This window comes from Prionailurus viverrinus, chromosome D1, assembly GCF_022837055.1.
Source record: "Prionailurus viverrinus isolate Anna chromosome D1, UM_Priviv_1.0, whole genome shotgun sequence".
NCBI lineage: Eukaryota > Metazoa > Chordata > Mammalia > Carnivora > Felidae > Prionailurus > Prionailurus viverrinus.
The window spans coordinates 81,073,954-81,146,042 of NC_062570.1; the positions used below are offsets into that span (position 1 = coordinate 81,073,954).

Consider the following 72,089-nt stretch of genomic DNA (forward strand, 5'->3'; position numbering starts at 1 on the left):
GTTTAAATTTAATTGTTCCTGATTAAACAAACATTTAAATACAGATGCCCAGTGTGCCACATCCGTCTAATATGCCCTTTGTTTTCTAGTAAGTGAGCCTCTGGAAACCAAAGAGATCAATAAAAAGGTAGTTATTCCACAAAAAAATGTTTCATCACTTTTTCCCTGAAATCCAAGGGTCTAGGGGTGATTTACTGAAAGCAAACGCTTTGTTTTGTGCCTAGTTCTCATTGTCCTTTGTGAACTCAACATTCTGTAAGTGACAGAGCTGATCCTACACCTTTCCTGGTCTTTCAAGTTCACCTAATATAGTTGACTTTGCCTCTCCTCATTTCCAGCAACTCATAGAGTAATTTTATCACATTATCAGATTGCCACAAGTTCGTCTGCGTGGCAGCCGTGAATATTTCCGAAGTGATAAAATTCACACTATGGTACTAGTTTGGGTAAGCAAGACTGTGTTCTGGAGACACTGGCCACTAAATAGCAGAGAGTTATTTTCTACTGTAGATGTTAGATGCCAGGTGCAAATGTCCATTAAATGACAGAACTAGGAGTGCTTGGTTAGAGACAAAAAAATGGATTTGCAACTGGGATCAAACTTTTGACAAAATTATACACCATGGTTTGTTTTAAAAAGACTGTTAGTTAAAAACATTGAATTATAACTTCTAATTTTAGTAAACCAGAAAGAGAAAAGTGGACCATAATCTGGAAGAAATTAAATGGGTAAACTCCAGATCTTGGCTATAATCATTAAGCAACATGATTCTCAATTTTCAGGGTATAAATAATATTCTGAGGTACTTATCAAAACTATAAATTCTTTATTCCCACCCTGAGAGATTCTGATTCAATAGATAATGGGTTATGGTCCATGAATCTGAAATTTTAATAAAAATCTAAGTTTATGTTTACATAACTCTGCCAGACCAGATGGGATAAGAGGTAGATGAAAACATTCAGTCCTGTGGCCAGAAATCAGAAGCTTCAATCTGAACTGGATGAAGCCCAGGAAACAGGTATTTCCTGGAGACTGTCTTCCAAATTATTTCTATAGAGCAATCAGCCTTTTTTAGTGCAAGTGAACAGTTGTTTTTTATCAGTTATTAACTAAGAATCTGTCATCTGCCAACCCTTGAGTATTCATAATCAACGGCCAAAAACAAAACAAAACGAAACCTGGCACAGTCCTTGGTTTCAAGGATCTTATAAAGTTTCAATGGGACTTAACCGCATTTTACATAAATTCTCAGAAAACAAGACAGAGGGAGAGTGATCTAGACTTAGGTGGACTAAGACTTTTGGAAGTAAAGATTTTATAAGTGATTGAAGCTACTTTCTTCAATTTAATTCTATTATCCAATACTAATCAAAGCTCATTTTATGGCATCTTCATATGTATGAACATTTAATTCTTATTTAGAAAGTTTGAGATCAGATAAAGGGATTGCATTAACATGGTGCTTCAGATGCTTTCTTAATTGCTTTTTAGAAGCAATTTCATTCATTGACTCCAAAGAGTTATTGAATGCTATGTGTCATAGTAAAGCATTAAGCTAAACACTCAAAACTCTTGCTTCAGTGTAAGTTATAATCTAAAGGAGAAAAACAAAAAACTGACAAAAATAAATCAGTAAAATATGGAAAGGCAGCAGTCTGGTCTAAATCCAATGTGTTTTGCTTGAATAACGAAAGGAAGAAGTCTTCAAGAAATGCTGTAGGGAACCAAAACCATGTTTTCTTGTAAATATTTTGTATCAGCATTGTTCACTTAAAGCCTTTTTAAATTTGGACTTTAGAAATTGAGGTTTCTGGTGATTCAGAAAACAACAGTACTGAAATTCCATTTTGCTCTGTTGTAAGTGGGAGAATGATGGAGATACAAAGATTTGCTTATCTTAATTGTTCTCTATGTGTGTAGAGAATAAGATGGAGTCAGTCATGTCAAGCAGTGACTCATGTCAGAGTGATGTAAGCAGCTAAGGGCACTGCAGTCAAGACAACATGTCAGCAAAAACCAGCAGAGACCGACAGTACTAATTGATAAACCATAAAGCCACTTGAACCTGGAAGAACCAAGAGCTGATAATCACTACAACCAGAAGAAACCTGCAAAGCCCAAGACTGATTAAACCCCTTTAAGAAGGGAGGAATTTGCAGCCAACTGTCAGACTCTCCAGGCTCTGACCCTTTCACATATGACCACCTTAAAAAGACAACTGCTGCCCAAGGCTCTGTCCAACCGATCTCCAAACATAACAGAGATCTTCCACTGCTTGAATATAATCAGCAGTTAAATGCCAGGAGCTGACCCAGACCAGAAAATGGCTTCATCTCAACTGTGGGCTCACAGACTGACTTTGTGTTTGGTTTGTCAACTTCTTACCCTTTATTGTATCTTGTTTGCTGTGTGACTTTATACTGTACTTTGTTTTGTGTGATGTGTATGAAGCCAAGGTAAATGTGCAGCAAAATGTCACTGGGTTAGGAATCCTGAACCTGCTTTACAATTATGTTAAATTTGCTTTATGATTGAATAAAACCGACACTGTGGAAAGATGCAACTCATGTCTGTGCCTTCTTAGCATGCTCAGGACAAGGTGAAAATCATCCTGGGAGCTCCTTTAAAATTCTGATGCCTGGAACCTAACTATAAGGATTCTGAAGATCTGGTGTAGGTGTGGGAAATCATGTATCTCTAATTGTAGGTGACTCTATGTGCAGCAGGGTTGAGAGTCACGGGCATAAGTAAACAAATAATGAAAATACATTTGGAAGAAAATGTTCAACAATCTGAGGAAATGTATTTTCCAATCTCCAGTATACAAGATGGGTTTGAATATAATAAAATACTCTATAATTCATTTCTTTAAAAATTCAGATGGTACTTCCTAAGTGAGTCTGTAGATTACTATAAAAAAAAAGCTACCTTCTAGCATTCTCCAACTAACTATGCAGACTTTACAAACTGGATTACTATAATCTTCTATAGTCTTCCTAATCTTTCAGTGAGTATGAAATCTGTGGTTCCACTCTGATAAATGTATAGAATAAGCTGTCAAAGCAATGCGGTACTTGATTTTACTTTTCTAAGCAAGAATAAAATGTGTCTTTCACTTTGCCATTACATCTGGAACACTGGAGTTGATGTTACTAGGTTAAGGTAACATCTGAAGTGGATTACTGTGATAGACACACAGGGGCATGTTGATCACGAAAAATGATGTCAGGTAGACTTGTATAGTCTCCTCCAGAGCTTTCATTCTAAGCAAATAAACAAAACCAAAGAGGCATCAAGTTCTATACAAGGGGCTTTGGCTATTATTTACCCATTTTCACCCTCCCTTTCTCATACTCCATCCTCAATTTTCACACTGGAGTATTGTACACTGGAGTTCAACAGCGACTATTTTATACATTAAAGTGAGTTACATTTTATTCCATATTCAGTCTATTTCCAGGAGCGTGATCATTTTTGTCTTGCATCTGGAAGTCTCAGTAGCCAGAAAAATATTTTACTTGTTTCTCATGCATCGACATCATGATTTCAACTGCAAAGTTTATGCTAAAGGAGATACAGTCTATTCTCACTCTGAAGAGGAAAAGATCCACCTTAGAATTCTGTCATCTTTCATCTTTCTGTGAGATTCAGCCTCCCTTATTGAGAATCTCCCTCAAACTGTTCAAATCAATCAGTGTTCTACTCAATATCCCTGTAATTTTTTGGTCCTGATCAAACATTTTTCTTCTTTTTACACAATACTTCTGACTCTTATAAAAAGAGATTAAGTTTTCTGATATGGTAGTGAATAACATTGGTAACATCTCCAAATCAGCATAAATATCACAATACCCTATGCATTTGAATATCTAAAGATTCATTTCATATTTTCAAATCCTGTGAACCTAGCATAATGATTGTATTTGAAGAAACAATATTCAAAGATTCACATAGTAGATTTCTGGATTAAGCAACAAGGCAGCCTGAACTAATGCAGACATCCCCAACACCCCCTATCTCCCACACACTGCTAAAAATTTAGCAATTATGACTACATAGAACAAGATATAGTAATGAAGAGCTGAGCTCAAATTAAAAAAAAAAAAAGGAAATCTACATTTGTGAAAATAAAGAGGGAACATAAAACTCAAGAGGTAAAATGATAGTCCGAAACTTTAATAGGATGAGGTCAACTTGCAGTATGAATACAGACCCTAATAAGAAGATAGTACATTCAGATCCATTCTGGGAGATATGAGCTTGAGACCAAAGGAGACATAGAGGAAGGACATAGAGGAAGTTCCTCTCAGACCTGTGGACAGATTTGGGAACTCAACAGATGTTGATGCTTCAAGCTACCCATTGAATCAGTAAAACAACAATTCACGTTATTTCTGTCTGAAGAAATAATATACATCAAACAAAACCTTTTTCCTTTATAAAACACACCAGGAATATACTTGAAAAATAATTTATTTTTTGAGAAGTTGTAGGCTCACAGCGAAGTGAAAGGAAGGTACAGAGATATCCTATATACCCTTGCTCCAATATATACATAGTGTCCTCATTATTAATCCCCACCAGAGTGGTATATTTGTTACAGTTGATGAGCCTACATTGGCGCATCATAATTACCCAAATTCCATAGTTTGTATTACAATTCACCTCTTGATGTTGCAGATTCTATACATTTGGATACACGTATGATGGCAATATACCTATCATTATAGTATCACACAGAGTATTTCCATTGCCTTAAAAATCCTCTGTGCTCCAGCGTGCCTGGGTGTCTCAGTTGGTTAAGCATCTGGCTTTGGCTCAGGTCATGATCTCACTGCTCATGAGTTCAAGTCCCGCATCGGACTCTGCTGACTCTGTTTCAGAGCCTGTGTGTGTGTGTGTGTGTGTGTGTGTGTGTGTGTGTGTCTCCCTCTCTGCCCCTCCCCCACTCATGCTCTGTCTCTCTCTCTCTCTCTCAAAAGTAAATAAACATTGAAAAAAATTTTTTAAAATATCCTCTGTGCTCCTCCACACCCTTCCCCAACCCCTGGCAACCACTGATCTTTCTACTGTCCCCAGAGTTTTGCCTTTTCCAGAATGTTACATAGTTGGAGTCATATAGATAGATGTATTTTCAGATTGGCTTCTTTCACTTAGTAATATCCATTTAGATTCCGCCATGTCTTTTCATGGCTTGACAGCTTATTTCTTAGCATGCAATAATATACCATTGTCTAGACTACCAAAGTTTACTTGTTCATTCACCTACTTTCACCTTAAAAGACAGCTTGCTTGCTTCCAAGTTTGGCAATTATAAATAAAGCTGCCATAAATATCCATGTGTAGGTTTTTGTGTGTACATAAGTTTTCAGCTCCTTTGAGTAAATATGAAAAAGCACGATTACTGGATTGTATGGTAAAGGGTATGTTTAGTTTTGTAAGACACTTCCAAACTGCCTTCCGAAGTAGCCATACCATCTGTATTCCAATCAGCAGTGTAGGAGTTCTTGTTGCTCTTCGCCAGGACTTACTGACTCAGTGTTCCAGATTATAGTCATTCTAACACATGTGTAGTGATATCTCAGTGTGGTTTTAATTTGCATTTCTTTGATGACATATGAGGTGGCACATATTTTCACATGCTTATAGACAATCTGTATATCTTCTTTGCTTAGATGTCTGATAATATCTTTGGACCATGTCTTAATTTTTTTTTTCTTACTGTTGAGTTTTAAGAGTTCTTTGTAATTTTATTTTCCTGTAATGTCCCTGTCTGGATTTGGTATTAGGTAATTTTGGCCTTGTAGAATGCATTAGGAAGCATTCATTCCCTCTCCTCTTACCTTCTGAAAAAGATCGCAGAGAATTGTTATAATTTCTTCCTTGAATGCTTGGTAGAACTTACCAGTGAACCTATTGAGCCTGGTGTTTTCGGTTTTGGAAGGTTATTAATTACTGATTTAATTGCTTTAATAGATACAGGCCTATTCAGATTGTCTATTTCTTCTTCTATGAGTTTTGGCAAATTGCGTCTTTCAAGAATTTGGTCCATTTTAACTAGGTTATCAAATCTGTGGGCAGAGGATTATTTAGTATTCCTTTATTATCTTTCAGTGTTCATAGGATATTTATTAGTAACATGTATCCTCTTTTTTGCTGGCCTATCTGGCTAAAGGCTTATCAATTTTACAGATCTTTTCAACAAACCAACCTTTAGTTCCATTCATTTTCTATTCTTTTAAAGTTTTTATTTAAATTCCAGTTAGTTAGGGGCGCCTGGGTGGCGCAGTCGGTTAAGCGTCCGACTTCAGCCAGGTCACGATCTCGCGGTCCGGGAGTTTGAGCCCCGCGTCAGGCTCTGGGCTGATGGCTCAGAGCCTGGAGCCTGTTTCCGATTCTGTGTCTCCCTCTCTCTCTGCCCCTCCCCCGTTCATGCTCTGTCTCTCTCTGTCCCAAAAATAAATAAACTTTGAAAAAAAAAATTTAAAAAAAAAATAAATTCCAGTTAGTTAACATATAGTGTAATATTAGTTTCAGGTATACAATTTAGTGATTCATCACTTCCATACAATACCCAGTGCTCACCACAGCAACATGCAGAAGAATGAACCTGGACCACTTTCTTACACCATACACAAACATAAATTCAAAATGAATGAAAGCCTAAATGTGAGACATGAAACCATTAAAATCCTAGCAGAGAGCACAGGCAGCAACCCTGCCTATCGCATCTTCTCACTAGATAGGTCTCCTGAGGCAAGGGAAACAAAGGCAAAAATAAACTGCTGGGATTTCATTTTCTCTTTGAATGCCCTTTTTTCAACTTCATTTTGATTTCTTTTCTAGTTTTCATTATTTCTTTTCTTCTGCTTACAGTGAATTTCATTTTCACTTCTTTTTTTGGTGTCTCCTAACATGAAAATTTAGATGATTGACTTCAGATCTTTCTTCTTTTCTAATACATGCATCTGATGCTAGAAATTTCCTTCTAGGCACTGTTCTGCTACATCCTACATATTTTGTATCATTTTCATTTCATCAAAAATATTTTAAATTTCTCTTGAGATTTTTCATTTAACCCATGTGTTACTGAGAAGTGTTTTGGTCAATCTTTACTTGGTTTTGGATTTTCCAGTTGTTTTTCTTTTTTACTTTCTAGTTTAATTCCATTGCAGCCTGAGAACAGTCATTGTAAGATTTCTAATTTCTTTCAATTTTTTGTTTTCTGACCCAGAATGTGGTCTATTTTGGTGAATGCTCCATGTAAGCTTGAGAAGAATGTATACATTCTGCTGTTGTTGAATGAAGTAATCTATAAATGTCAATCATAGCCAATTAGTTGATGGTACTGTTGAATTCAACTATGTTCTTCTGGACTTTATACCTGCTAGATCTGTCAATTTCTGAATAGAAGAATGTTAAAGTCTCCAACTCTGATATTGGATTCATCTATTTCTCCTTGCATTTATATCAGTTCTTGCCTCACATACTGTGATGTCCCTTTGTTAGCAGCTTACATGGTAAAAATTGTAATGGCTCTTTGGAAAATTGACCTATGTCTTTGTTTATTCTCGATTTACTTCCCTTGCTTTAAAGTCTGCTCTGTCTGAAATTTATGTAGCTATTCCTACCTCTTTGATTAATGTTAGCGAAATATAGTTTTCTTTATCCACTTACTTTTAATCTATATGCGTCTTAAAGGTGGGTTTGTTGTAGAAAACAGGCAGTTGGGTCTTGTTTTTTAATCCCCACTTACATTCTCTCATTTAACCGGTACTTTTAAATCATTGATATTAAAAGTAGTTATTTAATATAGGTCTAGTATGTACCATATTTGATAGTTTTTATTTGCCCTTGTTTCTTGTTTCTATTTTTGTCTCCCACTGCTTTTCTATTTGTGTGTGTGTGTGTGTGTGTGTGTGAAGATTTTACATGATTTTATTTTCTATCATTTGTTTACATATAAGTAACGCATTTTTTCCCCTAGTGGGTACCCTAGGGTTTGCAATACACATTAACAGCTAACCTAAGTGTACTTTCAAATAACACTATACTGTTTCACAGGTAGTGTCAGTACTTTATAATAACAAAATAATTCCAACTCCCATTCCTTATATCATTTCTATCATTCATTTCATTTATAAATAATCATACACACACACACATAACTGAATACATTATTTTGGACAAAGTGTTACCTGTTAGATCAATTAAGGAAAAGAAAAATAAAGTATTTTATAAAGTATTTAATTTTACCTTCACTTATTCTTTCTTTGACATTTCCCCTTATGTAGATCCGAGTTTTTGAGCTATATAATATTTTCCTTCTCTCTGAAGAGCTTCTTTTAACCAAGGTAGGTGGGCTGACAACAAATTCATTCAAAGGTTCTTTTTCTGAGAATGTCTTTTTATTTCTCCTTTAGTTTTGAAGGATAATTTTATGGTTCAGGATTCTAGGTTGGTAGGCTTTTTTTCTCTCAACACTTTAAATATTTCATGCCACTCTCTTCTTGCTTCAGTGGCTTCTGACAAGTCAGATGCAATTCCTACCTCTGTTCCTCTATATGTACACTGTTTCCCCCCAACACCTGGCTTCTTTCAGGATTTTTTTACCTTTGATTTTCCATAGTTTGAAAATGATATGTCCAGGTATAGTTTTGGCATGTATCATGCTTGGTGTTCTCTGAGGTTCCTGGATCTGTGGTTTGGTGTCTGGCATTAATTCGGAGGAAATTCTTCATCACTTTTTTTTTTTCAAATATTTATTCTGATCTTTTCCCTTTCTTCTGCTGGTATTCCCATTAACACCCCTCATACTTATTGTAGTTGTCTCACAATCCTTCAAAGTTCTGTTTTCTTTTTTTCATATTTTGTTCTCTTTGCTCTCCAGTTTTCAAAGACTCAATTAATATATCCTCTAGCTTGAAGATTTTTTCCTCAGCCATCGTCAGTGTATTAATAACCCAACAAAGGCATTCTTCACTTCTATTATGGTGTTTTTCGTGTCTAACATTTCTTCCTTAGAAGAATCCTCAAGAGCATTAGAGCATATTAACCACAGTTGTTTTAAATTCCCATCTGACAATTCCAAAGTCCCTGCCTTATCTGTTTCTGGTGCTTGCTTTGTCTCTTCAAATTGTGCTTTTTGCCTTTTATTATGCTGTAAATAGTATTTGTGGTGATACAGTATTGTGGTGATAAGATGTGTGGAGAAGGGAAGTGTTTTACAGTCCTATAATTAGGTTTTAGTCTTTTAGTGAGCCTATGCCTCTGGGCTCTGAGCCTCCCAAGTGTTTCTCAGCACTCCCACCTTGGCTCCTAGGTATGACAGGATGTCCTGAGTGAGTTGAATATTCCTTTCTCCCAGGTCAGTTAGGCTCTGATAATACCCCAGCAGGTTAGGCTCTGGTCAACTAGTTTCTCCTGAGTACAGGCCTTCTCAGGAAGAACAGAGTGCTCTGGCCTATTTCAAATGGTTCGTTCCCCCCTCTCCTTGCTGGAAACATGACGGGATTTTCCTCTGATATTTACTGTTAGAAACTAGTCCAGCTCCTGAAGGTGAAACTCACAAAGTGCGGTGTGTGTCTATGATTAGGTCCCCCTAGAGTTTTTAACTCTCAGACTTGTCGACCCCAAGCTTCCAGCAATTATCAATTAACTTTAGAATTTTCCACCCAAGCACTGGTTCCCCCAGTTGTTTTGACTTGTCTTTGCTCTAGTATGCTGTTATTCTCTGTATTTATCTGTCTGTCTCTCCACTCTGGGAGCAATGGTTTACCTTGTGTCTTTACCTCTTATGGCTCTAGGAAGAGTTGTTGATTATTTAGTCTATTCAGGTCTTTGTTGCTCACAGTGGCAATTTCCCAGCTCCTTACATGGGACCCAGCAATGTAAAGTCAGAAATATACTTTTAAAATCATCCTCTATTTTTCTCTGTTTATAAAGCTTTCCAGTAAATAGAATTTTGAGGGTAAGGACCATGACTAAGTTCTTCAGAGGACCTAAGTAGTATGCTTTCCACTTGTGTGTGATGAGCACGAATACTTACCATTGAGACAAAATTGTCTATAGTGAATAGCTGTTTAGGAAATCTCACGTTTTGTGATCTTTATAAGAGATAAAAATAAATGTAATAGAAGCAGCTACTACAGTCACTAAAGATGTATTAGAAATAAGACAAGTATGCTATCTCTTTTCATTGACCTTGCCTTAAGTTGCCAAACACAGGATCAAAATCTAAATTTCATGTAGATGATGGAATGTAGAGAGGATGGTGCTGGAAATATAAAACATAGGAAATGTGGACAGACATACACATACACATTTTTTTTTTCAAATTTGTCACTTTGGATTTTCATGCCAAGGTCCTTGGTTCACTCATATTTATCATTCCATTATTCTCTATCACTGTAGTTTGATAGTTTCCTTCCTATACTCCATTTTACTTTTAATTTTCGTATATTTATTTATTAGTGCACACTTCACACACAGTACCTAGCATAGTTCTCAATGCACAGAAGACATTCAGATAATTTTCAATACATGAACTTAACTAATACAAAAGGAAAATTTTCCTAGGGTGGCATTAAAAGAAAGTTATAAGCAATTTAATTTAAAAAAAAAGAGAGATAAAATGGCTCTTTCTTCAGTCACATTCACTGTATGGCACTGTATGTTGTATCAGTACTGAAATCAGCCAGTTGGCATTGGAAAATATAAGCATGGTTCCTCTTTGCATATTACAGTGTGACAATAGAAGAGATAAAATGTGACAGGGTTTGGAGTATCTTGGCCTGGACCCAAAGCCTATCTGGCTTTGTAATATAGACTTGAAATGCTCCGATTGGGCAGGGTGTGTTGATGGTTATTATCTCTTAGACCAAGAACAATATTTTTTCTATATTTATATAGAAATGCTGGCTCCTCTTACTATAATAGACATCAAAACATTATGTCTATGTAAATTAAAAGTATATGTTGACTTAACTGCCTTAATAAAGCACATTTTTAATAAGTAGAACTTAGATACTAAAACAAATGGATCACTACACATATATTAATGGTTTTAAACTATTCTTTTTTAGCAGATGGTACACAAGCAGGTCAAAATTTTCAGCTTTTTAATGGTCTGAACATTGATGTAACTGTCCAATCCCACAGGGTTGGTAATATTGCCCAGATCACCTCAAGGCCAAGGAATCAGCAAGACAAAGCATCCTCTCATCTTTCATGGCCACAGTAGTGAGCTACTTTCATTCTTTACCACAGCAACAATATCAACTATTTTATACCATAGAGACTTAGATTAACCCAGAAGCCATTCTCCTGTTTCTACCTACTTTTAAACTTTTGGTTCTGGGGGCGCCTGGGTGGCTTAGTCGGTTAAGTGTCCGACTTCAGCCAGGTCATGATCTCACGGTCTGTGAGTTCGAGCCCCGTGTCAGGCTCTGGGCTGATGGCTCAGAGCCTGGAGCCTGTTTCCGATTCTGTGTCTCCTTCTCTCTCTGCCCCTCCCCCGTTCATGCTCTGTCTCTCTCTGTCCCCCCAAAAAATAAATAAACGTTGAAAAAAAATAATAAAAAAAAATAAACTTTTGGTTCTGATTTAATTGTCCTTTTGACTACAGACTTGAGCTTCAGCACTTCTGTATTTGATTTTGGCTCCACTTTTGGACCATAGTGTAGCTCTTCAGTCCTACACACTCACTACCAATCATCTATTTTCAACTCCACCCTACACTCCAAGCAGACTCCGGTTATCCTTATCATACCCTTTCTTGGCCCAGACAGCTTTCCCCCCAACCCAACACATGCATCACCTTGTAATTTATTAGAGACAGTTATGAACATTATCCAGGCTTAGCTTTGACTTAGTCCCATGAGCAGGCCCTGGACAATCCTTATACAATACAACATAATTGCATTTCCATTCTGTTTTGAATCAACTGACCATTATTTGGCCTCAAGTTCACTAGACCAGATTCCAGCTAAAAATGTTATGTAAGTCCTATAAGCATTAACTTTCCCTGGATCTTAAAACAAAACAAAACAAAACAAAACAAAACACCAATTCATTCATTCATTAACATGCTCTTCAGCTATCTATTCAATAAACATTTATTATGTTCCTACTATGTATTAGTCACAGGCCTAAATACTTTACTGTGTCATAAACAGATCCAATTATTTAACTTATACCCCTTTGAGTACACGTGCATCACTTCACTTCTTTATGTCTTCGACTCCTCATTTTTTATTTATTTATTTTTAATTTTTTAATGTTTATTTATTTTTGAGAGAGAGAGAGAGTGAGCAGGGGATGGACAGAGAGAGGGAGACACAGAATCTGAAGCAGGCTCTAGGCTCTGAGCTCTCAGCACAGAGCCTGATGCAGGGCTCAAACCCACAGACTGTGAGATCATGACCTGAGCTAAAGTTGGATGCCCAACTGACTGAGCCACCCGCGTGGACCTCGACTCCTCATTTTTTAAATCTATATACTAATGCATACCTTTTCCAATGAGTGGTAAGTTTAAGATATCATACAATTTTTTTTTTTTTAAGTACAAAGCTCCAGACAAATGCATGGACAATTATTCCTTCGGTGACTTCTGGGTCAATCTAAGTTTCCAAGGCATAAAGTAGTTGTCATTATTGCTCTAGTAAAGATTATCCATAAGATATTGCCTACTTAATAATTTATTACACTCTAAAGGCTGATTCTTAGATCTTTAGATTATTGTTTTTATTAAAACAATTAACTGAGGGGCGCCTGGGTGGCGCAGTCAGGTAAGTGTCCGACTTCAGCCAGGTCACGATCTCGCGGTCCGTGAGTTCGAGCCCCGCGTCGGGATCTGGGCTGATGGGTCAGAGCCTGGAGCCTGTTTCTGATTCTGTGTCTCCCTCTCTCTCTGCCCCTCCCCCGTTCATGCTCTGTCTCTCTCTGTCCCAAAAAAAAATAAATAAACGTTGAAAAAAAATTAAAAAAAAAACAATTAACTGGAATTTCCTGCATTATGTACATGTTAAGAAACAAGCTGGCAAATGATGATGTGGCTTTTGTATTTTTTCTGAGGTATTTAAGAATTTCAGCCAAATATATTATTTTTAGGTGACAAATATCTGAAAAGAGTCAAAGCTCCTACAAGAATGATGGAGAAAGTTGAGTAGTTATTGTATTAAACAACAGTTTCCATCCATTTGGAAGAGAGCCCAGCATTTATCCTGAATTTAATGCTGAGGTTTACAGACACCGTATTTATCATAGTGAGCTTTGTTGGAATTAGGCAGCAGTTAACTGAAATGCTTTTACATTTCACTGTACCAAAGTGAGTAACAAGCTCTGGATGTAAAGGAGGAAATCACTATCATAGAAAGGCAGTCTCTGATCTTGTTCACTAATAATTATAAAATATGCTAAGTACTTTCCATATGTCAGGCATTGTTCTAAGTACTTTTCATTTATTAATTCGTCTAATTCTTCAGTTAAATCTATGAAGTAGGTTTTATTACTATCTTCAGTTACAGGTGAATCATAAAGAGGCTGTGTGGTATTTGCATAATGGCATTCGTAACAGACTAATCATTTTATTTTTCTGTTTTCTATTCATTGTCTCTATTTTTCATTTCTTTTGTCTTTCTTCACTTCCTATAGGTTAAATATTTTGTTTTAGAATTCCAATTCTGAATTATCTATAGTGCTGAGTATAGTAGTTCTTTCTATTGTTATTTTAGTGGTTGTTCTAGTTAGTTTACATATATTTTTAAGTTTTAAGTATTTTTAGTACTTATAAAATATATTTTCTATAAATATACATAATACATATGCGGTGGGGTTGGGTCCACAATTTTTTCTCTAATATTTGTTGAGAGTATTAATTGCATTCTAAATAATAATATAGGTAGATTTATATAAATAAAAATTTTGAAAATAAGTAAAAATAACATCAGTTATTTTCTAGGAAAAAAAAACCTCCATATAGAGTTTTTATTTGTACTTAAAAGAAGGAAAAGTGAAATGACGGTGTACTTGATATTTCAGGAAAGAGTCCAAATGAATGTCCTAAGACCCTGAGATTACTCCTTGTCGGAGATGCGGTAACATGGGGCTGTGTGTCTGTGTCTGTGTTTGTACATGTACATGTGTGTTTGTGCACACCTGTGTTTTCAGTCAGGTTATATTTTCTTTTTGTTATTTCTTTTAGTAACTCAAACTGAAATTTATGGACATTTTTCACAAAAAAAATCAGTGATTATGGGTATTTCTTACCAAATATATATATGTGTGTGTGTGTGTGTGTGTGTGTGTGTGTGTGTATATATATATATATATATATATATATATATATATATATATAGTATACGTCATGCTTCTTTTTAAATGGTGCCATAAGAAAGACACACCAAAAACTCAAAATAGTCTTTATCCTAGGCAGAAGCACAAGTGAAAATTCCATATGTGTCCTTGGACACCCAACACCAAAGACATTCTACCCTCTAGCATCTCTTTATTATTTTTATATGAGAATATAAGTGAATACTCTATAAACTCTCCTTCCTCGGGGAGAAATGTCCTATTTTTATTCTTAATTTACACACTGGCAAAAATAGTAAAGAGTCTATTCTATAAGTTATTCTCTTTGACTTAATCAGAATGCTTCCTAATTCTTCAAAAGACTTTCTGAAGCCAAATGATGTTGCTCATCTTTCTGGGAAAAACATATTCTGAGAAATATGCTTTAAGACCTGACTTGATATCTGTCATAGCACCTGTATATGTATACCTATATACCACAGCCTGATCTTCATGCGCCTCTGCTGGCTTTGCTCTATCTACAGACTCATTTCTCACCAAACCCAAATCACAGTGGTATTCTCATTTTCTAATTAGTTAGAGCATGTCTCAAGCCTTGTGATCAAACTGATGCTATTTCCTCACATCCTACACTCCTTCACTGATTGAAATCTTACTAAGTTATTTGAACTTAGCTAAATCCCAACATTGTCATGACATCTTCTTGGACTTCCAAGTACATATTAAGTGGTTTCTTCTTCCAAAACTGGAAATAACGTTGTCAGATTTATTGTGACACCTATTACGCTGACAGACACATCTACCTTATCCAATGCATTGCTGCATATTTTTTAGGTACAATAATAACTTCTTTTATACTCTACTACTTTTAGTGACTAGCAAAATTCTTTGCATACTGTTGCACTTAATAAACATTTTCCAACAGGAAAAAAATGGTTTTATTTAAATAATTGCATCTTTTCAATCTTGTAGGTAATACAAGTTTCTGTAAGAAACTCCTGCATAGTTTCTGACTAGAGAATTGTATTCTAGGCTGATTTTTTATGTGTCATCCTAAGTAATATGATAATAGTTACTGGGGACTACAATAGGAAATACAGTTAATTTTGCTCCCTGATAGTCTGGTAAGATAATCACCCCCATGATATTATTTGGTTCTGCCTGCAAGTCAGGAACCCTGCTGAGCTATTTACAGTCTTCTGGGGACAGATGGTGAGGGAAGAGGATGGCAGAATGTTCATGATAATTTGTGAAAAAAGTGTTTAAGGGACAAATAAAAAAGAAGTCTTGGTCCTTCTGTGGGGCCAAGAGAATAAAAAGAATATAAAAATATTTCAGGTAAAGATAGGGAAGACCTATAATAGAGCCAACTAAGTATGAAACAAGGTGCCAGCAGAAGATGACTTTGGGTAATTCTTGAAAAGAGTATTAAAGTTAATAATTTGCTATGCCTATATCACTTGTTTTTATAGATAAGTCAGTTCTATTTAAAAGAACTAGGACTGGAAAATCAAAAACAAAACAAAACAAAAAACTTGAAATAACCTAACCTTTAATATAAGAAATCACTACTTACTAAATATGTACCATGTACCCACATCACACGCAATCTTATTTAAGAACCATTACAAATATCTTGAGGAGATAAAATTATCCTCATTTTATAGATAAGGAAACTGAAGCAATAATAAAAACAGTAAAAGAGCTAGTAAATATTTGTAAACACTCACAAAGCACTTCACTTTATATGCAAGGTTTCCTTGGAGTGGTTAAACCACAATTTTTAAGGTCTTAGAACTAGTATGTGGCAGAGTGGGGTACAAACACCAATTGATACAACTCAAAAACCCTTGCTTCCACCACTGTGTTACGATGTAAATACAATCTGAAATTGTTCTGTATAGTCCCCAGTATTATATTCACTGGACTAAAAAGACCTTGTCCTTTTAATTATTAGAGAATAAGCTTTGGGACATATACATGGAAAATGTCAAGGAATCAACCTGGTCATCAGTTTCCCAAATGTTATGGACAATCCATTGTCTAGGCTAGAGAGGATGACTCAATTCCTATTATGGGATCCTAAGTACTGCTACACAACATTCTTCTCTAATGGGGATCCTGGTCAGCAAGGGTCAATGCAATTGACCTGAAAGTAGTGTACTATTCAAATCCCCAAGAAATGGGGGTACAGGGTAAGAAATCACAGTTATTAAATTACAGTTTCTAATGAGTAACTCTGCTAGAGAAATAGCAGAACACAACTCTGTTAACTGTATAGCCAAGAGAAATTGGGCAGTACATTTAAGCATAAGCTGAATATCAATTCCAAGTTTAACGAATAATGATTTGGTATTACAAGTGAAAGGGCAAGCTTCCCATGAGCCTGCTCTGGGGAAGCCTCGAAGTAACATGCTATCTTCTTCCATAAGTGCACCTAGAATCTGCCTGATTGTCAGTAGAATAAACTAAAGACATAAGGAGAGCTTTCGCCTATTTTTTTCCAAACTGTACAAAATCTTAATGAAACAAAACAAAACATGTTTTGAGCACAAACTCTGTGCCAAGCACTATGACAAATGCATAGGAATACAGAAACAAAAGAGAAACAGAATTTAACCTTCCCAAACTACTCGTCTTTAATCTAGGCATCTGGACAGAATGGGAGAGGATATAAGAAGTGCAGAAAAGGTAACATATGTGGTGAAATATGTAAATTATGTAATGAAGTAATATATAAATCTGGTGTATCTAACTCAAAGTCCTCCCCCTCTGTGAAAATTTCTAATAGTTACCTAGACCTTATAAACTTGGTTTTCTTTGACTTCATAATTTATTATTGCTGGATAAACATGAATTATTAAATGGTCATCCCTTTCATTTGTATACATATGATTTTCACATGAAGATCACAAGCTGGAAAGGTGGTAGTGGGCTCATGAGTGGGAACACAGTGAATTGAGGGCGGTTGAATAGGGTGATGGGGATCAGGAATCAGTGATTACTTAGAATAGGATTAGAATGCCTTGGGTTCCTTTGGATTGCCTGCATTTGTGGCAGTTGGATGAACACAGGGGAGTCAGTTGGCTTCATTTTTAATAAAGGCTGAGAGTAGAGTTACATATTGAATATCAAAGTGCTCAGAGGTACATAACAAGCTGAATAAAAGTGACTTCACTTTGCTATTATGATTAATTCTTGTTAAATTTGTCATATCTCTTAATAACATTCGCATTTCAAAATTGCAATGGGACAAGTGAGAAAGAAAGCCCAAAGGTGGAACTACTGACACTGGTCCGTGCCATCCTAGAAGGTTGTTTGTTTGTTTTTTAATTCCTTGTTTATCTGTCTCTCTCCTGCTTTTTCCATCAAATAGTGTCAGTTTCTCACCATTCAAACCATTCAACTCTTTATCCTACTTTGCATGGGTCCATCCTTTCATGTTAAGACTGCACAGTTCCCAGACTTCTTACAATTCAGAAGGCTAGGATAAAGCAATCGTTTCTAATTTCATATGGGTCCTGAAGTACCTTTCATTTGGCAACAGCCCTTTTTATTTTTCAAACTGCTCTTGTTGAGATAGTCAACAGAGGAAGCTCTAAGGGAGCAATGTGACATGATTTTACATTCTATTTTCCCTAGGTAGGATGATAGAACCTACTTGGAAACTTTCTCCCCCAGTGAGAAAGGAAAAAAGAAACAACTTAGTCCCCCTAAGTTACTTGAGTTGCCTTGGAAACGATTCTGCTGTCTGACAGGAAAAGTTTTATCTTTAAAGAGTGATAGTATCTCCCAATATAGTGGTTATAATTTATCAAAAGGAAGAAGCAAGGCAGAAAAATGAATTCTGTTTTACATTCAGGGAAAGGAACAAGGCTTGGGTGGTAAATTTCAGTTTACAAAGAAAGTAAGGGGATGATTTTCTAAGGATGGGCTGGTGAAAATGTCTTCAGTGGTATCCCAGGAGAAGAGGCCCTTGGGGTATTTACTGAAGTCACACTGGGCTCTCCATGGGGTATAGGATATGTGGAAATTTTTGTTCCATCATGGGTACCATACTAATGGTTGCAACAATTTTGGTTTTTGAGAATCCTTGAAAAATATGACGAATGTTATAAGTTTTCTCCCTAAGGGAAAAAATATGTATACCTACCTAAAGAAACCTATTATAGAACTCTAAGAATGAATACATAAATATCAGCATTGATTTAGCACTCCCAACAATTCTAAGAGGTAGGTCAATGAGCTCCAGAAAGGTAAAATAACTTATCCAAAGACACACAGCTGGAGCAGAGCAGAGCCAGGACTCCAGCTAAGTCAATGTGTCTATAGAAAGCAAGCTTTCACTGCATTACAGTCTACAACCTTGTTGGTAACATATGCAGATAGCCAGGTTTTGTGTCAGTGTAAGGACTGCTTATTGCAGCTCAGCTGTCCACCATAGAAGGGACACTTCACTCAGAAATGAACTCGCTAATACTGGAAGCAGCTCAATAAATCTGATGCTCTGCATCAGGAGTTGGCAAGCTTTCTCTGTAAACAGCTCAATAGCAAATATTTGGAACGTTGCAGGTCATATGATCTCTGTCACAATCTTTCAATTCTACACTTGCAGTGTAAAAACAACCATAAATAATACATAAATGAATAATTGTGACTTTGTTCCAATGAAACTTTATGGACACTGAAGTGAGGATTTCATATAATTTCCAAGTGTCCAAAATATCATTCTTTTTCTGATTTTTTCCAACTATTTAAAATATAAAGTCAGTTTTTAACTAGCAGGGTGCACCAAAACAGGCAAAGGACCAGATTTCTGGATTTGAGAATTGATGCTTTTATGTTGTAGCAGAATCTATTTTAGAAGCCATAATTCTCACTTTTCTGCAACAAAGTGTTGAAAAAGGAAAATTATGGTATGAAGTCAGAAAGGAATTACAAAATTATGGCATAGTAAATACATAATTATATTATATACCAATAAAGTATCTTATATATTCTTGCAAAATGCATTCACTGAATGCCTACTTTAAGTTAGGGACTAAACTAGGAACTTAACATTTGTAGGTAAATTAAATATAATTCCTACTATCTTGGACTTTACAGTCTAGAGAGGAGTGGATATAGGTGGGTACATAGACATTGAACAACACACACTCACCCCACCCCACCCCACCCCCCACACCACAGACATTCAATTACATACCATGTTAACTCCAATAAAAACAATAGTGCACTGGAAAGAGATCATTCTCTCTGTCCTATGTTAGTCTAGCTTGTCTTTCTCAAAGGGCTATGTCTGTGGTGTGCTGGTAAGCCATTTCTGAGAAGGGAAGAAGACTTCATTTGTAGTTTTTTTTTTTAATTTTTAAAAATTTTTCAATGTTTTTATTTATATTTGAGAGAAAGAGACACACACACAGAGACAGAGTTGAGCAGGGGGAGGGGCAGAGAGAGAGGGAGACAGAATCTGAAGCAGGCTTCAGGCTCCGAGCAGTCAGCACAGAGTCTGATGTAGGGCTCTAACTCACAAACCATGAGATCACGACCTGAGCCAAAGTCGGAGGCTTAACCAACTGAGCCACCCAGGCACCCCTTCATTTGTAGTTTTTACCAATTCCTTGGTATAGATATTCACACCGTGGATGATTTCAAGCTCTCAACATGATGTCACTGAAAGCAGAGTTGATATAAGATGTTCCTAATCCACTCTTAACCAGCAGTATAAAAGGAGCTCCTGCTAACTCTGGCTGTGTCCCAACTAATCAATGATCTTGGACAAGGGCTCTACCTCTCTGAGTCACATTTTCCTTATCTGTTAAAATAAAAATGATCTGACCTATAAAAGAACATTAATCTATATCCGCCTTCACAAAATCATAGAAAAGCACTTTTTTTTCAATAAAAGGTCTGTATAGTAATGGATTTGTTATTGTCATTTATAACAATAGCAAAAACACTTTTAGTTGGGGGGATCAAATAGTCTTACATCTGTCTTGACTCTACTATATACTAATGATAAAGTCTTGAGAAAATAATCTACATTTTCTTCTAAGTTGCAGTTAAATGAGAACTATAAGAGCATAGAAGATTATGGTATATAAAAGTCTTACTATAGTACCTGACATATATATGGTTTGTAAATATTAGCTATTATTATTGTTATTTCCCACATACAAAATCATGAAACTGTACCTTGAGTCATCAGAAACATATTAATTAACTACTCACAGGGGTATTATGGAGATCAAACACAAACACTCTGATAACTGGAAAGCACGATAATAGGATGAAGGGCAATGGAGAAAATTAGAATAAATTGAGCACATATTACTGCCAATTTAAAGTAAATCACTACATTACTTACTAAGATTCCTTTTACCCACAGAACACTTCTGACACTGAATGTGTTTTTCCTCTTTCCAACAAATAATTCTTCAACTCTCCAGACATCAGTCTGGAGTCCTACAACTTAATTCACCAGGATTTAGCATCAGATTTCCATGAGTTAAGGGCCTAGTCTTGCAAGACTGCCTCCACTTCAGATGCCAATCCAAAGTCCTGGGTTTCCTGTACTTCTGACTGATTGTCTGCAAATTGCAGGTTCACACTACTCCTTCCTTGGGTTTATTTGCTAGGATGGGTCACAGAACTCAAGAAAAGAGTTTGCTTACTATTACTGGCTTATCATAAAATCTACAATTCAGGAATACCTAATGGAGGGGATGCAGAGAACAAGACATGGGGAAGAGGGCACAGAATTTCCATACCTTCACTACATGTGTTACCCCCACCAGCACCTTGACATGCTCACTAACTCTGAAGCTCATTTGGCCTTCTTCATTTAGGTTTAATGGAGGCTTCCTTATGTAGGCAAGATCTGTTGAGTCATTGGCCATTAGCAACTAACTCCATCTCTAGCCTCTCTTCCCTCCTCAGAGGTTGGAAATGGAGTGGGCTGATGGTTTCTACTCTCATCAGACCTTGGTCATCTCATTATCATTCAAAAGACACCCTTTCACTCTGGAGATTCCAAGGGTCTTAGAAGCTCTTGTGCCAGAAACTAGATACTAGTATTAAACATTATAACAAAAGATGCTTCTAGTACCTCTATCACTCAGGAAATTACAAGGGTAAACCCTTACAAGGGTTTTAGGAACTCTGTGCCAGGAACCAGAGACAAAAACAAAATATGTATTTCTTATTATATCATAGTATCACACAAAGCCATTTTAGCTTTGTAACAACTCACATGATACACCTATTCCTCTATGAATAGGAAAATTGAAAGGGTGAAAGTTGGTACAATTGCCAAAAATCCTAAGGGTTTGTAGGTGGCAAATCTAGGATTCAAAGTTTGATCTCTTTCCCCTCAAGGCTTAAATCCATTTGCTGTGGAATAAGCTGCTGTGTGTTTCTAGGTGAACAGATTTCCCAGAACAAGTCATTTCCTCACATGTCATTTAAAGAATGCAGAGCAGTTGTCATCCTGATACTTTTTATTCATAGTCCTGATGATTATCTCTTTTGTCCTCATTCCAGATGTCATTCGTTATTGATGGCCTTCTTTAAACAGCTGTTTCAGGGTTCAGACAACCAATGAATACAAATTTAAAGGTACCTGCTTTGTCCTATTTGTTATGAAGCTTTAACAAGATCCCCATGCATCTCGAATAATCGATGTTTGTTCAAACAAACCTAGACTCATTCTACTGGTTTGTGCTTTCAAATATGAATGCATCTTTTTTTTAATTTCTTTAATGTTTATTTATTTTTGAGAGAGAGAGAGAGAGAGACAGAGAGAGAAAGAGAGAGAGAGTGTGAGTGGGGAGGGGCAGAGAGAGACTGGGAGACAGAGATTCTGAAACAGGCTCCAGGCTCTGAGCTGTCAGCACATAGCCAGATGCAGGGCTCGAGCTCCAGAACAGCGAAATCATGACCTAGGCAGAAGTTGGACATGACCAACTGAGCCACCCAGACATCCACCCATAAATTCACCTTTTAAAAGTATTACTTAATACATAATCATCTAGCAATTTGTATGTTCTATGCTTGTACATGCACACACACACACACACACACACACACACACACACTATCAAATTTTGACACAGAATTACCAGAAATATCCATTATATATCAGAAAAAGTGGGAGGGGAGGGAGGTCAAGGATAGGAATCAGATACAAAACAGGTAGAAGGAAGAGTAATTTAAAATGCTGAGGAACTGAAATCTGCCAGCCATTATTGAAATATCAAAGGCTTTTGATGATGACTCCTCCTCTCCTCTTCCTCCTCCTCCTTCTTCTTTAAACAGTCTCAAACATATGAAAGTAGTTGAAAGAGTGGTTGGAAGAACAAAGAAAGTACTTTGTTTTTTTCGTGGATTATTTGCGAGTACGGTGCTCAGACTTTTTATCCCAAAGTAATAAGCAAAGACTTTAGCGTGGATTTTCCTACTAAAAAGGACATTCACCCCACAGATGAATTTGATTTCTTTTTGCTTTGATTATTTATAGGTATTTTTCTAGGGAAGATATATCCTTATTTTATTCACTCATTTACTTATTTGTCAAACAAATATTTATTTAGCATATGTGTGTGTAGAGGAACATCTAGAGTGCTGATAATGTATTATTACCTAATGTGGGTCTTGGCTACATGGTTACGTGCACCTGTGAACAATATTCAAGCTGTATACTTAACATGTGTACTTTCTGTGTGCATTCATTCTTGTAAAAGTTTTGAAAATGCGATACCATTAAACTTAAAATAAATCTCATGTGATGGATGCACATGACTGTGTTCGTTGCCAGTAAAGTCTGCTCTTAAACATTGTTACAATGGGGAAATTGAAGTTAAGCATGTTTTACCACAATAGATGATAGACAGATGATAGATAGATAGATACGTGCATACATAGATACATAGATACATACATAGATACATAGATAGACTGACCCCATGAATATTGTACAAGAGAGAAAAAAATGATTTTCAGTTCTTCCCATGGGGCTTTTGAAAGGATATGTAATAAAGGACAAATAATAAGTACTGTTTCTTCTGTAATTCTTGTGAACTAAATAAGCTCTTTGTTTATAGGCTTACTTGTTATTCCCAAGCTCTGTTTTATATTCTATACTAATAAGTAGTCAATGGTGATTTAGAAAACATCTGGAATAATTAAGATCTTAGACAACATATATCAGTAATATTTGTTATTCTTCTCATACCTTTCTTATTGTTTTCATTTTGTTTACTGAATTTTCAAGCAGGTATCTAAGGACATCCCCAAGTTTCTTCTGCAGTTAAGGGCCCAATTATTCTCATGAATGATGCCCACAGAATTCCCTGTTCACATGAATGTCCAGCCTCTGTGGACAATGTTTAAAGTTGAATCTCTCTCTCTCTTGTTGGGGCTCAAACTCTATTCCAGATTTTGTACTAAATTGAGACAACAGAGATGAGTAAGACATTGAACTGTTATCAAGGAGTTTCTAATTGTCCAGATGATAGATAACAGATAACTTCAGTATAGCATGGTAGTCAGTCTTTAGTTTCTTCATCCATTTGTTTTAGAGAAAGTAGAGCATAATGGTTAATGAGTCCTGAAACACACATCTTAGGTTTGACTTCCAGTTCTGCCTCTGTGTAGTAACCATGGGATTCTGAGCATGTTACTAAACTCCTGTCTCTTCATCCCTAAAAGAGGTATTTATTACCTAACTCACAGGGTTACTGTGGGGACTACATCATGAAATACATGCAACACTCTTTTATGTAATACATATATGTAATATAATACATACTTGATAAGTGTTAATTATCATTCATTAAATTTTTCAACTGTATTTCCCATGTGTTAGTTACTATAACAAATCTTATGAATACAGTGGAAAAACAGTCACAGTTGCATTGTTCAGTGAAGCAGGGATTATTAGCAGCTTTAATTGCAACCTAGGAGAACTGTAGGGAAAATTAAAAATATACAAGGAGGAAATTTAACTCTAAAGTAGGTGAGAGGTACTATCACTGAAACTGTTGAGAAGAAAGTGACATTGGAGCTAAAACTGAAGAATGAATAAAAGGTAATTAACAGAGAAATGCCTTGTTTTAATAGCATGAATTTATATGTCATATACATAAGTATGTCGGCAGTTGAAGCATTTATGAGTTTTTCCCTCTGATTTTTAAATTTATTTTTGCCTTGATTTATTTACCATTTGGAAAGAAGTTTCCAATAATCATTCTGTACTTCAGATTTTCCGTTTCTTGCTTCTTTTTTGTTATATTACCTGAGTCTTGGGGCGCCTGGGTGACTCAGTCAGTTAAAGCGTCAACTTCAGCTCAGGTCATGATCTCACAGTCAGTGAGTTCAAGCCCTGCTTCAGGCTCTGTGTTGACAGCTCAGAGCCTGAAGCCTGCTTTGGATTCTGTCTCCCTCACTCTCTGCTCCTTTCCCGCTCACACTCTCTTTCTCAAAAAATAAACATTAACAAAAATTAAAAAACAAATTTAGTTGAGTCTTTGAAACCACTCCTTTAAATACTACTGTTCCCCATTTCCCCTAGGAAAATCATTATCTAAGACAGAAACCAGAATAGTCCACATTAAAAAAATATATACAATATTTAATAGTTTTTGTCTCTCCAAAAATGTATCTTGCAGGAAGCTAGTGTCAGCATATAACCCCAGGTTGCTAAAACAGCAGCCACTTAGTACGTTATGTAATTATCTGTTCAACATCAACCATCAGGATCAACTCAAATCAAATAATCCAATGTTGTCTTAAAATTCACAACATAAATCTATCTCTGAAAATTTTAACAAGTATCTTTCAATACCCAGCATTCTTTGAACAAAAGTGTGAGTGTGTGTATACATGCTTATTTATTTATGTGCGTTATCTTTCATTTATTCATTTGTAAACATTTTATCTTTGCAGGGATTTCTTTTTGCTTACATTGTTTCCTCTTACCAAAAGTTTTTGGTATATGCTAATTTTTTGTGCCTAAAACATCTTTTCCTTCTCACTTCCCAGTAAATTCCTAGTTCTATTTTAATTTTTTTAATGTTTATTTATTTTTGAGAGAGAGACAGAGTGTGAATGGGGAAGGGGCAGAGAGAGAGGGAGACAGAGAATCTGAAGCAGGCTCTAGGCTCAAGCTGTCAGCACAGAGCCTAACATGGGGCTTGGCCCCATGAACTGTGAGATCATGACCTGAGCCAAAGTTAGATGCTTAACTGACTGAGCCACCCAGGTGCCCCTATTTTAGATATCAGTTAAACCTTTTACTTCTATAGGAAAGTATTCTCAAACTTTCGAGGCTCAGTTGAATATCTTAACTATAAGTTCCCTCTCATGCCACATAGCTACCTCTCAGTAGTAATTTTATGTGTTGATGAAATCACTTAAGTGATGTCTGACTCCTCCTCCAGAATGTAAGCTCTATGCAAGCAAGAAGTCTGCCTTCTCTACAGTATCATAGGTGCCGTTCACAGAGCTTAGTATATGGCAAATGTTTGATGTGTTTGTGTAATAAATTCATTCTTATCAAGTTTTCTTTTTCTTTTTTTTTAAAGGAGTCTCTGAAAGTCAATCTCTGATAAATAACGCTTTGAGAAATAATTACTCACAAAAATTAATAACCTACCTTGCCTCTAAGAACAACCCATAACAACCTATAACAAACCCACTGTATTTTTCAGGAAATAATTCTATTTCCTAAGCAAACTGAGACTCCCAGATAATTGAAATTAAGAGTCCAAAGTGCCTGACCTGAATATGCTACACCATGTACATTTTGAAATTAGTCATCCATCATTCCGTATCATTTGTCTTATGTACTCTTAATCAAGACTATATACCCTTTTGTGAAGTTTATTTCGTATCAGACATTTTTCCTCAGACTTGTTTTAATTGACAATCGAAGTTCTTGTAGTTTTTTTTTAATTTTTTTTAACATTTATTTATTTTTGAGACAGAGAGAGAGCATGAACAGGAAAGAGTCATAAAAAGAGGGAGACACAGAATCCGAAACAGGCTCCAGGCTCTGAGCTGTCAGCACAGAGCCCGATGTGGGGCTCGAACCCACGGACTGCGAGATCATGACCTGAGCCGAAGTCGGACGCCCAACCGACTGAGCCACCCAGGCACCCCTCTTGTAGTTTTTAATAAGAGGATCCTATGTGCTCTGACACCCTCCTGCCAGCATCACTTCAGTGATACTATGACGCATTGTCTGGGATCCTCCTGTAAGCATCATAGCTGTACCACAATGAGACAATAAAGCAATGTTTTATTCTGCCCTAAGCAATATTTAATTCCTCTGGTTTTAGTAAATATAAACAAGGTCATTTGCTCCAAAAACGTCTTCTTTAATGGTCTTAGGCTACCTTTTAGCATCAATAACTTCACAGATAGGGCATTTTTATCAGGCTATAAAGAATGGGCAGTGCCTACAGCAAATTTTCAAACTCCTGCAGGGATGGCAAGGTAATGTTCAGGACCCACTGCAAAATGAAAATGTAGGATCCCTTGTTTAAAAAACAGGGGGAGGGGCGCCTGGGTGGCTCAGTCAGTTGGGCGGCCGGCTTCGGCTCAGGTCATGATCTCGAGGTCCGTGAGTTCGAGCCCCACGTCGGGTTCTGTGCTGACAGCTCAGAGCCTGGAGCCTGTTTCGGATTCTGTGTCTCCCTCTCTCTGACCCTCCCCCGTTCATGCTCTGTCTCTCTCTGTCTCAAAAATAAATAAACGTTAAAAAAAATCATTAAAAAAATTAAAAATAAATAAATAAAAAACAGGGAAAATGCCATCGGTGAAGCATTTTTCTATCTTCATGCTGCCTTTCAATATGTCATGTGTTATTTAATGTTCCAAGTAAAGGAAAAATTAAAATTTTTACTTATTAGCATATATATATAATATATAGGTTTATATACACACACACACATATCACCATTAATTTATATTGTGTAAGGCCAGTTTTGAATACAAATGTTCATGACATTTAAAAAAATTTTTTTTAATGTTTATTCATTTTTTGAGAGAGACACAACAGAGAGTGAGAGGGGGAGGGGCAGAGACAGAGGGAGACACAGAATTTGAAGTAGGTTCCAGGCTCTGAGCTGTCAGCACAGAGACTGACACAGGGCTTGAACTCACGAACCATGAGATCATGACCTGAGCCTAAGTCAGATGCTTAACTGACTAAGCCACCCAGGTGCCCCCAAAATGTTCACGACACTTAAACTGCATGAAGAACTACTAAAGTTAACAGAATTCCTATTTTGTGGCTTGACCAGGGAGGGTGCCTAAAGATGGCTAGAGTAACAAACACACTTCATTTATTGGAAGATTGAAAAAAGATAGAGATCCCCCACTCCCAGAGCCGGTCAAGCAAGTTCTCCTGGGCAAGTGACACTCATGGGGCAAATACAGACACTCAAAGATACCAATGACCCCCACTCTACCACAAACCTGAGGGTTCTAGGTCCACCCTTCCACCAGCTGCCAGACTGATGTGCCATACCCTGACTGGGGGAGCTACGTGTCTCTCCTTTTGATGAGCCAACACTGTACCTCATGATAGATGGGTGCCTCCCAAGGTTTTTTAAATCTCTGGGCCAAAACACACTCAATATCTGGACTGAGAATAATAAGGGAGAAGGTCACCACTGTTGAGAGACAGCTTCTGGCTGACCACTCACCAGATACCTCACTATGCTACCAGCATGGGCAAAGTGTTGCCCTGCCCTTAAATGCTGTGGGGACCAAAGCTGACACTCCTCACACTCCATCCAGGCCTACCAGGAGAAGAAGGCAGCAGCAGTCACAGGCTGGAGCCAAGGGGCCCAAGACACTAGGGGTTAGAGGAGTAGGCAGCCTAGAACCCAGCCAGCAACGGATAAGACCATATGGAAGCACATACTCCAAGCATCCTACACATGCTCCAATTGCTCCACCAGACTTCACTTACAAAACATAAATTCAAAGATAACAATACTAAAAAGTTCCAAATAGCAACAGCAGAACTCTAAATCCCAAGTGAAAGGCCATATTGTGGGCTCCTGTGTGATTACAATAGTTAAAATGCCTATGAAGCCATTCCTGTATTTTTTTTTTTTCAAATGGACAAATGCTGAAGACCATATGATGTATGAGATAAAGGAAGATAGAAGTAGATCTTTAGAACAGAGGGCAAGTGCCATCATGCCAAGCTGATTCATTCTGCTTTTCATAGCAATATTGCTGGCATAATACCATTCATCTGGATAGTTTTCACACTGTTTGGAAGCAAAATGAAACTGAGTAAAAATAAAGAATAAAAAATTAAAAAAAAAGGTGTAATTCTGTCCTAACAGAAAGAACTTTCCTTGGCTTATAAAAGTCTTGGTTAATAATTTACTATTCAGAGGCAGGTGTGAGATATTGCAGAGATAATTTTCTGTATGGCTTTTTGACTGCAAACAGATAATAAAATCTCCAAAATTACTGGCATTCAATTTGGTCTCTGTCTTCCCTGGGTCCCAAAGGGACACAATTAGCATAACACAATCAAGGTGTAGGACTATGATTCTAGAGTATAAAACTTGAAAATTTGGTTACACAAGCCTAAGGGACTAACTGGCAGATCACAGATGCCTTACATTAATCCCTATAACCTACAGTTCAAATAGTATTTATTTTTAAATGGTCTTAACTTCTATTACTAATCTAAATAAATTTTCCAGCCAGCCAGTAATGCAACAGACATAGACTCCAATAAATAGTCCATATAGAAATGAAGCATTTTGGATCAGCCTGAGGGGCCTTCTATGACATAAGCAGATGAGGAAGTGTTAAAAGAAAAAAATAAGACTGTAATTACTGAGCAGAACTAATCATCACCAAAAAAAAATTATTAGTGTTACTTAAATATGCTATTCTATTCTATAGAAAAATAAATGACCCCACCCTGATAAAATTTTTGTATTATTTTCAGAAGACATTGATATGATTTTATTATCTAAAGACAGTGTCAAGTATATTGCCTTTGTAAGAGAGAAATTATTCAGTCTCTGAAGAAGGATATTGACTGTTTGGGCTCAGAGGAGAAAAACAAAGGATATAGCATGCTTGAGCTTGCATTTTCTGAAAGCTTATGTACTTATCAAAATGTACTTAAGGAAAATTTATTTATAGTAAGTCCCACATATGGTCTCATGAGTTCTGCCCTCTAAGGGTAGGGATCTAGTGGTAATGTAAATTTCCCACGTATCTTTCTCTACGTAATAAATTTTTATGGAAATACTTTCTGGTTGAGTATCTTTCATATGTAAATTTCATACTGTAATATAAAACTGTAATATAAATCTTTATATGATTAGAATACAGGTTTAGAATTGATTGTAACTCATAAAATTTGATGATTTCTTCACTTTAATATTCTGAATAAAATGGGTAAATGAAAAAAAATCCTACCTTAATATGTGTGTGTGTATGCGCATACGCTCGTGCATGCATTCACATGCATGATGTTCATGCATGATGTATCATGCATGAGGTATCAAATTTGGCTTCACTTTTTACTAGGCATAGCCCTTACATGAAGGATTCAGCTCATATGAACAAATGCAGAACATAATAAAAATAGATTTTTGTTTTGACATTGAAATACGACAACGTGCAATTATAATCTACTTTGTTGATATTAGAATTTAACAATTCATAATTATTCATTAATATAGTTTTATAGTATACAAAAACAAAGTGAGATTTTATGAAAGCATATAGCTCATATATTGAAATATAAGAATAAGTAAATTATTTTAAGCTCAGAGGATATTTATGGGAAATAAATATATTGGGTGCTTTTGGAGAAAGTCTACTACAATTTATTCAATAATCATCTCATCATCAATTGAAGCAAACTTTAAGATCATCTAAACAAATCCACACATATTTCACATGAGGAAAGTGAAGTCCGATGATTTAAATCACTCATTTCTTGGATCTCTGTTTCATTTGTGGAGGAGCAACCATCATAACTTTGGCCTTCTAAATTCCACCACAGGGATTTTTCTCTAAAGCAACATGTTTCTCCAAACAGTACCCACATTTGTTTTCCATAATTTTAAATGGAAACATCCTGTTGTTCAATCCCAATGTTGTTTGTTTGTTTAGGGAAGGCAACAAAAACTTTACTAAGTAAATGGTATCTACAGATTGTTCTTGTTCTAATTAAACCTTTTGAGCTAATTATAAATTTATATGTAGTTGTAGGAATAATGTACAGAGATCTCATGTACTCTCAAAACCATTTTACCCCAATGGTAACATCTCGGAAAACTAGAGTACAATATAATAGCCAGGATATTAGCATGGATGGATATAGTCAAGATTGAGAATCTTTCCATTACCACATAACCTTTCATGTTACCTTTACGAAGCTGCAACCACTTCCCTCCTCTACCTTTCTTCCTGACCCCTGGCAATCACTAAGATGTTCCCCATTTCCATACTTTTGTCATTTCAAAAGTGTTATATAAACAGAATCATACAGTGGCTTTTCTTACTCAGCATAACTGCCTGGAGTCTTATTTACGTTTTTGCACATACTGTTAGTCCATTATTATTTACTGGTAAGCAGTGTGTGTACCAGTTTCCTTCATCTTTCACCTATTGAAGGACATAGGGGTTGTTTCCAGTTTGGGACTATTACAAATAAATACCCTATGAACAATTGTGTGTATGTTTTTATGTAAACATAATGTTTCATTTTTCATGTGTCTTATAAAGTTTATATAGTATAGATAGCTTATAGTATATAGTGTGGATAGTGGATATTATATCTATATTATGTATAATATATATTGCAACACATGATATTTACATAAAACATATAATCTATATTATATTCACTTTCTATTGCTGCTGTAAAAATGTACCATAATCTTAGTGATTTAAAGTATACCATCTTATACTTCAAAGATAACAAGTCCTAAAATCAAGGTGTCAGCAGACTGCATCCTGGTGGAAGCTCCAGGGAGAAACTGTCCTTCCCTATCTGTCTTCTAAAGGTTGTCCTCATTTGTCACCTTTCCTCTTTCTTCCATCATCACTTCATCTTCTCTCTTACGTTCACTCTATTGCTTCTCTCTTAAAGAGAACTCTTGTGATTACATTGGTCTATGCAATCTGATAAATAACCCAGAATTATTCTTCCACCCCCATATTTTCTACTAAATCACATCTGCAAAGTCTCTTTTACCATGGAAGGTAACATATACATAGATCCTGGAGACTTGGGGATATACATCTTTGCAAACACATTATTCTACGTACTATATATATCATGACATATTACATGATGTATATTACATGCAATATATTTATATCAATATATATAGATAATATTACAAATATATAATACATACACATTCACACATATACTTACTAGATACTGCCTTTTTCTCTGCTATATTTCCAGCTCTAGAAGAGTACCTTACTCACACTGAGCCTAGCGAAATAAAATTTTTGTTGAATACATGAAGAAGACCCTGTCTCTTCTGCAACTGATAGAAAATATTTACTAACAAGCTCCCCTCACTTAAAAATAGAACAGGGATTTAATAATGTGTACATTAAAGATTGTTTAGAAGCAAACAATAATTATGATCATTGGAACATCAAGCATTGTTAAATCTACTGCAAACATCTTTCAGCTAACTGTAGAGATTCGAAACTGAATTGTGCTCAACGTTTTGTTTTTACAAAAGAAAGAGAAGTAACATGGAGGAATACTGTCCTAGATTTAATTGCAATCATCGAGGAATGATGGTTGAGAAGGTAGACAGGCCGAGACTCCTGGCACTGGCCTTTGATCCACTGAGTGAGGGTTAGTACTGAAGGCAAGACAGCATAGTTGGATCAGACATATATCTTGGGTCCTAAGTTTCTAAAAGACAATATAAATCACAAAGAATGGGAAAGGATGAAAGGGATATTCTGACATTACTATTAAGAGCTAACACTCTCTTGTGAGGTGATGGAAGTGCTAATTAACTCGATGATGGTAATCTTTTCACAATGTGTATGTATAAAAAATCACTATGCTCCATACTTTAAATATAATTTTTTCAATTATATTTCAATAAAGCTGAAAAATAAACAAACAGCTAACAATCTTGAGTCAGCTGGGTATCACCTAAAGAAAGGAATTAGGGATTGAGCAAACTGCCAATGGACACAAAACTCATTCATAATAAAACCAGGATGCTAACTTAGGTGTAGTGTTAACCCAAAAATGTATATTCTTTTCCTAATATTAACTCATAAACATTTTGCCTGGTATTAGAATCTTTTTATACATGTGGCTTACAAATTATTTCATCATTTCTTGTATTTGCCTTGCAGTGAAAAAGGTTTGAAAACATTGATCTGTTATACTTCCCTACACCCACCGACAGTTAGCATCGTCTTCCTAATTATCCACCCCTTATTGTGCCTTCAAACCTCTGCATAATAGATTGTTTTTTGCAAACCCAGATGTTTGACGCAAACAGTAAAAGGAAGAAATGGTAGGTTAGTTAGAAGATTTGGTTTGCCTTCTTTTTTTTTTTTTTTTTTTTAAGAAACCCAGTCACAGGTACATGATAGCAAACAGCTAGTGTCCAAATAAACAAGGACAACTCTATAACACAAATCCTGTTTAAAAGGACAGGGGTACCTGGGTAGCTCAGTTGGTTGACTGTCCAACTCTTGGTTTTGGCTCAGGCCATGATCTCACGGTCATACAATTGAGTCGCGTCAGGCTCTACACTGGAGCCTACTTGGTATTCTCTCTTTCTCACTCTCTCTCTCTGCCCTCCCCCGTTCACACACCTGTGCTCTTGCTCTGTTAAAATAAATAAATAAACATTTTAAAAAAGGATCTAGGGTCGTGTAAGGTATGAGAACAGTTTCATTATGTAAGTAGTGACTACTTATATTTGCAGAAAAGCAGAGTAATCTCAAAAAAGCAAGGTCACAATTTCAGCCAGGTTACTACTCTGACCTCATGCACTTGACAATTCACTTTACCTATAGAGCTTTTTAAAAATTCTCATAAAAACTTTATAAAGTAGATATTACTCCAATTTTATAGATAAAGAACATAAACTGATTTTATTTGCTGGATCCTCCTCATTTAGATTCTCAGCTCAGAAAGCATCTGCTTATGAATGTTTTCCCTCATCACCTTACCCATCACTGCCAACACTTCCTTTAATTTCTATCATATAACTCTCTTTATTTTTGTTACAATTATCATTTTACAGTTCATTTAACTTTTCAATTTATTTTTTTGGTCTTTCTGTACTATAAGAACGTAAATTCTTTGAGGGTACAGCTTGTGCTTTTGTTTTCTTCTGTATTCCCACATCCAGGAATGGTAACTGTTACATAATTAGCTCTCAGTATTTATTTTGTAATGATCAGACAACAGAGGTCCATTGGACTGCAGAAATGTAAACTACACACAGTAGGAAAATTCAGAAACACATAAATTTAGAATCATTTTTTTCTGTAATCACTGTTCTTTTTTATTTTTTCATCATTAAAGAGTGTACTCTTTAATCCCCATCACCTATTTCACCCTATCTCCCACACCCCTCCCCTCTATAACCATTAGTTTGTTCTTTATAGTTAAGACTTTGTCTCTTGGTTTGTCTTTTTTTCTTTGCTCATTTGTTTTGTTTCTTAAATTCCACGTGAGTGAAATTATATGGCATTTGTCTTTTTCTCTGACTTATTTCACTCAGAATTACATCCTCCGTCTCCATCCATGTTGTTGCTAATGGCAAGATTTCACACACATACACACACCATATATATATGGAATATATATATATACCTCTTCTTTATCCATTCATCTATCCATAGACACTGGAGCTTCTTCCATAGTTTGGCTATCATAAATAATGCTGCAATAAACACAGGGGTGCATGTATCCCTTTGAATTAGTGTTTTTGTTTTTGATTTTTTGGTATATATCCAGCAGTGCAATTATTGTATTGTAAGGTAGTATATTTTTTATTTTTTGAGGCACTACATACTGTTTTCCACAGTGGCTGCATTAGCTTGCATTCCCACCAGCATTGCAGGAGAGTGCTTTTTTCCCTACATCCTCACCAGCACTTGCTGCTTCTTGTGTTTTTGATTTTAGCCATTTTGACAGATGTGTGGTGATCTCCTTATAGTTTTGATTTGCATTTCCCTGGTGATGAATGATGCTGAGCATTTTTTCATGTGTTGTTGGCTATCTATATGTCTTCTTTGGAGAAATGTCTGTTCACATCTTTTGCCCACTTTTTTAATTGGATTATACTATTTGGGTGTTGAATTGTATCAGTTCTTCATATATTTTGGATGCTGGCCTTTTATTGAATATGTCATTTGCAAATAGTTTCTTCCATTCCGCAGACTGCTTTTAAGTTTTGTTGATTGTTTCCTTCAATGTATAGAAACTTTATTTTGATGTGGTCTCAATAGTTTATTTTTGCTTTTATTTCCCTTGCTTCAGGAAATATATCTAGAAAAATGTTACTATGGCTGATGTCAGTCTGTTCTGAGACTTCTTATGGTTTCAGGTCTCACATTTAGGTTTTTAATTCACTTCAGTTTATCTTAGTATATGGTGAAAGGAAGTGGTCCAGTTTCATTCTTTTATGTGTAGCTTCCCAGTTTCCCCAACACCATTTGTTGAAGACAGTGTCTTTTTCCCATTGTATATTCACACCTCATTTGTCAAAGATAAATTGACCATATAATTGTGGGTATGTTTCTGGGCTTTCTATTCTATCCCATGCGTCTATGTTGTTTATTTTTGTGCCAGTTCCACACTGTTAATTACTACCGCTTTGTAATATAATTTGAAATCTGGAATTCTGTTACCTCCAATTGTTTTTCTTCTTCAAGATTGTTTTGACTACATGAGGTCTTTTGTGGTTCTATACAAATTTTAATATTGTTTGTTCCAGTTATGTGTAAAAAAAAAAAAACGCTGTTGGTATTTTGATAGAGATTGCATTAAATATGTAGATTACTCTGGGTAGTATAGACATTTTAACAATATTTTCTCTTCCAACCCATGAGCACAGATAGTCTTTCAACTTCTTTCCATCATCTTGAATTTCTTTCATTAGTGTTTTAGTTTTCAGAATACAGGTCTTTTATCTTTTTGGTTAAATTTATTTCTATATATATTGTTATTTTTGGTGCAACTGTAAGTGGGATTGTTGTCTTAATTTCTCTTTCTGCTGGTTCACTATTAGTGTGTAGGAATACAACAGATTTCTATACATTGATTTTGTAACCTGCAACTTTATTGAATTCATTTATCAGTTCTATCAGTTCTATCAGTTCTATCAATCCAATTTGGATTGGATTTTACTTTTTATTTCTTATGTTGTATAATTTCTATGGCTAGGACTTTAAATACTATGTTGAATAAAAGTGATGAGAATGGACATCCTTGTCTTGTTCTTGACCTTAGAGGAAAAGCTCTTAGTTTTTCACCATTGAGTATGATGTTGGCTGTGGGCTTTTCATATAAGGCCTTTATTAGGTTAAAGAATGTTCCCTCCAAACCTACTTTGTAGATGATTTTTATCATAACTGAATGCTGCACTTTATCAAAGGTTCAAATGGCTTCCCAGGCAAATTTTACCAAACATTTAAAGAAAAGATAATACCTATTTTTCTCAAAATTTCCAAAAAATAGAAGAGTGGGAATACTTCTACATTCATTCTATGAAGCCACTATCACTCTGGTACCAAATCCAGATAAAGACAAAAAAAAAAAAAAAAAAAAAAAAAAAAGAAAGAAAGAAAGAAAGAAAAGAAAAGAAAACTATAAGCCAATATCTCTTATGAACATAGATGCAAAAATCCTCAACAAAATATTGGCAAACTGAATCCAACAATACATTAACAAAATCATATACCACGATCAAATGGGATTGATTCCGGGATGCAAGGGAGATTAAGTATTTGTAAAGCAATCAACAAAACAAATCACATCAATAAGAGAAAGGATAAAAACTATATTATCATTTCTATAGATGCACAGTCATTTAATTTTTAATTTTGCTTTATATTCTTTTAATGTAGAATATGCTAATATAGGAAAGATATATTGATTTTTCAAGTTGACTGATTCTGAGGAATTGAAAGTTTAGCAACTGTATTTTTTTTCTGTGCTTATAGTCACGTTACATTGAATGAATTAGATATGCTGAAGAAAACCGCAAAGAGAGATCGGTAATTTTTCAAGTCAAAGGCATATGGTACAGATCTTTGTCTGCAACAAAGACTATCTAATTGCAAAGTGAAATGCAGTAAAAATCATTGTTGTGGAATTAAAATTAGCAAGTACATCACAGTTCCTTGATCTGGTTATTTATTTCATTCCCAAAACGATTTTCATCATACACGGCACAAGATCTTGATGTAACACGAACACAGTTCCAGGTCATTTTTGCAAATGTGGGTAATAAAATTCATCATTTTCCTTTTTGACACTAGTATATTATATACTTTCTCGGAACTGATGGTTTAAAAACTGGTGGACATAGGCCATGTTATAACTGAATAAAAATATTTAGACACTAGGCTGGATAATTCCTCAAGTAGTGTTGCAACTTACCTCTCTTAAACAGCATTGATTCAATTTTCTTCAACAGACTGGCATAATAGATATACCTGTCAATGGAAACATTTTCAAAAAACTCTTTCAGATGATAACAAGATGATCTGTCTTGTATGTGGATAGGTAGGTAGTTCAAGTTCTTTGGGTCCAGTAAGGAGATACCATAGGTGCTTTCTTGCCAAATGCCAATGGAGGAAAATGTATTTTGTCTTTATAAGAATAGGTAATTTTGTTTATTTTTAAAAATTTTTATTTCTGTATTTTGATAGAGAGACAGCAGGAAAGGGGCAGAAAGAGAGGATGAAAGAGAGAATCCTAAGCAGGCTCCACATTGTCATGAAGAGCTGATGCGGAGCTTGATCTCATGAACCGTAAGATCATAACCTGAACTGAAATGAAGAGCTGGACACAACTGACTGAGATACCCAGGTGCCCCAGTTCTGTTTATTTTCCAAACAGGAAAATATCAGGCCCATTTTTTTTTTTCTACACCACATCCAATATGTGAGGTTTACTAACAGGGTCCCAACATACCATATATCCTTTTAGGTTTAATAGCCAGTGTCCTAGAAGGAAGAAAGTGGCACGCAGACACAACCAGTACAGAACTTGAAGCTATTTGTTTTAAAAGGATACAGTTTTTAAATCACTTTTAGGAAGTAAGCCTTAAAAAAATTTATTTTCAAAAAGTGTCAGGAATTCGAAGAGAACATGTTAAAATTTCAGGAAAAATTGATTTGTTGATTTGTTTCCTTCCTTAAATTCACTGAGTGCTGGTCAGATGTCATATATAATATCTATCCAGTCTTTTTGTGAACTACTTCCACTTTCCCTTCAGGCCTCAACTGAAGCATCTTTTCCACAGAGAAGGCTTCCAAGAGTGGACCTTGTATTGTCTGGTCTCCTTGTTGTATACCCCTATATATATATGATGTACATCTTTCCCAATTCTTTGTCAGTTCCTAGAAATCAGGATCCATTTATGTTTATCAACCTATCTCCATCTAGTATCTATTACCGATTGGCACATAACAGTTACCGAATAGTTTTGCTATATGCATCTTGCACAAAAGTAAATAATGAAAAATAAAACAATAATACATAAAATGGAGACCTGCTAAAAGATATAATAGAAGCACATGACTTAGATAAAGTCTGGTACCTGTAAAAGTCCGGAAAATTCTCATGAAGAGAAGACAATCAGATAACATTTACTGTGCAAGGAAGATAACCAGGGCCAAGCAGATATAAGGGCAGGAAAAAAGCACAGAAGCAGAACAGCATGTTTGCGGAACTACAAACTATAGCATAGACTGTGAGGTAGAGAATCAGGAAATGAAGCCAGGAAAGCAAAGTTGTCTAGTGGTCAAGCAGCAGTACCAACTGCAGCTGTGGGATCGGCCTTGACCTTGATCACATGTTCATGCATTATGCCCAGTAAGGAAACAATGAGTTAATTGGATTCCTGCAATTTAATATCTACTATGCAGCCGGCAGTTCTGTGTTTCTATCAGTTTCCCTTGTCCCCAAGTCCCTTGGGGGAAGATAGGAAGCAGGTCCTGGTGAATAATGTACACACAGTGGATCTATGGCACAGCTGAAGATCCTAAGCTTAGAAAACCTTCAATTTCATAAAGAAAAATCTGACCAACCTTTTCCTGGCAGGAAGGGAGTATCTTTATCATCCTGGTGAGGAAACACATCTGCTTTCTGACCCAGAGGGAGAAACTAAGCTCTAGTCTGCTATGCAAACATCCTTGGGAACCAACTCTGTCACAAAGCGTGTATAAATGTCTTGGAGAACTGCTTCTCAACAACGATGGGAACTCATTTTTCAAGAGGATTCTTTAATAGTGAAGGTATTTTCATTTAAATTTTTTTCTTTTGATGGGAAGATAATGAGGAAATGCATATGAGTGGATAATAAACTTCTATTTTTATGTGAGAAACTAAAAATAAAATTAAAAAAAAACTATTGTCTAGGATGATGAGTGAGCAATTGCTTCATGCCTCAAATATCCAAACACTATACGCCCAGGATGTCCAAACCACTTAGTAACTAGACATATCTTTTAAAATACATGCACAGAAACTCTGAGCAGCATGTGCATTTATAGTTATGGCTAGAGTTCACAACTGCTCTGGGTTTCCTTAGGATTGTGTCTGTCAATTCACAACTTTGAATTACTCTTCACATTTTACAGCACATAAAACCTTTATGGCACATAATGTGACTCTTTGTTAACCTGATTCACAATACCTTCCCAAAAGCCAGATTTTCTTCCTCTTTCCAGCACAGAGAATTTTTTTTTTCTCCTTGCAATGACTTATTTCAGAACAGTAATTTTTTTAAGAAACAACGATGTCTGTTACAAAGTTAAATTTCTGAGTTGCTTTAGACTTAGATCTTTCTGTAGTAAAAATGTTCCCACAATGAAGATTTGCTCTTTGAAACATTAATAAAGCTGAGGAGATGATGTTAGGTATAAAAAATGAGAGCTGTAATCTCTTTCTCAATAGATTACATTAAAATCAATCATAAATTGAATTAATGGAGATGGTGGATATTTGAAGGAGAGTGAGAATGAAGAATGAATCTATTTTGTTCATTTGATGTTTACGGAGTATTTTATATAGCCTAGGCCTTCTCTTCCATTTTTGTGGAATTGCAAGAGCACACCAACTCTTGGTGTACACCTTTAAGGAGGTTTCAGACTACTGAGAGAAACAAAGGGAAAGAAACGCTTATAATAGAGCCTGGACAATGTCATTATAGGTTAAGCACACAGTGGCATAAGAAGCCTTTCCCCATGGAGTTTATACCAAGTAGTAGAAGGAAGCAGAATGAGAGCTTGTTCTTAAAGCATACATGGAGATTTTTTTTAACTTTTTAATATTTATTATTTTTAAAAATTTTTAAATGTTTTTATTTTTGAGAAACAGAGAGACAGAGTACGAGTAGGGGAAGGGCAGAAACAGAGAGACAGTGACACAGAATCTGAAGCAGGCTCTAGGTTCTGAGCTTTTAGCACAGAGCCCGACAGGAGGCTTGAACTCATGAACCATGAGATCATGACCTGAGCAAAAGCTGTATGCTCAACTGACTGAGCAACCCAGGCGCCCTGAGGCATACATGGAGATTAATAAGGTAAAGTCTGGGGCGCCTAGGTGGTTCAGTCGGTTAAGTGTCCAACTTTGGCTCAGGTCATGATCTCACAGCTAGTGAGTTCAAGCCCCGCATTGGGCTACGTACTGGCAGCTCAAAGTCTGGAGCCTGCTTCAGATTCTGTGTTTCATTCTCTCTCTGCCCCTCCCCTGCTTGTGTTCTCTCTCTCTCTCTCTCTCTCTCTCTCTCTCTCTCTCTCTCAAAAATAAATAAACATTAAAAAAATAAAGAAGATAAAGTCTGGAAGGAATGTATGCATACTGGCATGTATGCATGCATGAAAGAACAACTCACTGCTCCAGATGTTATCTGCAGGTTATATCAGGTCAAAGAAAGAATGGCATGCCATGGCATGCCACATTAAAGAAATATGTATCACATTAAAAAAAGCCTAGAATGTGTGTGAGGGTGGGGCTGGGATTATATGGTGAGGGAGTTAGAAGAAAAGGATAGGAGATGAAACTACAAAATTAGATTGGGGCAGAACACAAAAGCCCTGGATGCCTCACTGCAAAAGAGTTTACATAATACATGACATACACCAACAAGAAACTTTAAACTTCTGTTCTAAAGAAGGCAATTCAAAATTCATGTGGGAACATATTGGAGAATACAACACTGGATGCAGAGTGTGACTACAGTTGAAATTAGGGCAGTCAAAGTGAGAATGGTGAGAAAAAAATAAGGAATTGAGATATACTTCCAAAATTGATATTTGGTAACTGGCTTGTTGGGGTATGGGTATGGAAAACAGAAATAAGAAACACCATGAGATTTGGAGTTCAAACTAGAAATATATGAGTATTTTCAGAAGACTGAATATGGAGGGTAAGATGAAATAATATGAAAAGTGCTTAAGCGGTCATCCAAGCTGTCATCCATCAATCATGTATTCTATGAAGTAGAGAACCTTACATTAAACATAAATGTGTATTAGTAAACTCAATGGGATATCTGAACCTAAAAAAAAACAGATATGGACATTCTGCTTTATGCCTCTCTTTGCACTTAATCAATTTGCAAATCAACAAACTGGAGCATACAAGGACTGGCAGTTTTTCTAATAGTGTTGTAAGGCTAATTATCAGTAAAATCAATGTATTGAATAACAGAAACATCCTATCTTGAAACTTTGCAAAATAAAAACAACAAATAAATCATGTGTTTGTTTTCTTCCCTTGTGGAGCAGGGAATGATTGCTTGATCAATGTAATTAATGTATCATATTAATAATTAACATTTATTTTGAAATGTAGTTTTTTCCCAGTGCTGAAGCAATGCCTAAAAAGCGCGTGCCCTTAATAAATACTGGCATGTATGCATGCATGAAAGAATAACTCACTTCTCCAGATGTTATCTGCAGGTTATATCAGGTCAAAAGAATTTTGAATTCTACACACTAGCCTTTAGTAATTCAGGTTACCCTTGTGTTAACTATTTTAACAACATTATAAAGTTCAAGCAGATATTAAGCTTATAATAATAATAATAATAAAAACCCAGTACTGAAAGTGCTCAATAACTACTTGTTTGAGGTCATTTTTCCAATAGCTGAATTCAGTCCAATCCAGAAGAATTCAAGGATCATAGCAATTTAGTGTGTCAGTGAAGAGATCGTTGCCCTTCTATGAGTCTGGAGCTATTTAATCTGAATTATAAATTAGCAGAGTTCAAAGAGAATGTGCCTTCCTTGCTCAGACGCAAATCTACTCAAAGAATGTGAGTCTGCCTTAAACATGAAAACCTCTGGCAATTCCCCATCCATGGAAGGCTGAATTTGTTCTAATCTGACTAGAAAATTTAGTATTTGTAGGGTGTGATTAAGATGAGGGCAAAGCAATAACCTTGAGTCATGAGGTCATGGCATATAAAATATTGATAATGGGCTCTGACTACAGAAGAACTGGTTTTATTTGTATCCTGTTTTTTCCATTTATTGTGTGACTTGAAAAACCTATTCCTCAAGATAATTGTTGGATCATTCCAAGTTAAACACTCAGTGCTAATTACGTGCCAATTATCATTCTTGGCTCCAGGAATACAGAAGAAACTGAAATGAATGCAGTCTGTACCCTCCTTACAATAAAAGCAGGCCAAAAAAATAAACAGTTAAATGAAATATAAAATGAGAATTGTAACAAAGACAATAAAACAAGATTACATGATGGAGCAATACAAAAAAGGGGCCAGGCTACAAGAAAGGCCTAGTCTCGACTGCAAACATTTACTGAGTTTAATAAGGGTAGGGCATTACGAGAACACACCAGGGTACTGCACATCATAGATAATCGGAGTGGAGAGATATGTAGAGAGTTGCTCTAATAATCACATAGTGAACATCAAAAATAAAGCAATCTGAATGGAGTAAATGGATGAGAGCACAAGCTTAATTTTTATTGCATGCCCTTTTTATTCAGTTGGGTACATATATGCATGACATTCCTGACTTGGTCAACAGAACATGACCCTGGTTTTGGAGAGAACTTATTGTTTTACACTAAAAGTTATATTTCATCATTATTACACAGATCTGGGAAGATAAAGTAGATATATTAGTATAAATTCAACACCACTCTGGAATATAGAACTCAGTATGCCCACCATCCTGCTGGTAGGAAACAAATATCCTTTCCCTATGTAGCACATATTACAACACTTCAGGGCATTAGACATTTACATAAAACTGGTCTATATCCTGTGGCTCTGTTTGATACTCAGTCTGGGCCAGAAACTGAGGCATTACTTGCCTCTCTTTATGTTTTACCAATATATTTTGATAAGGCACACTGAAATTAATTATATAAAAGTATGAAGGGTAAATGACTGAGCTGAGTGGAGGTTAAACTACCTGGAAGCTGAAAACAAACCCCATATGTCCTTGATTTAAGAGAGTTTTTGTTTAGCAGAAACAGACCCATAAACACAAAGACTGAAGGTTTCCAGAGGGAGATGGGCAAATGGGTGAAGGGGAGTGGGAGATACAGGCCCCCAGTTATGGAATGAATAAGTCACGAGGATAAAGGATACAGCATAGGAAATATACTCAATGGTATTGTAATAGCATTGTATGGTGACAGGTGGTAGCTACAGTTGTGGTAAGCACAGCATGTAATGTAAGACTTGTGGAATCACCATGTTGTACACCTGAAATTAACATAATATTATGTTCCAACTATACTTCAATTAAAAAAAGAGAGCCTTTTTAAAGCTGATCAAAGCTGATCATAAAAAAGCAAGCATTTTGTTGAAGCCATCAGAGAAGAGTTATTTTATATGCATCACTCATGTAGGCGGTACCTTTGTACCAGGTGATGTATATAATTGAGGCAAACAATAATAAAATGATTTGTCAAACTTATACACTAAAGACAACTATCAAAATACTAAGAAATCTAATTCGATTTTATCTCAAATGCTTGAAGCTAAATTCCCAATTAAACTGTTTACCATCTGAGATGATTTTTAAAATTTCCTTTAACATGCACAAAACAAAACAAAACAAAAACAGTAGAGAAAATGGCTCTGAGAGCTAATAACTGATGTCTTTTATAATTCTTTTACTTAACTCATGTAATTTATTATGTGATAAGATTAAAAATTTTTAAATAGTAATATTAAAGATCCACTAATGCTGTCACTTTAAAAAAGACATATGTGTTGTGATCTAACTATGGAAATATGAATATCTGTATTTATTAATTTCCAGTCTAAATTAAGCAAGGAGTTAAAAAGATTAAAACCAAAGCTTTTCTCTCCCATTCTCAACTTGTGAAATTAATATGGTTCAGGAAATATTGCTGAATATTAATTAATGTTGCTTCCAAAATTGTAGCTCCAAGAACAGTGCAGAAAATCTGACATATGTCAGTATAAATCTCTCCTATTGAGCTCCCGTAAGTGTGCTGAACTAAAACTGCCTGAAGCCATCTGGGACTTTCTGCTGAACAAATCATTTTACCTTTTTGGGTCAATGAAGAAGTCAGTTAGTTGGAATCAAGAGAAGAATTTCTTCAAAGTTATAACTGAAAGGAAAAGGGCTCTTCTCTACTAAGTATTCATTTCATAATACTAGGAAAGAGAGCATTCATATGTTTGAGGAAAAAAATTCTATCAAGCCCTAGGGGTCACATGTTTTTCAAAATTAGAGAGCAGTAATATCTACTGGACCTCCCAGGGGTATTTTCTGACACACTCCTTTTGACTCTACTCCTCATTCGTATATTCAATTTATTTATTAAGCATCTGTCTTATTATAGATTCTATAATAAAAAGTGGGAAAAATAGAAAATAGAAAAAGAAATTTAAAAAAGAAATTAAAAAAAAAAGAAAAAGAAATAGAACCTAGGTGCTAACATCAAGAAAGACTCATAGTCCAATGAGTAAGACAGATTTAGAATACCAATAATACGTAAATTCTACCTTATAAGATCATCTATAGAATACAGAAGATTGGCACACACACACAAAAGTGATTAATTCCTTTGACAGTATTGAAAAGAATGTGGTGAAAAGTTTTAATAAAAACAACAGGAAAGAAAGAAAGAAAGAAAGAAAGAAAGAAAGAGAAAAAGAATGAAAGAATGAAAGGAAGAAAGAAAATTGGAACTTAAACAGGAGATAAACTGGAATTGGCCAAAATATATTAACAACAACAACAACATAATAGTATCAGTTGTCAACTGTGTTCATGGCATAGTGCTAAGTGCTTTTCATGCATTAATTACCTCATTTGTGCCTCACAAAAACTCTTAAGACAGATGATGATGATGGGATATCATCTCCATTTTCAGGATGAGGAAGTAAGGAAAAAGAGTTCAAAAACACTGCCCAAAGTCATATAGGTAAATAAGGAAGATACAGGACTTGAACACAAGCATCCAGCTTCCAAAATCTTTACACCAGCCACCAATCCTTATGGCAACTACCAATCACCACATCATACTGCAGCTCCCACAGAAGGGCATTTCAGACAGAAATTACATGTGCAAAGTCTAAAGTATAAAACACATCATATTTTCAGAAAGCTGTTTGTTTTTCAGAATAACTAAAACAAAAACTCTATTCATGAAAGTAGCAGAGCATAGGTTCGACAGAATGGAGACCAGATCAAAGGTGAACATATGCCATGAATATGAAAAAAGTAAGGGAGAAATAGAATAATGAAAGCAAAAACAGGAAGGAGATCATCACAACATTCAAAGTGAGAGGATAGCAGCAGTTTGAAATAAAGCAGATTGAAGAGGATAAAGAGACTAGACATGCTAGTAAAATGTGGAGGAAGATTGGGCACAATTTTGAGAACTGGGTTGTCAGTGGTAAATAAAGTCGACTAAAATGTCTCCCATTTTATAATCTGGGTTTACAATCTGCAAAACTTAGAAAATAGTAATGCCACAAAACAGTCCACAGGGAAGATAGATGCTTTCCCAGGAACCAGAGTCTGTCTTTGAGAGCTTCGTCTGCATCTTTCAGAGATGTACATTCCCAATGCACATGCACGAACACATCAAGATTTCTCTGAGACAGACAGGCCACCTTTGGCAACCATACATTCTTTCTTGCAGAAAAGAATCTCCCTTCATTCCCAACCCATGTAAAGCTTCAGGAATCATCTAATTTCAGGGGTTTATTCTTCAGATAGGAAAACAATCTAGTTGGTGGTTTTGAAATCACAGTGGCAATTATTTTGTGAGGCAGTCAACTGGTTTCACAAATGTTATCTCATCAGCAGTATATCATCTCACTGAGGTAAATCAAACAACTTAGCCGTATTTTTAAAGGTAAAGAGAGGCTAAATGACCCTACTAGAGAGCTGGAAATAAACACTGTAGCACCAGCTCTGTAGAAGAGCAACTGATAAAATGACTACAAGACAGATAGGTTAAAAAGTCTTCGTAGTTTATACCGATTATATAATTTATACTGAGGTCTTCACTTACTAGTATAAAACTGACCTAAAATGAAATCTGAACTCAAGAGTTGTAGGGGTTTTTTTTTTTTTTTGCTCCAGGTAAGTAGTTTATTCTCACTCCCTTGTACACTTCCTCTCACCCGTAGATTTGACTAAACAAGAACATCAAGGTAACACTCTATATCAATGAAATGGACAACATATGGCCAGAAAATGTTCATGGTGAAATTTCAGTTTCATATTAAACTTCATCCCTGCACTATATTAAAGTATATTAAAAATATCTTTAATGCGGGAATGCAAGCTGGTGCAGCCACTCTGGAAAACAGTATGGAGGTTCCTCAAAAAACTAAAAATAGAACTGCCCTACGATCCAGAAATTGCACTACTAGGCATTTATCCACGGGATACAGGTGTGCTGTTTCGAAGGGACACATGCACCCCATGTTTATAGCAGCACTATCAACAATAGCCAGAGTATGGAAAGAGCCCAAATTCTCATCGATGAATGAATGGTTAAAGAAGACGTGGTGTATATATACACATACAATGGAGTATTAGTCGGCAATAAAAAAGAATGAAACCTTGCCATTTGCAACTATGTGGATGGAACTGAAGGGTATTATGCTAAGCGAAATTAGAGAAAGACAAGTGTCATATGACTTCACTCATGTGAGGACTTTAAGAGACAAAACAGATGCACATAAGGGAAGGGAAACAAAAATACTATAAAAACAGGGAGGGGGACAAAACATAAGAGACTCTTCAATATGGAAAACAAACCAGAGGGTTACTGGAGGGGTTGTGGGAGGGGAGATGGGCTAAATGGGTAAGGGGCATTAAGGAATCTACTTCTGAAATCATTGTTGCACTAGATTAAAAAAAAAACTTTGTGGTTTAAAAAAATGTACTTAATGTATCAAACCATCATGTTCTACACCTTACACTTACACAAAGTTATATGTCAATTATATCTCAATAATGCTGGAAAAAAAGAGACAGAAAGGTTTATGATTAAAAAAAATACTTCCACGTGGAACCTATTAAAAAAAAAACAGAAACAAAAAAAAATTACTTCAGGAGGTGATGGTGGTACTTTGCAGGCTGGCTGTTCTCTGGGGCTGGGCAGCTGAAGTTGTGTAGTAATCAATCGTGGGCAAGAGATTTTAGAATCTGCTTATGTTTACCTAATAGATCCAACAGCCACAGGACCTGAAATTCTTAAAGCTTGGAACTACCAGGTATCGATTCATTTACCATTATTGCTGGCAATCAGATCTACAGAGAAGATATTGAAAACATTACTTTTTCCTATAAGATAGCAGTGTCAGCAAGAACCAAGCTCAAGTTGCAGATTCTTGTAAGCATTAAATAACAATGTATCTATTTAGTTTTTGGAAGAGAGTTCAGAAAACCTTCTGAAGCAATGGCCTTTTTTTTTTTTTTTCTGTAGGTTTTCTACTGTGGTTGCAAGTAGGCTCCCTGAAAGTACATTACTACATTTAGCTGAAAACTTCTGGAATTCCCATGTTTCTCTTTTAATCTGTAGGCTATATACAGATGGTTGGCTATGGGATAGTCATTATAAAAGAACATCCAGCAATAGAATTTTACCCAGATAATGTATTAGAAGATCCACAACTAGATAAACCACTTCCTGAGCTGAGAGAACGTCTATATAGCCTTATGGTTTGGATGATATGGGGGAAAAAAGGCCCATAGCCACACTCCATTGACTGTGATCATAGCTAAATATTTAGCACAGTGGAACTGTGGAAGAAATGGATTAACATCTAAAATGTGTAAAGAAAAAGAACCTCAGCAATTTGATTATACAAAGGATTGTAAGAAATGATATTGGGGCTCCAGAAGATGAAGATAATTTTGAAGAAGCTTTTTTTTTTGCCACTTTATGTCACTTTATTTATTTATTTTTATTATATGAAATTTATTGTCAAATTAGTTTCCATACAACACCCAGTGCTCATCCCAAAAGATGCCCTCTTCAATGCCCATTACCTACCCTCCCCTCCCTCCCACCCCCCATCAACCCTCAGTTTGTTCTCAGTTTTTAAGAGTCTCTTATGCTTTGGCTCTCTCTCCCACTCTAGCCTCTTTTTTTTTCTTTTTTTTCCCTTTCCCTCCCCCATGGGTTTCTGTTAAGTTTCTCAGGATCCACATAAGAGTGAAGCCATATGGTATCTGTCTTTCTCTGTATGGCTTATTTCACTTAGCATCACACTCTCCAGTTCCATCCACATTGCTACAAAGGGCCATATTTCGTTCTTTCTCATTGCCCTGTAGTACTCCATTGTGTATATAAACCACAATTAAAAACATAAACACAGCAATAAACTCAGATCGCAATCAGTACTAAGGATATATTTAATGATGATTCTTGCAAAATATCAGCAAACAGATTCCATCTGTTTGGATTTTAGCTTAGACCTTAAAGGGCTTTGTGGCCAAAGGGGATCAAGGATACTTACCTGTTAGAGGCACAATTCCCTGTATGATTGCAGATTAGGGTGCATACACAAAACTGCAAACCACCGTTAAAGCGAAGAAAGATGCTTGGGCTGTACTAATCATGTTGATAAAATGCCACAGTCTATAGGCCAGGCAAGAGAGGCTGTTACAGAGAAAGAATTAAAATCATTCTGCAGCAATTCTCCATTTCTTCACATTGTAACATGCAGATCCTTAACTAAGAATATGGTTTGAACATATTTAAAATGGATCAAAGTATTTCCAGGTTTGGCATTCTAGATAATGGGGCTGTGTTGTACTTAATCTTATGGGATGTTAAAAAATTTCATAAACAATATGGTAAACCACAAGGGGTATCTGACTATCAGACTGAAGAAAATACAGGAAAGACTTTTCTCATTGGCTTCCTTTAGGAATATAAGTTATCATGGGGTGCCTGGGTGGCTCAGTTGGTTAAGGGTCTGACTTCGGCTCAGGTCATGATCTAACAGTTAGTGAGTTGGAACCCCGCATCAGGCTCTGTGCTGACAGCTTAGAGCATGGAGCCTGCTTCAGATTCTGTGTCTTCCTCTCTCTGTGCCCCTCCCCCACTCATTCTCTCTCTCTCTCTCTCTCTCTCTCTCTCTCTCTCTCTCTCTCTCTCAAAAATAAATACACTTAAAAAAATTTTAAAAAAGGAACATAAGCTATCTGTAATGATAAAAGATGATTACGTCTACCAATTTGCTAATAGGAGGCTACATGATTGCTGCATTCTTTGGAGGAGCTGCTGTCCAAGAGTTTAATCACAATTACCACCAAACATTATAATTTTCATAACATATTTATGTCAGCATGTCACAAACTTCAGCAACCTTCTGGTTATAAAATAAGCACCCTACCGTGGGGGGCCGGGCCCCGGTGCCAGGCTGAGACCGGGTCGAGCAACGTTCCCTATTGACTCAAGCCAACCCGGTGGTTCCCCCTCCCATTCCCCCACTTTCAAGGGCATACGAAAGCCTTGTCAAGGCTGAGAGAGTTAATTCCTGAAGCCTGTGGTCTGCAGGTGTTGGCAGTAATGCTACCTCCCTTTTTCTACCCCGAGTCAGATAGACACAAACATGGGAACTGTGTTGTGCTAGCAATCTATAATCAAGGTCTTGTGACCCATTCACAAAGTTCACAAGGTATACAGAACTAAATGTTTTGGCTGGCAGTGATCATGTGAAACCTGTTTATTCTTAGAATGACCTGATCCATAAAAGTCTTATATTATAAAAGATTGTGTACAGCAACAATAAAGCCGTCACTTGGGCCATCAGCCCAGGGGACCCTCCTGTTCCCAAACTTTCTCTTCTCTCTTTTTTCTTGCATTCCCCTACCCTCAGGACCCCGACCTCGGTGATTGTCGCGCCGGTCGCGACACCCTACGTAGTGTGTTTATGACTGAAACTGTAATTGTCTTCAGACTGTGCTCTAGTCCATAAAATTCTCATAAGGGAGAGCTGTTAAATTGTTGTTTTCTTAATAAACACTTTTCTCATTTAGAAAAGGAAATATGGGGGCGCCTGGGTGGCGCAGTCGGTTAAGCGTCCGACTTCAGCCAGGTCACGATCTCGCGGTCCGTGAGTTCGAGCCCCGCGTCGGGCTCTGGGCTGATGGCTCAGAGCCTGGAGCCTGTTTCCGATTCTGTGTCTCCCTCTCTCTCTGCCCCTCCCCTGTTCATGCTCTGTCTCTCTCTGTCCCAAAAATAAATAAAACGTTGGAAAAAAAAAATTAAAAAAAAAAAAAAAGAAAAGGAAATATGTATTTCAAGTGATTCTGTCATCTAATGACATAGAAAAAAACTGGTATTGTCTTCTACTGTTTATTATGTCTAGGGAAACAATTTGAATGAAACTCCAAGGTCCATTTTCCCAATGGAGGATTTCAATAATGGTGGGGGCAGGGGAGGAGAAACAATCATTTTCCCTTCTTGAATCACCCTGTTTTCACTTGACTTTTTGGATCCAATCCTTATAAGATTTTCATCCTATACTCTGTTACTACTCGAGTCCTTGGCAAGTTCTTCCTCATATCCTTAATATCAAAAAATTAGAGTGCTCTGGGGCTTCATTCTTAGACACTTTTCTACTTTCCAGCAACATGTTTCAGGTGATGTTATCCGATCACTTTGGGTATTACCGCTAAAGGAATAAATCCAGGTGTATACTTTAAGCCCCTTTCTCCTTCCTGCATTCTACACACACTCTGTAACTGCCTTGATGTGGTAGTTTTGTATTCTGTCAACCTGGCTTATCTGGGTTAATATTTCCAAGTTAGGGTTGACCACAGAGGTGGAAATGAGATTTGGAGGTAAAGCAATGGCCATTCAGCAGGCCTGGTGTTGCTCACACACGTTTTCACTGATCTGGCTCCCTTTGTTAATGAGGAAGGTCATAATATCCATCTTTTCTGGCTGCTATTACATTTTCTCTTTTCAACTTGTCTGGTTTGGGACCAAACACACCATGTTCTCTGTAGCACAGTGATCCAGTTTCTTCTTCTTATCCTTCTCTTTCTTTTCTCCTTCCTCCTCCCCCTCCTCCTCCTCCTCCTCTTCTTCTTTTCTTCTCTCCTTTTCCTTCCTCTTCTTCCTCTTCTTCTTTTTCATGTTTATTTATCTTTGAAAGAGAGAGAGAGAGAGAGGGAGAGAGAGAGAGAGAGAGAGAGAGAGAGAGAGAGAGAGAGAGAGAGATTGAGAACAAGAAGGGGAGAGGCAGAGAGAGGGAGACACAGAATCCGAAGCAGGGTCCAGGCTCTGAGCTGTCAGCACAGAGCCCGACACAGGCTCAAAATCACGAACCATGAGATCATGACCCGAGCCAGAGTTTCATGCTTAACTGAATGAGCCACCCAGAAGTCCCTCCAGTTTCTTCTCCAAGCCAATCCTCATCAGGATAAGAGGGAGTGAGAGAGAGACCTATGTTCATTTGTTCTCGCAGGTTCCATTTTGTCATTCTAGATTGTTCATACTGTTTTAGGGTTTGCTCTGTACTGCTAAATCTGTTTCACTGTTTTCTCCCCAACTGCCCACCTTGTTTTGGAAGAGTGATTTCAGGACCACCACCAGATACAAACAGTACAGCTTTCCTAAAAAAATTCTTCATCAGTTCCAATAATTTTGGAAGTCTAATCTCTATAATAAACCCCTTCTTCCATACCATTCTTACTGGTTTGGGTTCTCTAACTGAATCTTAATCAATGTGCTACTTGACACTCAATACCCACTTGGCTTTTCAACTGCAGTATATCCAGAACTGAAATCCATTAAAGCCAAAAATGCTGGAGTCACTCCCAATACCTCTCTTTCCCTCACACTAATACCCTAGATTTCAGGAAATACTCTCAGTTCTATTTTTAAAACATATCAAGGATCCAACCACTTTCCATCCCCAACATGGTGCTTCACTCTGTCCCAAATAAACCATGACTCATGGGGATAATTATATCAGCCTTCTAATTTGTTTTCCAGCATCTATCCCTGCTCCTACATTTATTCCCAACCCACTACACAGAATGAGTCTGTTGGAAAATAAAGAAGATAATGTCACTTCTTTGTTTAGAACTGCCTGTCTTCCCACCTCACTTGGAGTAAAAGCTAAAGTCCTTCCTCTGATTCAAAAGGTTCCACCTAATCTGGTGCCACCATTATTTTGTCCATCTTATTATTCATTATTTTTCTCCGCAGTTCACCTCTTTTATCCATATTGACCATCTCCTCACACCAGGCATACTCCTGCTTCAGGCTGTTTAGGCTTGCTTTTCTCTCTGCCAGGATTTTTTTTTTTTTTTTTTTTTTACAATCACATGACTTATCTTTTCCTTCCTTCCAGACTTTATTTCTTCTTGAAAACTTTCCAGAAAAACTACTTTAAAATTGCAACCCTGACTCTCCCACAAAATATTTTCCTTCCCTGCTATATATTTTTGTCCTCAGCACTTAATACTGTTGAAAATAGCACACATAATTTTTACTTATGTATTTACTGTGTTGTTACTACATTGTAAGTTTGATGACGATAAAGATATTGCTTGTTCCATACAATAGTGTAACCTAACTCCACAGTACATTGTCTGCCAAACAGTAAATCCTATAAATATTGCTGGACAGATGAGGCATATGGATGTTAGAATTAATACAGTGACCTAAATCCATTAGATCCTGAAAAAATGGCTGCCGCCATGGCATAACTCCATGAAAAGACCTCTCATTTTCTTTGTCACACTGAACTACATAAAATTTCTAAGGTTTTACTCTTTTAGATTTACATAAATAGAATTTCATATGGTTCAATCTATATGTAAAATGAAATCCTGAAAAATGCATGGCATTTAGTTAAATCTCCTATGAATAATACTGCTTAGTTGTTTTGTTCTTTTTTTTCCTCAAATTTGATTGCTTTTCACTTCTAATAGTTCACAAATACAATCCCCAAGTTCTAAAATGCACATATTAAGTGGGTATCAGTAACCTAATGACAAATGGGTTGCCAATTACTCAGAAACCAACAACTTGTGACTCAGCAATATCCCTGCAATTGAATACAGGTTAAATGCTAGTATTGATATCTTAGGGGTACAAAGCTGAACTCTGGCATGTGTGTGCTCCTTCAGCATCATGAAAAGTGATCATTAAATACCTATTTTTCCTATTGTAGAAATATAAAAAGAAAAGTCAATATAAACTGCTGAAGATTTTGAAATATCGAGTCCAGTTCTCATTTCCCTTACAATTCACTTTTAAGTACTTGTCCACTGAGAAGATCAGACTATTTAATAATGAACAAAACCCTAGTTTCTCTCCTTCATAGGGTCAAAAAGAAAGTAAGAAGGAGTTAGCTCTTTTATTTGCCCTTCTGTGGCCAATGATTATCAGGGAATTTGATACTCATGAAAAATACCTTTAAAATAATACACTAATAGCCACATTTATATCATATCTTCTCCATTATTTATTTTCAATCTACCTTAACAATAAAATGTGGCCATTATATCCAGTCTATTTCTACGAGGGTGGAAAAAACCTTCAAGTAAGATAAAAAATGATTTAAAAAAATGGAACATCCATTCATAGAAATCAGTGAGGTATGAGAAAGAAGGGAAGTATCCTTGTAAGCTGAGGCAGCAGTTCCAGATGGGATATTGAATTGGCAATGAAAATTAAAAAAAAAAAAAAAAAGCAACATACTGATCTTCTGTGATGTGGTCAGCCACGTGTTAGGTTTTTGTTTTTGTTTTTGTTTTTGTTTCCCTGACCAACCTATTAGGTAAGTTTTTCTACCATTGTGTTTACTCTGCATTATCATATTGCAAAGTCAAATCTGAAAGAAAATAACGTTCTTTCAGGTTTTAGCTATTATGGTCTATGGTTCTCAGGCATTTCATAAAAAATGTCTTCTCTTAAGATGTGTAAATTCATATGTTTTCTATATATATTAAAAAATAAATCAAAGTTTCATATTCCTTCATTAGCTTTAGAGAAGAGAGAATCTCATGTTAAAATATTCCTGTTGACAGAGATCTGAGAATATTTATCAAGTAGAAAGTGATCTGTATAACTGTAGGGACTCATTACATGTTAAATAAGACATTGAACATTAATAGCATATGCTTTTATGTATTAAAATTATGTTATATATTGGCTATATCATAGCTATAAAAATAAAGGGCACCACTCTAACACATGTCTACCTCCTAAGATAAAATATTTCTCTTACATGTAGCACTGACAGTGATTTGAGTTACATGGTATGGTGCGGTTATTTGACAAAGTAGCAATTTAGGAATGCAGATTTTCAAATTCTTGTTATGTGGTAGTGAAAACCAATCTATAACATAAACTCTGGCAAATTTCAAATTAATGCAAGTAAGTCGCAAGTTAAGGCAAGTAAGCCATGTAAATTAGTTCCTCACATGCTTAATTTACAGTGATTCTAAATAGAATAAAGATTTTATGATTTGAACTGTGTGTTTTAAAAACTATCATCTATGAGGAGAATGTGGTATTGGAATGTAGATGTCTGTACTTAGGTTAGTGTTCTAGTTCTGAAAATTTAAAGATTGGCCATTGCTGAGAAAAGAACTTAAATTTTCTTAGCTTCATCGTATTAGATAAGGGGTGACAGATCTGCTAGTAATGGTTATTGCTGGTGCTGGAATTTACCAACCTTGAGAGTAAAGCAGATTGCACATGTGGTAAAAAAGCATTTTGATAATACATAGTAGACATAACTGACCTTTTCAGGGATATAAATTATACTTTTCCCCTCTACACTCAAACATAATTCAAAGTAGCTGGGCTCAAGGATATGGCAAAAGTACCTGCATGGACCTCCTCTCTCCCTTGCAAGGGAAACTTGAATCATTTGAAGGAAATATGTATGAATGTGCTTTCCAAATGGCAAAGGGCTAAAATACTATGTGTTTTTACTAATTACTATCAGATAACCTCAATTTTAGAGCTCTTTAAACAGTATGATAATGTAATATACCAGCTTCTGGCAAAACCTTTCCTAAAATATTTCTGGTGTACCTCAAGTTGCATTTTACTTCTCCTCTGACCTCAGCTCCATCTTGCAGGGGTACCACTGTGACCACTGGACTCCATAGTCTCTAGCCAGTGTCAGCTGTGAAAGGATCCGTAACTAGAATGTGCCCTGGTGTAAGCGTCCTCAGAAGAAGTCTTTAGCCATTGTCTCAGAGAAGCTGGTATATAAATACTCCAGCTTCTTCACCTGTTGGAGGCTTTCATTATTTCCTTGGGAAGATTAAGCTTTATTTGCCTTCATTGCTTGCTACAAAACATCCTTTATTGTCTGCTATCCTTTTCCCTTGAAAGGTATACCAACAGATACTTGAAAAAGACAAATAATGAAGTGGGTGCCTTCTATAATCTTCCTATTTTGAGGGAAACATAATAGAAATGTAGACTTCAAGTGAGTGCCCTTGCCCTTGTCCACTGCCTTCTCAGTTGACCAATGCTCACTGCTACCTCTTTGTCTCCTCCATGCCCTTGCTTCCAGTAATTCAATCTCTCAACACCACTGTCTACTCTCTTGTTTATGTTAGTTTGGACGATAGCTACAAAATATTCATTCCTTACATCCTTAAAACTCACCTTCAATGCTAGGAATAAAAAGTCCTCTTTAAATTTAGTAAGACTACCAGTTTTGAGAGCCTGCTCTATGCACTGAGATGGACATTTTATAAATGTTTTTTTTTTTCATTTCATTACATATTAAAAACTAATTTAAGTTAGTATTTATTATATTTATTTTGCAGAAAGGTAACAGGCTCAGACAATTTAATAATTTCCCCCAAATCACCTAGCTATTAAGTGAAATAGTCAGGTTTCAAACTTAAGCATGTATATAACCTACAGTTTTTCCATTATATAAATAGAGTATATATAAATAGAGTATATATACTCCATTTCCTTAAAAATAAATACACATATTTAGGCATATACACACAAAGTTAAGAACAACTTGTCAAGACTTAATTTTAAGTATTCAGTATTGGAGTCCTTGTAAATTCTGATTAATAAATACCCAATCAGTGGATCTCCCAGTTTTCCTAGTCACAGACCCATTTTTCATAAGCTATGTGCCACGGGGACATTTACCTAATTTCTCTAGGTCCCAGAAAATTAATATTAAACAAAACAAAATGGAGGGTAAAAACAGTGCCCGCTTAATGGTATCAGTCTAAAGATCCAATGAAATAGAAAATCTAAAGTGCTTGACATGATTCCTGGACCAGAATACATCAATCAAAACTGGAAATATATATTTTTTAATTTTTTAATTTATTTGTATTTTTTTGAGGGTGGTGGAGGGACAGAGGGAGAAGGAGAATCTTAAGCGGGCTCCACACTTAGCACGGAGAATGAAACGTGGGGCTTGATCTCACTAACATGAGATCGTGACATGTGTTGAAATCAAGAGTCAGACACGTAACTAACTGGGCCACCCAAGCACCCCTGGAAATAATTATTATTAATGATCCAAATTAAAAAAAAATGGTTTAATGGTATACTAAGAAGACATTGAAAAGACAGAGGGTGTGAGCTATAGAGGTAGGCAATTCTATTACCAGAATAGAGGGGAAAAAAAAAAAAAAACGAACTTCCTATTCTTCACTTACTAAAATTTAAACTCTGTTGAAGACATTTCTAGAAATTCTTTCATCAGTACCTTTAAGGAAATAAGTAGTATGCTGATTCAGCAGAAACCACATTCCCTTGGGATACATGAATCCTCAGAGAATATTGTATCATAAATAAAAGTCCTTTTTACAAATTCAAATGTTAAATCCAAACAAATTAAAAATAGAAACAAAACCAGATTTCATCATGCAGAATGAAACAAAGAAGTGTTATTAAGGTTAGACCTATTCTGCACTTTTGCAACAAATAATTTTCATTCAGGTGGCAAATGCAGACACAATTCACAATGGTCTTTCTGTGATACATTAGACACTAACATTCTGACCATAAAATAAGTGCAAATAAAGCAAAAAAAAAAATCCATGAACAGAATTGTCTTTCCAGGACAGAGTTTGGAGATTCATTTTAAGAAAAGCAAAGTTGACTTTAAATAGAAAACACTTTCAAGAAAACACTGCATTTTTAATTTTCTTACCCTTTGGAAACATCCCAAATGGACACTTAGGAAAATTTACATGCATTGCACATCAGTCTAAAATCACAGAGAACAGTCCTCTCAGATGCCACTCATCCTCTTAGGATAAGCAACGGATTGGAGATGACTGAGAATATGATGTGGAAAGCAAATGACACATTAGTTTTCCAGAGTCACTGCTGGGTTGAATGTGAGTGTAGAGTGGGTAGGCTGAACACGTGTGCACTTCATCTCTGACTATTCAGTACTCCCAGCCCGAATTGTCCTTCATCTCATCCATTTATCAGATGCTAATGGTAACATAATATCACAGACCTGGCTGGTTTTGTTAACTCAATTGAAGTTGAAGTTAGAGTGCCACAAACATCACAGTATAATACAGTGTGACACAAGGTCAAGAATACTAGTTCTGTTCATTGTGTAAGACAGGAGGGTGCTCAGAGTTCCTTCACAAGGATTTCCAAACACTTTCTGGGAGGTCTGCAAGAAGGGGAAAACTTTCAAGCCTTATTACCTTCAGGGCCTCAGGTGTTCATGGAGACAGAGTTGGGGAGAAGAACTGAACTGTGACAAATTATCTTCTTCCTTCTAAAAAAAAAAGAAGAAAGAAAGAAAAAAAAGAAGGAGGGAGAAGGATAGGATGAGGTGGGAGAAAAAAGTTTGAAAGGAAGAGGAAGATATGTGCTGCTGAAGTGGAATCAAGAACACCAATACTCTGTCCATCTCCCCTCCTCACTACAATGGTTCATAGCATTGTTGTTTATTAGCTAAATTAATTACATGCTAAGAGACTGATTATACAAATGGACAAGGCCAGACCATATATAAACACAGACTTGTGGGGCGCCTGGGTGGCTCAGTTGGTTAAATGTCTTGACTCTTGATTTAGCTTCAGGTCATGATCTCACATTTGTGAGATCAAGCCCCATGTAAGGTCTGCACTGACAGTGCAGAGCCTGCTTGGGATTCTCTCTCTCCCTCTCTCTGCCCCTTCTCCTCACTCTGTCTCAAACAAACAAACAAATAAACATAAAACAACCAAAAACATAGAATTTGTAACCTGTAACAACCAGCCCAGGAAGCCAAATCACACAATCTGCAAGAATCCGCTCAAAATGGACAAAACTTGGTCAATAACTGCCAGTTTACTCATTTCTGCCCGTATTTCCTACTTAGGCTGATGCCCAATGTATTCCACTAAACAATTAGATAGGAGGTCCTGCATCAGTCAGCCAGCCTTTAGCTCGCTAGCTTCACCATACAAACAATCTCTAATCGGGGCACACCTGAAGCCTACTCTTTTTGTTCTCCACTATAAAGGTTCCCCAGCTCCCCTGTCTGCCTTTAAGTCTCGGCCAAGTCATGGCAGCTAATTCCCTTGTTTAAGCAAACTCTGCATAAAAGAGCTTTGGTTTGTTCTCATTTGAGTGGTATCCACTTATTTCTACAACAAATTTATTGAAGAGTCTCCTTGATTCAATCAATCAATCAACAAGATGCTACCACTGCTTAGGCTAAACTGTCAGGGAACATTAAATTTCACTAATTCTTTCTGAAACAAAGACACAGTTTAAGAAAGTTTTACCTTGGGATACGAAGTGTGACTACCAGACTTTATGCTAATTATTTCATTTAATATTCATGACATCTTTAGCAGATAAATTATTACTCTATTTTATGGATGAGGAAACTGAGGCTTAGAATGGTAATTATCTTTACTATAATTGTTTTAAAAACCCTGGGATTTGGCAGAGTTAATATCTGAACACAATTCGGACTGACTCTACAGCCAAGATCTAACTTACTCCAAGCAGGCAAGAATAGTGCAGTGATTAAGAGATTAACTGCCTGGATTGATTTCACTAGCTGTAGATACTTGTACATGTTGCTTCTTCATTTTGTTCATCAGTTTCCTCATCTGTAAAAGGAGGATAAAATAATCTCTAGCATAAAGGAATGTTATGATAAGGGAATTGCTGCATATAAAGCACTTAGAATAGTACCTGAAGGTAGAAAGCTTTCCATCTGTGTTAGTCATTATGAAGAAGGAGAAGGAATCTGAGGAGGAGAGCAAGAAAAAATATGCTCTGCTTTCATTCTTTTCTCATGGGTAGAACTTCTACTTTTGGGTGGTAGATGTATCCCAGATCAAAAATGGATTGCTTTAAAAAAAAATCTTAGGGGAGCCTGGGTGGCCCAATCCATTAAACATCCAAATCTTGATTTTGGCTCAGGCATGATCTCACAGTTCATGTGATGGAACCCTGCCTCGGGCTCTGCACTGACAGTGCAGAACTTGCTTGAGGTTCTTCCTCTCCTCTCTCTCTCTCCGCCCAAACTTGCTCCTGCTCTCTCTCTCAAAATAAATAAACTTAAAAAAAAAAATGTCGCAGAAAGGGTTATATGGTAGCCTCAGCCAAAATAAGCCTAACTTGATTTATGTTTCATGCACTGGTCACAATGCTTCCACCAACCCTTGATCACTAACTTCAGTGTTGTTTCCATGGGAAATGAATGTGTCCTGAGGTCTCTCACTCCCACACCCCCAGCTTTAGGGAACCTCTTCACCTCTTGTAGAGGAGTAGGGATGGAGCTGGAAGGAACACCCAACACAGGTACAACAGTTCTTCATAAACTTGAACAACTTGTTAAGAGGGTAAACGCAAGGCTATGCCTTTTATCTTAATTTTTTAAATTAATTCTGCCTTTTGTATTCTGCTTGGATTACCCACAGGGTTGATGAAAATTTAGAAGCATCTACCCTAGTGCACTGTCTGGTTTTGATTCTTCACAAGTACCTCAACTTAAAATAAGAAGCTTTGAGCTTCAAAGAAAGAAACTAGCAAAATACTTTGATTTTTCAAGATGTGTTTTATTTTCAAACTCCTTTGTGTTTCAGAAAGCAAAAGTGTCAAGAAAAAAATGACTTAAAACTGTACTTTGAATTGTTATGGCTGGCTTATCATATTTGGAAAATAAGTCCTTTTATTTTTATCTCCCTTGTGCCTATCTTGATACCATTTCAGAGACCACTCAGGATTTTCCTACCCAAATAATGAAGGCTTCAAAATATCTTTAAAGAAACAAAAGAGAAAATGCATAATTCAGTAGCATTTTCAAATTTTAATCTCAAACCCTCCTTAATGTCTTGCCAGCAGATGTTTTAACAGGCCTTGGTCAATAAATAGAACTCATGATTGATATCAGTTGTTTTGTAGATTTTCTGTGATAAATCCTGATAGTGGTTGTTACCTTGGCAATATGAAATTAAAACACTGATGAACAATTGTTTTTCTCTCAAGTGATAAAAACTCTATGAATAGATAGGAAGCATCCTCACTGTGTACAGAGAGACTAACTGGAAAAAGAAAGGACTCTGAGGATTGAATTTCAGCTATGCTGCTTGCTTGCATTGTGACCTTGAAGAAAATATTTAAACTTCCTCATTTTAAATGGAGGAAAGCAATAATTAACTTGAAATACTGTTTTTAGAGCTATGTACAGTACATATAACACTCATACAGTCTATGCCAAATATAAGTTATCTAAGATGAAGTTACTGCCATTCTTCTTTTTATCCTCATCACAATCAGCTCTCATTTCTAGAATGTCCAACTGCCTTGGATTGACAAATCTAATTATAAATATTGAGACAAACCAGGTTCAATCTAGACTGAAGAATTGGGCATTGCTGATAAATACAGGAACACTTTTTGTTAATTTGCATTACAGATATCTAGTCAGAGAAAATGAATTAATATTTATTAAGGCTCACCTGTCAGGAAGTGCCATGATGTATTTTGGGATACATTTGCTCTTCCATTTGCTCCTTGTCAGCTCAACTCCCCAAATAAATATACAACCTAGAGTGTAGCAACAGTGTTAAGAAAAACTGCATACCCCATCTTCCAGTGAGATTGCTCTCTACACGTTCAACATATTTAAAAGTTTGGAGTTCATACCACCAGGTCTAAATATTTATCCACATTATTTATTTTAATCCTTACAACACTTCCATCAGTAGATGATATTTACTTACAATTGAGAAAATGACATTCAAAGATAGTAACTAATTTGCCAATAGCTATTAAGCTCAGAGGGGTCAGAGAGTGTCATAGACAAATCCAAGATAGACACACACACACACCGTATATATATACATATATACATACATGTGTATGTGTGTGTATATGTATATATACATACATATGTATATAGGTATATATACACACACACACACACACACACACACTTATGCATAACTACAATGTAATACTACTAGTTTTTCAGTGACATAATAAGGAAGTCTAAGTAAAAAATGATTATTAGATCATGGTAAAAAATGATTATTAGATCAACTACAATAATAGTTCTCTTAGGCCAAAATGAAAATTTGGAATCCTTAATATTTTATTGTAAAATTTAGTGCTAGACACCTATATGTGCATTAAACCTATGCTTTAATTTATTTCTTACAACCTCCCTGTATTATATTGTTGTTATCCCTACTTTATTCATCATGGAGAAATTGAGGCAGAGAAAAAAAAATTTCCCAAGGGAACACAGCTAGTAAATGATGGAGCTTGATTTGAACAGAAATTACCAAATTCATCCTGAAACCTTTTCTACCATGCAATGTTGCCTCCAAACATGTCCTTGATTCACAGAATAATAGTTTGCCTTAAAGGATAAAACATGAACATGTAGATTGTTTCAGTTGTTTTGTGAATGGAACTTTACCTGCCTGTGCATCATCACAATCCATTAATTTGAGCTTTCCTAGATAGGTAACCAAAAAAACTATTATCATCTAAAATATGACAAATAAGGAGCAGTGATCAATTTGAACATAAGCAAATCCAGTTCCTCATATCTCACCAATGCCTGGTCACAGACGTTCGAGTTAGGGCTGGTTTGTATTGTATAGCTATCTATCTCCCCCATGCAATAGATTTGGCCTTATTTTTTTTCCATCCTTTATCCTTTCACAGCACATACAAACACAGATCACACACACACAGACACACACACACACACATACATACACTCACAGTGTTTATTACCCAAAATTAAATTACAACTGTAGTTTATGTTACTTTATAAACAAACTTTTATAAACAGTTGATCAAATCAACTTTAAAAGTACAAATTTTTAGTTGTTATAATAAAGAATATATCTGGATTTTGTCCTTGGTTCCTAACACTAAACTTAAAAAACTCCTATAATTTCCTAAAGGATAAGAGTATGTTTTGTCATTCATAATGAGCCCCTTGACCACATCTGACTAGGTGACTTCTGATGGTCCCTTGGTTTCAAGAGCGTATATGGCTGGGTAAGTGATTAGAAGGCTAGAACTTTCAGCCTCAACCCTTTCCTCCATTCCTATCTCTGGGGAGAAGACAAGGGTTGGAGACAGAGTTCAATCACACAATCCCATAATAATACTTCAACAAAAATCTGGACACCCAGAGCTCAAAATGCTTCTTGAATAGTGAATGCATGAATGTGCAAGGAGGGTGACAGACCCTGGCATAGGGAGCTCCACATCTAGAATTCTCTCAGAATTCTAAGTGTTTGATACACTTGGCTGTTCCTAAATCACAACTTTTATTATAAAAATGGAATTGTAAATATTGTTTTCCTGTGTCATTCAAAGTTCTGTGTCATTCCAGCATATTACTGAAAGTGATGGAATCATAGGAAACCGCATATTTACAAAGGGTTGGTCAGCAGTGCAGGTGGCTCTCATACTTGTGACCTGTATCAGAAGTGAGGGCAGTCTTGTGCAAGACTTGACCCTTGAAACCTGTGGAACTTGACACCAGCTCCTAGTGTCAGAACTGAATTAAACTGCAGGGCACAGGTTGTTGTCAGAAAGCACTGTTGTCAGAATAGTTGTTAATAAAAGCATACGATACAAAGTTTCAGTGCCAGAGAACATAACATCTCATTTGAATCAGGTTACTCAAAAAGACAAATCAATATAATTTTGGAAAAGTGCAATTTATGTCACATGTATCCTTTATCTAAGGTTTTGTGACATTAAAACTCTTTCATCCCTAAGAATTGTGACTCTACTTAGGCATCAGCCTCATTCACCAGCCTCGATTCAAATGAATTGTGATGATTTCCAAAAACAAATTTTTACTTTAAACATAAAATTGTGCCATATTTTAGAATATCCAAAATAATTTTCTTAAGGAAATGCTGGAGTTTGTGGAAGGAAATGAATCTCCTAAGCATCTCTAACCAGCCAAAAATGGAGCATGGATTGTTAACGACTCACAGATAATGAGAATAAGGCCACGGTCACCACATGCCAGTGCTCTCTGGAGCTGCTGGGGTTGTGCTAGCATGTATAGAACATATGGGGAGCTTGTACCTCCTGGTGGAGGTAATGGATTAAGGGGTTGAAAGTGAGTTCATTCAATCTCAATATAATCTCGTTCACTGTATATTTTCATGTCTCCCTAATCTCAAAATCCTAGATCTAAACTATACCAGCTAATGTACCAGTAGAGGAAGAAAATGGTAACCTGCTCAGATGCTTGATGGAGCAGCACCCTGTAGTCCTAGAAAGGACTCAGGCTTCAGAGTCCGAAGATGTGGCTTCAAGTCACCACCACTTAATAAGTGGAATGTATGCTAAGTCACTTACATTCTCTAAGACTCAAATTTCTGATTGATAAAGGGGGGGGCAGTAAATTATACTTCACAGGGTTTTAAAAGAATCAAGTGTAGTAAGCTCATGAAAGTAATCTGAAATGTAAAGCTCTCTATAAATTTTTGACTTATTTTACTCTTATTCACATAGCTTATATTTTTTATGCTGTACATGTCATATAGTCAGAATAATTAATAACCTTTCCAGGTATAAAAATAAATATTATATTACTACTTAGTACCAATTTTCAGAAGAAAAAATCAGAAAAAAAAAACACAACGAGGAGAAAAATAACCCCATGATATCTGATGATCTGAGGTAACTTTTATGTAACCAGAGATAATGGTAAAAATAGTAAAGGCAAAAAGTAAAATAGTAATATCACTATTCATAACAGTATATTTTTTAATCATTAAAGCATGTATGCTGTCTCTGTGTCACCAATGTGTTCCACATTAGTGACCCAGAATCAAAATTGACAAACTATCATTTATAACAAAGGAGCACTCTGGAAAGCAATTAGGCTAGGAATTCAAATAACTGAATTTCAGCACTACTTTCTGGATTAGCATTGGAAATATTTAATTCTCCACTGCCAATTATCCAACTAAAAAATGACATAATTATCCATGGCCAAATGATCTCAAACCCATTAAACCTTTAAAATTCTGTGATATTTGGAAAAGAAATAAAATTCTGTGATATTTGAAATTTGCTTCTAGCATCTAAATACAATGTTAGTATAATTGGCATATTTATTTATTCCATTTAACAACATAACATCTTATATTACTTTAGTCAACATGTGCTTTCACATCCACATTTCTTTGATCCTTGAAATGAAGCCAGTGAAAAAAGTGGGACACAGAATATTATTCTCATCTTACACATGAAAAAGTGAAGTAGAAACTAACACAGACACAGATTACTTAATTTGTGCAAATCATACACTCTAAATTGTTTAGACTCTATACCAGTTTATAGAGTTGTATGTCCTTCATTCCAAAAGATACCTATCAAAATGTAAAATGTATGTGAATATTTAGTTCAAGCAAGTAAAAAAAACAATATCCAGGAGTCCAAGGTTGAGGTTTTGATTTTCACTAAATCTGGCAATTTCTTTTGATTTCTCTTCTGTGGACTCCAGTCCCACCCATTCTGAATAAATGAACTATTGGGTGCCATCAAGATCATGTGAATTTCTGAAGACGATTAAGTGTACCATCATCACTCACTTTTGGAAACTAGCCTCAAGAAGCACATCTTGGTCAATGAGAAGATTCATCTGTGCATGTATGGAAGGCAGGCATCTAGTCCTATCACTTTGACTTCTGTTGAGTCTGAGTTTAATGCACTTTCTTGTCAAGCTCTTGGTACAACAGCTAATGGAAATCCCACAACATTAAAAGGGTTAGGATCTTGGGTTAGACTCTTAACCTTCTGCTAGGATTTGATGGATAACTTGACATTTTAAAAGCATACTTTTCAGCTCAGGTTATTTGAAATGAGAAATCCAAGGCTAGGGTTAATGAAAATAGATTCCACCTTTCTCTCAAACTTAGTGTTAGAAGAACAGTATGTTTCTTTCCTTTCTAACAATAAATGACTAATGATCACCTAGGCACCAATGAGGAAGGAGAGATGTTAACAAATGTAACTCACTATGACAACTTTGAAATAGCTATGGCATCTCAAGGCAGCTAGTGAAAACATGTTAGAGCAGCTGCAGATATTTTTTTTTTCTTTTTGTCACATTTGAGTTACAATGATCCATAAAATTCTTCTCACCACAGCCAGTCCAGTAGCAGAGGGCATTTGCTGGCATTTTCAGGAAGTCAACCTCAGTAGCTCAGGTTGGTACCCAAAAGCATACATAGAGCCCACAGTGTTACCCAAAATTGTTTACAAAAAATTAGAATAGAAAATTTTTTACAAAATCGATATAAAATAAAGCAAAATGCTACAAAGCAGAAAGAACAAACTAGGAACAAAAAGCAAACTCTCAAGAGCTAATATGTTAACAATGACATATATAAAACAAAATAATCGAATCTAGTCCACTTGGCCATTGTGGGACTTATATCAACATGTGACATAAAATCTCTTCAGAATAAAGTGAAGTAAATAACTTGTCCACAACTGGTATGCTGCCGAGTAGAGATGGAAATTTAGGTTCTCTGACTGCAAAGTAAAAATTAAGACTGCCATAGCAGTTTGCTTTTCACCCAGGAGTACTGGCTTGGGAACAAGAGGATCAAATTTAAAGGACTGGAATTAGGGACATCTGGGTGGCTCAGTTGACTAAGCTCCCAAATCTTGATTTCGGCTCAGGTCATGATCTCATAGTTTGTGGGTTTGAGGCCCACACTGGACTCCGCACTGACAGTGTGAAGCCTGCTTGGGATTCTCTCTCTCTCTGTCCCTGTCTCTATCTCTGTCTCTCTCTGTCTCTGCCCTTCCCCTACCTCAAAATAAATAAACTTAAAAAAAACAACAACAAAACGAAGCACTGGAATTAGTCAAGAGCAAACAGAGAAATTCTTCATAGTGCAAAGGAATCACAGTCAAAATATGATTGAATATCAACAAAAATAATTTGCAAAATCAGCTATAAACAAGATATATATCTATGCCATATATAAGGCATACATATTAAATGTGTATATATATATGTGTGTATATATATATGTATATCTAGCTAAAATCAAAATACAAAGTAATGTCAAAGCAAGTTTTATTCTTTTTTTTTTTAATGTTTATTTACTTTTGAGAGAGAGAGACAGAGCATGAGTTGAGGAGGGGTACAGAGAGAGAGGGAGACACAGAAGCCAAAGCAGGGTCTAGGCTCTGAGCTGTCAGCACAGAGCCCAACCCAGGGCTCGAACTCACGAACCGTGAGATCATGACCTGAGCCAGTCAGACGCTTAACTGACTGAGCCACCCAGGTGCCCCAAAGCAAGTTTTATTCTTAAAACACAAGAGCAATTTCAGTTTCCAGAGTAGAGTTGAATGAAAAAAGCACAAAGCCGTAAAGCAGGAACAAAACAGAAAGAGGGCCTTATCAGACTTTGTAAGTTATTCTGACTTTTACTCTGAATGATATGAGAAGGTGTTGTTGAATTCTGAGGGGAGGAGTGACATATGTAAATTGCATTGAAGTAGAATTCCTCTCATTCCTGTTAAGGAAGAATCCTTTTAAGGTGGCTTCAGAAAGATCAATTAGGATGTTCCTGTAATAATCAGACCAACATGTTAGGGCTGAAAGTAAAACAGACAGGACTGGTTAGAGGATCCACTGTGGGGTGTAAGAGAAAGAGAAGCATCAAAGATGATTCCAAGTTTTGGTTCATCATTTTGTTTGGTTTTGTCTGAATAGTTTCCACAGATGAGGAATCCTGTGGGAGGAATAGTTTGGAGGGTGTCATTGACTTTGACGGTTCATGTGTAATCATGGAAAGTGGCCCTGAGCAAGGAAGAGGAGTGAATAAATGTAGCACATTGTTCCACTGAAGTGGTTTCCCAGTCACAGGATCGTCTTGTGTACTGGGTTTTGTGCACACAGCATGGATAGGCAGGGATAAGAACAATCATGCTAACATCGCAGGTACAGCACAATCGAGTGTGTCGCACTAAGGAACTAATTTTATGAGTAGTTAAGGACAATTACAGGCAAAGCCCTACTTTGTTTCATGATAACACTTAAAAATTGAATATCCTGCAAAATGATAAAAAGGATAATGGTAGGGAGGTGGAGGGTCAATAAAACTTTGACAAACTAGAAACCAAGTAAATTAGAATCTTAGCTAAGAATCCTACCCTAACAACATAATCCTAGCACCTCTCAATGATTCTTCTAACAGGTATAAATGAAAAACCACCTAATGATAACATGCATTTTTTTCCCCAATTTCACATTAGTTAAAAACAAGAAAAATAATGATTGTTAAGATAGCTAATATGAATGGATGCTGAACTTGTCCTGGTATGCACTTTTCACACATATACTCTTTCTATCCTCACAGTATACCTATGAGGTGCAATATATGATCATTTCTGTTGTATTGATGAAAGATCTGACACAAAGAACTTCCAATAAACTGGAGTATAGAATTTACTAGAATCAACAGATATTCAGATCAATCCCCTTGAACTGCAGAAGTTGAATCTATCATAATGAGAACTGATCCTCAAAATGACAAGCCCAAGACCCTGGAAAAATCCTAATTTTCAAAGAGTTTATTGTTAAGGGAAACTGATCATTTGGGGCTTAGAAGGATTACAATTTACAGCTACTAAGAGAATAAAGGTATCCTATCTATGCCAGATAGGGAGGAAAGGAAGTGGGCTGAACTTCTATTACTTATGTTAATAAGGACATTTGATTTATCCAAATATTCATTTCAAAAATTCTGATTTATTGGGGATGAACTGAGTAAACAATCCTGTCAGTTCAGTTATATCTTAGCGACAGGGTTTCTTGACAGGTATCTTATCTCAAGGAATATAAAATCCTTTCATTCTCTTTACCAGTGTTGTGCTTCATTTTTTGAAGTTCAGTTTCTCACAAATAAAAACTATGAGAAAATGTAGGAAAATCTAGGTATCCCAGAAAACTGAGATAAAAAAAAATTATCTAATCCTTGAGCATGGAAAGAAATCATAAAAAATTGGTTTTAACATCTTGTTGATAACAGGAATATGCAGATAATACCCACTCCGTCAAAAAAAAAATGAATATAGAAAAAAAATCAGCAAACATTATACAAGGGTCAGATGATATAAATAAACAGCTATTTATAGGATATTTACCAAGAATATTTTATTAGAGAACAATTTTTATGTTGTATTAAATGAAACAAAAGAGACACAAATCTATTTATGTTGGAATTCGAATCATATTTTAAAGATATATCACATAAGATATGTGAATATATTCTAGTCACTCTTGTGTTGTGAGAAAAGGGAATACAGTGTTCTGTAATTTTCTTTCAGTTTTTTGTCATCGTTACTGGGAAGATACATTACTTCTTAAAGTCTTTTAACAGACATTTTAAAACAATATATAATAATGAAATACATAATATGTCTTTCTTTAGCTTTCCACAAGTGAGTCATATATTACACTCTCTTGTAAACCGTGAGAAATTCATGAAAATGAAACTGAAAATGAAATCATTCCTTTGGTGCCAGTGGTTAACAGGTGCTCCCACCAATCAAACGTAAGTTAAATACAAAGGTGTGCTTAGTGCCACAACTCACAACTTTACTTGAAGTATCAAAACTTACAGTGTAAACTCAAATAATTATATTTGGAGAAAGCTTAAAATATAGTTTCTGTGGGAGCTACTGGGGGTTAGCTTAGCTGGTTAAGCGTCTGACTCTTAATTTTTGTTCAGTTTGTGATCCCACGGTTTGTGGGTTTGAGCCCCACATCAGGCTCTGCACTGATGGCACAGAGCCTGCTTGGGATTCTCTCTCTCTCCCCCCTCTCTGCCCCTCCCCTGCTTGTGTTCACTCACTCTCAAAATAAATACACTTTGAACAAAATATATAGTTTCTGTGGGTTATGGCTAGTGCCAATTTGAAACAAGCTGTTCACAGGGAGAAACTGAGCTTTCAAGAAAAGAGAGCTTAGTTTCTGGAAACCCTGAGCTCCCCATCTGGGAAAGGAGTAGGGTGGTTTAGATGCCTGAGGTCTCTAGGTCTGATCCTTTACCTATCACTTTATTAGAATCCTAGCCACAATTTTATTGTCAAACATAATAATTTGTTCTAAGTGAGTTATTTTGCTTTCATTACATAATTACATTTCATATTTTAATAACACATTGACAGTGAAGGCCACTGAGGTCTTATTTTCAAGTTCAATAAAATTCCTAAGGAAAGGCCAGACTCTTCTATAGATCTATCATTAATACTCTTAAGTGAACAGCAGTCTTTAAAGCCCACAGTTGTTTAATTACCTAAGTATATGTTTCCAAGCAAGGTCCACACTCTTTAATAATTCATGTAGTGACAAATAAGTGAAATGATTACTCATTATATCCTCTTCTGTCTATATATAAAATTTAGATTTCTTCTTCCTTCTTTCTTTCCTTCCCTTCCTTTCTTCATTACTTTCACTGAAAACATTTATGTTATATTATAGTCCAGTACATTTGCATATTATATGTTTTATATATAAAGATATATACACATATTTATGAGATCTCAGTATAGTGACTAAGGCAGTCACATTTATAGAAACTAAAAAGCGATTTTATGAGATTTTCTAGGGAACTGATTTCTCCTCTCTTAACATTACCTAGGGCTTTTCTATTGGTTGCACAATTGAAGATAGCCCAGTGTCACCAACTTACATGCTATTCACTGGAAAGAGGAAACAGGAAGTGGACTACTAGCAGCTATTTGTCTGTTTAAGGGTACGATTGAGAGGCTGTACCAATCACAACTGCTCAGTTCTAGCTGCCAAAATTTAACACACGGTAATGTCCAATTTCAAGGGAGGATAGGAGGCTAATAACGGTAGTCTCTAGCTAAATTGTACATGCCCAGTTAAACCTTAGATATTCTACTACCAAATTGAAGACGAGGAGAATGGATGTTGGGATATATATAACTATCTTTGACACATTACCTTATTTTAAAAGTCAAGTGTCTGGGATTCAGGGGGAAGAAGGAATGGCACAAAATGTGTAAACATCCCTTAGAGAATTCTAAGTAGCACTACTTTTAGATTTCTGCCTTCATAATTTATTTCCTTGGAACAATACGATATATAACATCTGTCATTTTTTTTTTTAAACCTTGAGCCTTGTGGGTCCTGAAAACTCTATCTATAGGCCAAAATTGGATAAAAATAACTTTAGCCAACATTATTTTAAGAAAACATATTTTATTTGCCAATTATCAATGCCTTTTTTTTTACATTTTTTAAATGTTTTGTTTTAAGAGAGAGACAGAGTGTGAGTGGGAGAGGAGCAGAGAAAGAGGGAGACAGAATCTGAAGCGGAGAGCATGATGCGGGGCTCGAACCCACAAACTGTGAGATCATGACTTGAGCCGAAGTTGGACACTTCACTGACTGAGCCACCCAGGAGCCCCTATCAGTGTCTATTTTTTAAACTAATAAAGTATTATCATGTAGATTAGTATAATGTAATCATTTTAATAAGAACCAATTTCTCAGACTTGAAAATTAACAGATTCTTACTTGGAAACAGAGCATTAGGTGACATGTGGGGTGAAAATAGGTTTGATTTACACAAAAATCATATCTGAACATCAACATTCCCAAGAAAGAAGGGAAGTAAGAGAAAAGTTATAAAAGTAGTCTGGTCTTATTTGGAGCTAAATAAGAAGTGTAATTTAATGGAAAACCCATTAAAGAGTAGCAGCTCTTCACACTGCAACAGAAGTGCATTCTTATCTAGAAAAGAAGAATGTATGGGAAGATGGGAGGGATAACACTCAACATGTCAAATAATTTTTTATGTAGAACACAGTGAGTGGTGTCTTTTCCTTCAGTAAAAGAAGAGTGAGTTCAAACAATGAGATACAGGGCACAGAGACCCAGCTGTATATATATGCTCCATAGCAGTGGTTCCCAAATCTGGATTTTTCTTTCTAAAAACATAGAGTCCTATTTATCATAACTACAAATTAAGTCCAGTTGTAATAGCTGAACCATGCTTACAGGTTTTTCTTGGCTATTAGCTTTCAGTCTTAACACCCCAATTAGTACTCTTTCTCATTGGATATGGTCTAGTGGGACCCATTAATCAGAAGTCCTTCTTCATCTATATTAAAATAATATTGGATACACAGAGGAGGCCAAAGGTGCTTTCTCTTTGTAATTAAAAGTGAAGAAGACCAGAGACCCTGTAGGCTATTTCAGACCAGACCATTTATATTACTAGACCATTCCAGAAGTTTTTCCTTTCTAACCCTTCAGTGTTAATTGCTTGCCAGCCTTCCCATCAACTCTATGAAATCCTTCTCCATACAATGAAATTCTTCTAACTAAATTTAAAAAGTACAGATTCTTAAGTCAGGCCTACTGAGTGCAGTGTCACTAAAGAGATTTTAGTACTCTCTGTATTAATGCATATGATAGATGGCACCCAGAGAGCACCTATCCACTGACCAGCACTTGGCATTCTCTCCTTTAAAGCCTTGTTGACATTGACATCACCTGGAATTTTCTTA

At 36.1% G+C, this 72,089-nt stretch overlaps 1 pseudogene; it reads left to right on the top strand.

Moving 5' to 3' along the window:
- The first annotated feature begins 32,089 nt into the window (after window positions 1–32,089).
- LOC125146524 (NEDD8-activating enzyme E1 regulatory subunit-like) lies at window positions 32,090–49,978 on the top strand (annotated as a pseudogene).
- The last annotated feature ends 22,111 nt before the right edge of the window (window positions 49,979–72,089 follow it).